This window comes from Mesoplodon densirostris, chromosome 3, assembly GCF_025265405.1.
Source record: "Mesoplodon densirostris isolate mMesDen1 chromosome 3, mMesDen1 primary haplotype, whole genome shotgun sequence".
NCBI classification, from domain to species: domain Eukaryota; kingdom Metazoa; phylum Chordata; class Mammalia; order Artiodactyla; family Ziphiidae; genus Mesoplodon; species Mesoplodon densirostris.
Genome location: NC_082663.1, coordinates 88,425,225 through 88,497,313, shown reverse-complemented (window position 1 = coordinate 88,497,313; position 72,089 = coordinate 88,425,225).

The window sequence follows — 72,089 nt, the reverse complement described above, 5'->3', positions numbered from 1 at the left end:
ATTTCAATAAATGCTTTGTAGAACCAAGGATTTTTAGGGCATGGCTATGTTAAATACAGGGCAACTTTACAATTGATCCTTACTCTTGTAAAGCTTAGAAATTGTTAAGAATGCCTTGAATCTAGGCAACCCATAATTTAAAAAATGCTATTCCTAATGAAAATAACTGTTCCTGAGTCTAAAAAAAACCTTAATTGAATATTCATTCTGTCATTATGACAGTATAGGTGCTAGTCATATAAAACAGGGAAATCATATATAATTATATTTAATTTTAGCAACATTATTATTCTTTCCTGGACTTGCTATATGTAATCAAATAAGACAAAAGTGTGGGAATTTGGAGAATCTGAAAAATCATGTTGACTTAGGAGCACTTGGCTATCTATGTCTAACTCTGAGATTCCTTCTGTTATCCTTAGCTAAGAAAGAAACTGAGTATTATGTGTGGATTATTGAAAAAATTATGATTAATGTATCCTTTAAAGTTAATTATTATTAATAATAATAGAGTTCTAAGTTGCACATGAACACTTGTGAACAGTATTTCACATCCATCATTTGATTTCATCTTTATGTATTAATACTGATAATGACAACAGCTATCATTGTCCAAGTATTTACTAGTTTCCAGACAATTTGTAGAGGGAACTTTATAGTTTCAGAAAAAAAGCCATTAAAAACCCGAGACACAAATACTGTATTCTATATTGTTACTGCACTTTTAGAAAGCAATGAGCCGAGATTCTATCTCACATTTAACTGACTCTACCCAATATGCTATATTTCCTCCCAATGTTTCTTAGACAAAGGCAAGGTAATTATCATTAACCATTCAATAAATGAGGCTTCATGGTGAGGAAGATCTCACAGGCTTTGGATAATCTAAATCAGATCTTGCTGCACCCACATATTACCCTTCTTGAATTATGCAGATGCTGAGTGTGAGGTTAGGTACAATGCACAATGAAAACTCAAAATCCTTTATGGCACTAAGAAAGGTATATAAAAAATATCAGAAGACAAATATATCTACTTGCAAAAGTGCAGAATTTGAAAGGAAAGGAAAGTCAAATGAGAAAGGTTTTGTTCATCAACCTCACAATTTGTTAAAAGAGAAAGTTAGTAAACAGTGACACCTTGATTTATTTCACTTTTCATTTTTTTCTAATTCATTTTTCTTTTCTCACATTTTTAAGAGATGGTAAATTAAAACCAGAAAACTTGTTTCTTTAACTTAAAAAAAATTCTTTGCACTATAAACATCAACTACTTAAGAAGTTACTTTGAAAGAACTTTGAACAAGTAAACAAAACCCACTTACTTCCTACTTGCTCTTAAGGCTTATAGTATAATTATGTCGTGTCCATTTTCTATCTTTTCCACTTATTATACAATGACACAATTGTTTTCACACAATAAGAAATATAATACTGTACTCTGCTTTTTTTCCCTCTAGAAGCTAGTAGAATATAAATGTTATCATCTCACAATGAAAATAATTGTTTTAAGAAAAAAAATCTTTTACATCTTCTGTGACAATAATGATTTTAAACAATCATTAAACAGAATTTTTTCTTTTACTTTGGGTTCTTGTCAGAAGGAATAAAGACACAGTCCTTAGCACATTTTAGAATGTATTCTAACACTCTGCTTTTAAAAAGGTGTATCTTGCTTTCCCAACAGACCTCTTGTATTCTCCAATAAGAAGATATAGTGAATTGCATTCAGCCTGTTGTCAAGAGCTTGAAACCAGTAGGTCAGAGGTATGAAGTCTGTTAATATGTAAAACATGTAATCTCAATAATGTTTTTTACTTAGAAAACCTTCTTGCACGGATTTTCCCATACCTTTTCTCAAGCTCATTGAGGTTCACCAGGGCAGTGCAAAATAGAAAGAGTAACAGGCCAAGAGCTTGGGTCAAGTTCAGGCTTCACCATTACATTAATTCAAAACATTTAAGGGGAATAATTGTGCATAGACCTTGTTTTATTCCCATTTCCTCATGTAGAACTTGGCATGGAATAAGAAATAAATAAATATTTGTTGAATGAATAAACACATGAGCTCAAACAAGTTGTTAATGTTCTCTGAGTCACAGATTCCTCAGTTGAAAAATGGAAATAATAATACCTGAACTGTGATGACAATAAGAAACTATAGGTGTGTTTGGTTTGTATGTATATGTACATAAAAATGTTCTGAAGTTTGTGGAAGCTATACAGTACATGGACATGTAAAGAATTATTATGATTTTTGTTAATACTAGAATCCTTTGAAGACACTAAGTGAGGAAAATGAGCACTTTATGATACTCACCTACTATGATAAACAAAAAGCTTGTAAATCCAAAGTGAGGTTTATAAATACAAAAAGTGAGAATACTACTATGTTTCTAGCTTGTGATAAATCTTCCTGACCTAAATACTAGACATCTGTTCCCTGAGAGGCAAGTTGAATACCATTTAATGCTGTCAATAGGATATTCAAGAAGAAAAAGTGTTTTTTTCTTGAATATCAAACAGAGATGTTTGATAAAACATAAAAACATGTCAAACAGAGATGTTCCTCTCACACACTGCACTGTTATTAAATACTGATGTCAATCAGAAATTCATTAAAGAAAGTAGTGAGTTTAACATTTGCATTATTCTTAAATCTTAGAACACTCACTGTGATTGGTAGAGGCATGTCAAAGATGAGTCAGTAGGAGCAGTCCATCTGTAGTGCAGGCAATTCATGAGGTGCACAGTCTGTAGAGAATTTAAAAACAATAATAAAACTTGACTAAGGTTGGTCTGCTTTTTATTAACACCATGCTTCAAGTCAGTGATAAAAATTTCCTTTCAGAAAAAAATCTGTTGTTCTAAACAATTGCTATGGTTACTACTGAGTTTTAATAATATATATGTAAGTTTCAGATTAGCACGTTTTTATTACTTATCCTTTGGTAAACATTGTATTCTACATGGAATTTAATTTAACTCTCAGTTATGCAGCTGGACTTGATACATGCACTTGTTTCAGCAATGAATTTATAAAGGTATGGAATCATTTAAGCTCTCTTCAAGCCCAGTCCCTGCTCCATTTAAACAGCAGAACAGAAACGAACAATGATAGTCTAGTGACTGTAAATGAAGGAACAAAACTTGATCACTTATACTTTTATATGTGTGTAAATGTACTGGAAGCTGTTAGAATTAATCCTAAAGAAAATAACATGTAGAGCAATATGGCAATTTCTGGAATTTACTACAAAATGGGATTTTTATCACTCTATGACAAACTTTTCATTATATTTTAGAATTTTTAAAACTGTATGGATCAGTTGTATCATGTGAAATATATTTTTTTGAAATTAAAATTAATGAAAAGTGTTTCTCAATCAGCTACAACCAGAGATAGAGTTACTAATCCAGTTACATTGTCTATTGACCATAAATATTTTAAGAAGATTCATTTTGATAAGGTCATTGACAAATTCACAGATAAATAATTGCAAAAAGAAAATGTAAAGTTATTATAACTCTTTACAGCCATAGAGAAATGTATGTGTAAGGTATTTTCCTAATCTATAAAAGACACAGTAATAAACTAAAAAAATACTAATCCACTACATTATTACTTTCTGTACCATACAATAATTCCAAATTTGTACTCTTTCATTTGTTTTACTGACATGATTATATATACATGAAGTTCAGTAAATAAAACCTTTACTGTCTGTGTTCTTTCTGGACATTAGTATTATATCTTTCATTTCATGATTATTACTTGGTAATGATCTACTCAGGGTGTCACTTATGCTAGGTATGTTGCTGATGATGATTCCTGACACACAAATTATCATATGAAGAAAAGACTGTTGAAGCTGGGTATGTCTATTTTCAAACCATATGGAAGGAATGGGTTATTTTTTTTTTTTTTTTTTTTTTTTTTTTTTTTTTGCGGTATGCGGGCCTCTCACTGCTGTGGCCTCTCCCGTTGCGGAGCATAGGCTCCGGATGCGCAGGCCCAGCGGCCATAGCTCACGGGCCCAGCTGCTCCGCGGCATATGGGATCCTCCCAGACCGGGGCACGAACCCGTATCCCCTGCATCGGCAGGCGGACTCTCAACCACTGCGCCACCAGGGAGGCCCATGGAATGGGTTATTTTTAATAGCAGAGAGATTCAGTTGTCAATTGAATGGTACAAAGGGGGGAAAAATTAAGGTTCTCGTCTCTGTTTTTACATGTAAGTGTGTAAATAAGGTATGACACTGAGGCAATTAGAAAGGGAAATGCCCCCCTGATCCTTAAATGAAATTTCTGTTCATTTTAAGATACTATTAAGAGCATGAAAAAAGTAAGCCATAGAGTGGAGGAAGATACTTGTGATACCCGTAGATAATAAAGGATTCATATTCAGAATGTATGATGTATCCTTATAATTCAGTAGGAAAGAAGCTAGAGAATACAAATGAGAAAAAAAAAAAAAAACTTGAACAGGACATCCAAATGGCTAACATACACATAAACAGTGTTCAATGTTACTGTTGACAGTGACAGTGAAACTGTTTAATATGAATTAAAACCACAATGTGATATCATTATAAACTCACTAGAATAGCTTAAAGTAAAAGAAAATAAAAGAGATTAACAATACCTATCATTGGCAAAAATGCAGAATAGCTAGAATTCTCACATATGTTGGTAGTAGGAGTGTAAATTGGTACAATATTTTGGAAAATAGTTTGGTATTATCTACTGAAGTTAGTCATGTGTATTCCCTGTGACTCAGCAATTCATTTTAAGAGTGACCTAACCGCTTCATTTATGATGGCCAAAAATTCTAAGCTACCCAGTTTCTTACCAACATTAGGCTAAGGAATTACCTGTGGTATATTAATAGAATTGAATGTCATAGAGCAATGAAAATGAATAAACTACTGCTACATGCAACAAGATTCATTCTCACAAACATCACTTATATACTATATATAAAGCATATATAAAAAAGAATTCCTACAACATTTATATTAAGTTCAAAACTGGACGAAACTAATATGAAATCAGGATAGTAACTAATTTGGGGAGAAGTACTGGTAACTGGGAGATATTTCAAGGAGGAATTTTGGTGTGCTGGTAATATTCAATTTGTTAAAGTTTTCTATATGCATGTTCTACTTCAATAAAAAGAATTTAATTAATATAAATTATAACACATTGCACTTACTGTAATTTCAATAACATAGCAAATCTAAAGAAGAACTTCACTTGCATAGCAGCGACACACAGATGATATCTCTAACCTATAATCACAGTAAACATAAGTTGACCTTATAGCAACCTTTGTTATAAGGCACTGGTATAGACTTTTATATTTCATCAAAAATGTTTTGGATATAAAGGTCATTAATAAGCAATTTAGATAAAATTGGATTTTGAGATTGAGAGAAAAAATCTATTACTTTTTTTTCTTATATGGCGATTTAATATCTCATTCACAACTTAATCATTATCTCACACAGAATTACTAGATTGCCTAGTGGAATTACCAGTTAAAGAGATATAAAGAATATGTGTGTTATATTATTCTTAGCATTTCCTCTATGAGTTTTCACAGATGTCTTGAAATGTACATTAGGGACAATTGCTTTGCCAGACACATAATTAATGCTTTTAAATCAAGAACCTATTGAAGGTTATATCATACCTGCACTATTTTGAGTTTTTCTAATTAGATATATGCTATTACTTGTTGTAACCAGTTTTATTTTTTTCTAAGAATACATGAATAAATAGGCAAATTCTCTGGATAAAAACCCTTGAATCTTCTCCAAGGGCAGAGGATAAGGGAATGGTAGTAATGTAGTATGATGGCAAGAAGTGTGCCTTTATAAATGTGTGCCTTTCTTTTTGATTTCCTGGGATTTTGCAGTGATTAATACTTGTAATACTAATTAATACTCATTAGTACTCATAGAAGTCAATTTTATCACTATTACAAATCATATGTGAAATTTCATCATATATGTAAGTATTGTAAATTACTGGTCATTTAAGAGTAAAAGCCCCCATAACAATGTGTTTGAAAAAATTTATCTAAATTTTGTCAAAATTTGAAACAGGGAAAAAAGTAAACCAAAAGAATGAAATTCTGAAAGCCCTGACAGACAACTTAATCAAGATTAATAAACGGTGTCCTTTTATCAAACAAGAGATGTTTTAAGACAATGTCTACATCATACTATTAGTTCTTAAATCATTAGAAAAGTAATTCTATATGCAAATAAACTCAGTTATTTTTTATAATGTCAGATAATTATCATAAGTTATGCACATGGAAATTATGTCGTTTTTAGTGTACTGACATCTCTTAAAATCTGAAAAAATATATATGACTTAAAAAATAAATATTGAAAAACAGGAGTCAAAGTTACAGTCTACAGTTTGTTTTTAAAAATTTGTGGGCATTAACTGTGTGTGTTCTCTAGCATGAAATTAATGTCATTTGTCTATTGGTTAATTGATAAAATATATAGAAGAAATCACAGATGGTTTGTTATCCAGGTGAGAGGCTATTGCCTAAATAGCCTTTGGGCTGAATGGATGCCTGGAACCCAGGTTACTTGATATTTGGAACCAAGCTCTTAACTACCTCAGGTTTCCTCCCTTGTTCCCTTAGACTCCATTTCAACTTGCTAGCATCACATTATGGCTCCACCGAAGACCTATCCTGTTCAACTATAAAGCTGATTTATACACAAATTTCCTGATTCTTTAACCTCTAGAAAATAATCCTAATAGTTTGTGCTCAGCATCCATTGATTCCTGCAGAAATGTCCTGTGAGAGAATTGTTAAATCTTTAACATCATGTTCCTTAGGAACATGTACTCTATTTAAAAAGTTGGTATATTTGTAACTAGTTATTAGGCTCTTCCCTTTAGAAAGAGCCAACCAGAGCAATACTTTTCTCAATACTCAATTTTGACTTCTAATATCTCTTTCAATTCTAATATTCAGGTATATTTTTGTTCCTTATGTTCTTTACGTGATGACTTTTTTTCCTTAAATGTAGCTAAGCTATTTTTTTTGTTGTTACTTGGCAGATGAGGATTAAATTGTATTATCAACTCCAGAAAGAATTTATAAAGTTGAAAATTCATAGAACTCAAACTTTCATTTCTTGCTCTACTATTATCTATGTGGTGTTCAGCTGCATCATTTGTGAATTGATAGGGTTTGAGGGACTCTGTTATGTCCAAAGTTGCTTCTGATGCAAGCTGTATGTATCTCGGGTCATAAGATTCAGAAGACCCCTTTATTCAACAGCTCCACAATTCTGTTGTTAGCTGGTATAGCCACTTTTCATTGAACACTGGTTAACGAAGAAGCCATCAATCTGGGTTTCTGACTTAATGGACATGTAAGTCATTTAGTCTGATGAAGCATATGTCCTTTTTTACTTAACCTTCCATTATGTTTTTTACTTTGTAACAAAATGCTCTGTAGTACTTTAATTATTGTTATTTCTTCTTGGAACTGAAGAAACATCACATAAAAGTCATCAACTAATCTTCAGAACACACTTCAAAACACCACTCCAATCATTGTGGTTGCTGTTATAAATGTAATAAGAAAGGCTTTGAAAGTGAGTTTATTTGGAAGTTATATTTTTGTCAGCACTTTTAATACCAGTATGTAAAAGCCAAGTAAAATTCTTCTTGATTTTAGAAAAAGATGAACATTCATGGAAAAAAATTTTGTCAAAGAAAAGAGAAAAAAAGACAATAGTTTAAAATATTTGCTTTGATACCAAGTTACAGTATCACACCTTGGGTCATGGAAAGACACTTAAACAATATATTGTCCAGGTACTACATAGCAAAAGTGTGATTGGGTAAAAAGTTCATCTTCTTCCATATTATGTAACTTATTATTAAGGATAATTTACTTTCATTTCCATCAATCATGCCCTCAGAAAGAAACATTTACATATACCACTGGTCCATCTGTGGGTTTCTATCAAGAAAGAATATCCTACAATACAAAAAGTAGTTAAAAAAATCTTGGGTCTGCTATAGTTTTCAATATTGTTATCTCCATGAATTAGATTTCCATCTCTCAAAAAGGTATAATATATATCAATCTATCAATTATATGTCCTGATGAAATATTATATTTGTAATTGTTATTTTTATAGATCATTTTTGTTAATACTAGTATAAAAAGGTTAATATATTTGATTAATGTATTTAAAAACTTGTTTTTAAAAACAAATTTCAAGTTAAAAACATTTTAGAATCTAATCAAGTATTTTCATAAAATTCTAAATTTCAAAATATGCTTGGGACACAAAAAAACTGACATTAACTGGATTACCCACATTAACCATAATTTACTTACTATTCCTGGTGAAAACTGGTGCATCATTCACAAACAATTCCCATTAGAAGCTTAGTGAATACTTTTTTTCTGTTGGTTTTTGATTTTTTTTTTTCTATTCTAAATACAAACACAATCAGTTGCCTCTTGCCGGCAATTGTTTACTATTGGGAAATGAAGGTGTTTATTTTTTTTCTTTTCTTTTTTGCTGTACGCGGGCCTCTCACTGTTGTGGCTTCTCCCGTTGTGGAGCACAGGTTCTGGACGTGCAGGCTCAGCGGCCATGGCTCACGGGCCTAGCCGCTCCACAGCATGTGGGATCTTCCCGGACCGGGCACGAACCTGCGTCCCCTTAATCGGCAGGCGGACTCTTAACCACTGCGCCACCAGGGAAGCCCTAACTGTTCATTTTAAATAATTAATATTTAATTAATTATATACTTCCATAATACCTCTTTTTCTCCCCTTGCAATTTATTTATTGAAAAAAAAAATGAGTTGTTTGGTAGAGTTTCCCAAAGTCTGGATTTTTCTGATTGCAGTGTCATTTATTGAAAATGTTTCTTCATAGTTTATACTTTCTGAAAACTGACAGTTAAATCTTACTTCATGTGAGAGACTGCATATACGGTAAGGTGTAATTTTTTTCATACAACATAAGCTAGAGTTTGGGAAATGTATCGTCGGCAATTATGGTTACATTGCCCTTATTCCTGAGTGTTGATTTTTACTTTGAGTGATGAGGAGGTTTCTTCTTGATGATGATCAATGGAAAATATCCTGTGGCAGAAAATTTGGGGAAGATGCAAATCATCCTCTCCCTGGGACTCATGTTTGGATTAGGTTTATAAGGTGATGAGATACCTCCACATTTCACTAGAGACACTTGATCAGAGTCTTATTGACTCTAAAGAGACCTATTGAGGAGTGCAGTGCTAAGATACTTTTTATGTTTTCTTCTATCTTTATTTCTGGAGAAAAGTTTGTTTTATCCTATCCTGTAATAAGCTTTTGGGAATTAAGGAGAAACTTTCGTCAACTCAGTACAAAGTAGTACTGAGCACTTGTCCTTTAATTCCTCAAATATTAGATGATCACCTATGAGCCAGGCACTGTGTTAAGAACTGAGGGTATAGATATTAGTGAAAACAGACATGGTTTCTCTTTTCACAGCACTATGGTCATATGAGGAATACAGATAATAATCAAATAAATCTCCTAGTTAGTATATAATTACTAATTGAGAGTGCTCTGAAGGGAAAGAACATTATTTAAACATCATTATAAAACAAAGGAACCAAATCTCAAGATGTAGCAAGAAATAAGACAGTCGAGAACGAGGCACATTTGGGAGGTGATAAGTATCCACCAGGATATGTTTGTGGAACATAAAATATTTCTCAGTTTCAATCTCAGATATTCACTGAGGAAGGAAACCTTATTCCTGAAAAAGTTTCTGAAAGTCTTTGAGATACAGTCCTCACACTTGTTAAAAGTAGACACTGAATAAAAGGATTATCCATGAAATGAAGAGAGGTATGAGCTACTTGGTTTCTATGACAAAACTGCTTGTAAAACATAGGCCTTCTTATTTCTCTTATTTGCCCATATGGTCCACATGGAAAATATTGGCTAAGCAGAGAACTATATCTAGTCACAAAAAGTTTCAACTTCTGGATAGGTCCAAACATAATTTTAACTGCTGTTTGCAATACAAACTAAATGGTTTAGTGATTATATTAACTACATCGGTATTAGGCTAATTAAGTTGCTTTGTCTAGAAATATGGAGAAATTTCTCATAGGCCTGTGTAAAGCAACCATAAATAACCATGTGCAAAAATATGAACACAATCTTAAAAGATTTAGAAATACAATATTCCCTACATCATGAAGTATTTTTCTACTTCAGCAGTTGTTTATGTGAGAGAGTCACCAAAGACACTTTAATATAAAGAAACCACAACATTTTTTTGTAATAAATGGGGAACAGAAGAAATAGGAAGACAGAATATAGGAAATAATTTATGAAGAAAAAGATAGAAAACAAAAGAACAATTTTATACTCTAAAATTTTGCAGTCTGATACCTGCCCTGCTCACATGAACCATTATTCAGAGAAGATAAGTGGTGACAGATGTGGCTTCGTTATGGAAAGAACTTAATGTCAAGCAGCTGAGCAACCAAACTTCTTAAAGAAATTAATCCTGAGCCCTCCTAATTGGGCTCTTCCTCTCCTGTTTCCTCCTTAAATTTCTAACTGGAGTTTTCAGTAAACGATAGCAATCTTGATGGCCTCTAATGGTCTAAATAATATTACATTCCCAAGTCTTCCTGCTGGTAGTATTCATAAACACCTTTTGAAAGTACCAGTGTCCGGGGTAGAGTAATTCATGTGAAATATGGCCATTTACTTATGATTTGTTATCATTTACATATATATTCTCCTTTCTATTACCTATTTTTTCTTTCCTGTCATACTTTTCTTAAGGAGTAATGGGTTAGACAATGATATTAGTAGGCCTAATTTATGAGATTAAAAAAGACCATTTTTTATGTGTTATATACTTAACCATGACATTTGAGATTCCTATAGCATGACGGCACCATTTTTGAGGGGGGGAGGGGCAGTTTTGCATTTCTGCTGGTTAGAACCCTTATACAAAAACCTTTTTTAAAAATCCATAATAAAAAATTAAACAGTGACAGGATATGAAGTTAAAAGCCCTCTGGAGAAGGTATATATTATAGAAGGGGAACTCATATATATAAATATATATATAAGTAATACATTGCCTGTTGCCATATGTATGTGGTATTTAATCTCACTACACCATGAGTATTCTCCGAGTGACACTGGAGCACTGAGGATACCACTGGGTGATGATGGTGATGAAGTGGAGGAGGAAGGTGGTGATTTTTATTCTGGGGGCCTCTCCAGCCTAGTGAGCTGCTCCAGGAAAGATTATGATTCCAGTGATACTTCCTTGCTCTGGAATGACCCATCCTCCACATTCCAGTGAAATGGCTCCTCATCCCTGTGTGGTGTCATCTGGCCCTGCATGTGTAGTCTTTCACTTGTGTGGCTTTCTATTTTCCTATCCATCTTCTCATATAATGGTTAAAACTCCTCATGGCATTCTAGATCAGTGTTGTCCAAGAGGAATATTATTCATGCCACATTAGTAATTTAAAATTTTCTAGTAAACACATTAACAAAAATAAAAACAATTAAATTAACTTTAATAATGTATTTGATTTAACCTAAGGTATTAAATATTATTTTAACACACATCAATGTAAAAATCATTAATGAGTATCTTATGTTCTTTTGTTTTTTTATACTAAAGGTCCAAAATCTGGTGTGCATTTTACACTTACAGCACATCTCAGTTTGAACTAGACATATTTCAGGTGTGCAATAACCACATGTCCCTAATGGCTACCATATTGGAGAGCACAGCTCTGATTATTCCTCTCCTTCATGTAGCCACAGGCCTAGATCAAGCTATTATGTACTTTATCAAGGATGCCCCTCCATTTTCACAGAGAAACCTAGAAATGAGATGACAAAGTCTCTCCCTTAGAAAGTAAAATATCAACCTTTCTTTTTTTTTTCTTCAGTACGCGGGTCTCTCACTGCTGTGGCCTCTCCCATTGTGGAGCACAGGCTCCGGACGCGCAGGCTCAGCGGCCATGGCTCACGGACCCAGCCGCTCCATGGCATGTGGGATCTTCCCAGACCGGGGCACGAACCCGTGTCCCCTGCATCGGCAGGCGGACTCTCAACCACTGCGCCACCAGGGAAGCCCCACCCTTTCTTTTAAAGTTCATCTTATTTGGACAAAATTTACATGACTCTCTATAACTCAGTTCATAAACAGAACATATAAAACTTCATTCTCAGTCTCCCTTCATCCCACATCAAGCTTGTGCATTCCTTCTTCTTTGAACTCTTAGATATCTATTTGTTGACCAAGCCCTTAATATGCTCTTATTATAAATTAGGCAGAAATAGGAAACAAAAGAGAATTCCAAATTCAAGAGAGGTTGGGAATCATAATCCATGTACCACATCCATAGGAAAATAGTATGTTCATAATAAAAGCCAAAAGCATGATTATTTTTACTCAGATGGAGCCAGATTTTAATCCTGCCTCTATCATCTGTTTATGTACCTAACATTTTCACTATAGGAACCACTTTTACTCTAATATAGGAACAATAATATTAATAGTCCCTAATATTAAGAATTACAAAGGCAACCATACCTTGAATACTTGCATTGGATCAGATTCTTTCCTAAGGATTTCACATTCATTAATTATTTATTAAATAAAGGAAATAAATCTCACCAAATGAGATAATGCATGTAATATTTCTATCTTATATTAGCTTATCAATATAGTCACTATAATAAAGCAGTAATATTTATGATGGTAATCACTGCTTTCCTTATTATCTTCTAGCCTATCTTCAATTTTCTTAATAGATGATAGCATCTCAATTTTCATCATAGACAGAAATCCTGCAATGACAAAACTATGTGTATTTATTATATGAATCCCCAGGGTACAGTTTGTTTATTTCTTGTAAACTTTTGGTGCTCAGGTGCTCAATAGACAGTGAATAAATTAATGAATTAATTAATGAGCCAAAAAAGGAGGCACTTCTGAATTCAACAGCCGTGGTATAGCAAAGCAAGACTATATCAATTACGTTTACTATTTCATTTAGAGAGCTGTATTTACTACACTACAGCCTCCAAAATTTGTCAAAGCAAACCAAAGGAGATGCATGTTGTATAGTCTTTGACAATGGGACCAATTTAATTCCTCATATTCCTCTTCTCCTGTCCCTTCCCACTAATGACTAGGTCATGGTGTGCCACCTGATCTGTTAATGGCTGGAACAGCCTTACATACACAGTGGTGAATCCTGTGGATGCAGAACAGATTCATATAAAAGTGGCTCTGCTCTTTCCTAGCTTTCAGATTTGGGAATTCATTGAATCTGCTTCCTTTTTTTTTTTTTTTAAATCTTACAAAATACTAAAGTTTTGCTTGTGCCATAGACATGTAAGTTAAAAACAAACCATACCAATCCATTTCTGAGCAAATGTTGAGTTAATGCTCTTTTGTGTACAAACTTCTAATTTAAAAGTGCTCGTTTTGTAAGAGCCAACAAAGTTAATTGACAATAACATCAGCATTTCTGAGAAAATTAGATATTCACCTATAAAAGAATGAAACTACACCCCTATTTTACACTACTCACACGAATTAAATCAAAATAGATTAAAGGGTTAAATGTAAGACCAGAAATGATAAAACTCCTAGAAGAAAATAGGAAAAAAGCTCCTTGATATGGCTCTTGGCTATGATGTTTTGGATGTGACACCTAAAGCACAAGCAACAAGAGCAAAAACAAACATGTGGGACTATAGCTAAAGAGTTTCTATACAGCAAAAGAAACAATTAACAAAATGAAAACACAACCTATGGAATGGGAAAAAGCATTTGCAAACCATACATCTGATAAGGGGTTAATATCCAAAATATATAAAGAACTCATATATAACTCAATAGCAAAAAACCCCAAATAATCCAATTAAAAATGGGCAGAGGATCTGAATAGATATTTTTCCAAAGAAGATATATGAATGGCCATAGGTACATGAAAAGATGCTAAATATCACTAATCATCATAGAAATGGAATGAAAAGCTCAATGAGATATTATCTCACACCTACTAGAATGGCAATCATCAAAAAGGCAAGGGATAATAAATGCTAGAGAGGATGTGAAGAAAAGGGAATTCTTGTGCACTATTGGTGGGACTGTAAACTGGTACAGCCACTATGGAAAACAGTATGGAGGTTCCTCAAAAAATTAAAAATAGGACTACCATACGATTCAGCAATTCCAATCCTGGGGATATATCCAAAGAAAACAAAAATGCTATGTTGAGATATCTGCACCCTATGTTCATTGCAGCATTATTTACAATAGCCAGACATGGAAACAATATGTGTCCATCCACAGATATATGGATAAAGAAGTGATATATATACAACAATGGAATATTTTTTAGCCATGAAAAAGAAGGAAATCTGCCATTTGTGACAACATGGATGGAACTTGAGGGCATTATGCTAAGCAAAATAAGTTAGACAAAGATATACAAATTCTGAATGATCTCAATTATATGTGTAATCTAAAAACAAAACAAAACACCAAACTCCAAATAAAAGGAGATTTGTGGTTATCAGAGGTGGTAGGTGGGGGAGGAGGGAATGGTTGAAGGTGGTCAAAAAGTATGAACTTTCAGTTATAACATAGATAAGTACTAGGGATGTAACATACATATACAGTTAATACTGCTGTATGATATATTTGAAAGTTATGAGAGTAAGTACTAAGAGTTCTCATCACAGGAAAAGAAACATTTTCTTTTTTCTTTTTGTATCTATATAAGATGATGGATGTTAACTAAGCACTTGTGGTAATCATTTTACAATATACTTAAGTCAAATCATTATGCTGTATACCCTAAACTTATACAGTGCTATATGTCAATTTTATCTCAATAAAACTGGGAAAAAATATGATAAAGAGAAAAAAGTAATCAGCATTTTGTATGAAATGCTATTTGGAATGATGATCACCTTTAACTTTTCCTGCCCTTTTAAACTTTACTTAAATGAAAATATTTTTTTATGTAGCTACATTTCCTATTTACATGAACAGCAAATAACTGCTACCTTATATGTGATTTTATATTAGAGTTACATACCATTATTTTACATCTAGGCTGTTTAAAGAACTTCTACTTTAAAAGAACAAAAACTACTAAAGGGTGAAATTTTTATTGTAATGCCTCAGGAATTCCTCATCTAAAAATTTTCAGGATATTTCCAATACCAGTAATAGAACTTCTGATGACAGGCTTATGGCAAATAAAAGTGATTATAATTCTTTACACCTGATCATCTGGGAGAGATTTTAGATGAAGTTTTTACTTAAAGAAATGAGCTTCAAAGTTTTTCCTCAAAGGAAAATGGATATGAGTGTACCTCCTCTCTTCTTCTCCCCCCTCCCTCCCTCCCTCTTTTCCTTCCTTCCTTCCTTGCTCTCTCCTCCCTTTTTCTTTCCTTTCTTTCTTAGCAGAGGAATAAAGCTTCAAAGATTGATGTCATGTGAGTACAAGAAATGAGATCTGTACTTTGGAGCCCTAAAGGATTAATGATTATTGCCTGAGGGGACAATGAGCTTGTCTCAGAAGGCTCTATAACTACTTCATTAGAATAAAAGGTATGCATAGCCCTGCTATTGAGCTTCCTAAGAAGTCCATCCTCTCTTTGATCACCACATTGTTGACAAGGTATCTCACATATGGAAACAACAGCACATGATCCACAGACGCACTGCTCTGCCCTCCCATGCATGAGGATTCAGCAGACATGATTTGGATTATGCACAATACTTAAAGGAAATAGCCAAAAGAGACATGGCCTTGCAGGAAACTGATAGGAAACTTAGCTTGAACATGCTTGAAAGACAAAGAGACTATTAAAAAATGAAGGACATCATCAAACTCATGAGCTTTATCAAGCCATCCTAGTTTCAGGACCTATACAGTTCAAAGTTGAGTTACAGGACTCCAAGCCAGGAAGGTTTACAGATTTCTAATTCTGTCTTCAACTATTTGCTAAATGACAGGGAATTAAAAAACAAATCCAAACAAAAAAGATAAAAGCAAAATCTCTGCTTTATTAAGCTTCTTGCATTCTCAACAAATTACCATTGAAGTAGAAAAATCTGGCTGAATAAATGAAGGTTAAATCATCAACAGCAAGATCATTATTTTCTCATTCAAAAGATCTATAAAAGGATGTAGTGCTGCACTTGCTGTATTAATTTGCAAGCATAAATACTTGAAGTAAAAGCTTGAGATGTGCATCTGGTCCAAAGTTAACAATAGTAAATGAATGCTAACTTCTCTTTCTTTGAGTCTATTTTTTTCTTAGATTATAAGACAGATCAAATTATGATAAGTACATAAAGGAATTTTTACTATTATATTATGTATATTATATTTAATTTAAATATTAAATCATATTTAACATTTGTGATACCTAGCCTATTCATCTAAATAAATAAGGGTCATGTTACTAGTATTTCCTCTCATTGGTTTTACTCCATATTTATCATGAACCAAGTTTGGCATATGTATATATTAAGTGAGAGCCCTTACATATTTAGTACAACAAATATACAACAAAGTACCTAGAAGTAAGAGATTTGTGTCTAACTTTTGATTAGAAATTTTAACTTTCTGGGCTTTAATGTCTTTATTTGTAAAATGGTTTATTTGAAAAAAAATAGATTAGACCTAGATGCTTAAGGTGTTATAATTTTTTCTGGACGGGGCACAGAGATAAATGCTCAAGAATGTATCTATATTATTCTACTCTTTCCAAGATAAAAAAGCTGATTAATGATTTGCTTATTTTCCTGATACTTAAAGAGTGATATTATTAAGCAAAATAAAGTGATTATTATTATTTTTTTCTCCAGCTTTTGCTTTGAAGAGCTAGTTTGTTTTATAAGAAGGTATGAGGTATTTCTGTGAAGCTGTATTAAGAATAAATCAAAACTATAAAACAGTTTTATACCAAGCTTCAACAATAAATACATTCCTTTGGCTCTTTAACTTTTGGACTATACACAATATTATAATTGACTGATCTAGTTACCTTGAATTCCGGTTTGTCCCTTTGATTCTAAGCAATTATCTGTTTAGATGAAGTAAAGAAATAAATCATCTCCATTTTATATGAGGTGTTGACATTTATTGATTTAATGTTCTCTTAAAATCTTTTGGGGAAATGGTTTTTAAATTACAATAATAAGTGGGCAGAAATTAATGGACTTACCCAAACTAGAGCAACATGTTGGCATGTAATTCATTGTCAAAATTTTGTGAGTGAATTTTATTTCCACTCCTTCTTTTAGTAAAGAAAATTATGGCTAAGGGGCTATATGTTGCTATCCTTTTGTAACTTGCATTGCTTCTTCTCTGTGAGCTAGTGTTTGAGGATACTGCACTACTGAGAAACATAATTATTTCCTTTTAGACACTGACATGTACTATGTTTTCTGTCTTCACTAGACTAAAAGTCCTTCAAAACAAAATCTTTGAAAAAAGACTTTACCCTAATTTAGGAATAAGAAATAGATAAACTATTATGAACATAATAAATGATTAACATTCAGACACTTCTATATTAATATTTAATAAGAAAATGTGTTGTAATGTAACAGGCAGTATAAACTTTACTAAATATATAAAAATATGAGGCATAAATCATTCAGATTACCTTTCTTATCAGTCTCCAAGATAGCTGTGAGCACACATAAATTGTGCCTCTCCACAAATACATAATCAGCCCTTTTTCTTTTATCTCATAATTCCTTTCATGTTGTTTACCTTGCTTCTCTATCAGTTTTACCCAATCCTTTATCTATTATCTATCCTCTTCTTTTGTTTTTATCTTTAAAACAACAGTAGTGTGGTCTCTTTTTCAATATGCAAGTAAATTATATTTCAAAATTGTTACAATTTGGGCTTCCCTGGTGGCGCAGTGGTTGAGAGTCCGCCTGCCTATGCAGGGGATGCGGGTTCATGCCCCGGTCCGGGAGGATCCCGCATGCCGCTGGGCCCGTGAGCCATGGCCGCTGGGCCTGCGCGTCCGGAGCCTGTGCTCCGCAACGGGAGAGGCCACAGCAGTGAGAGGGCCCACGTACCGCAAAAAAAAAAGAAAAAATTGTTACAATTTATTAGGTTTATTACATAGGTACATGAAAATTAAATATAAAATTAGAAAATACCACTTTTCCCATATCAGTTTCATATTTAAGCATCTTTAAGTAAATCAGGATTTTTCTAAAATCAGTAACAATACAAATTTTGTGCTCAACAAAGATTAGGTTAAAGGGGCAATTGATAGATCATAACAAGTTCACGCAAAAAAAGTAAAGTGAGCTGATTTTGCCTTAATAGGAGATACAGAAATGGTGGAAAGGGTTCAAAATACCTTCAGCTGAATTCTTGCCTTATTCGAAATCATAGTGAAGGATTGTCTCCTTTCAGGAGCCTGTGTCCAACTATATTGTTTTCTGATATAAAACTACTTTTCTTCTGTTACAAGTGTCTACACTACATTGTTAAATCTGAAGTCTGAGGTCAAAGAATACAGTACCACTTCATGTTTTAGATACACCACAAAAGGCATTCTCCCATACTTCTCTCCCTAAGATGCTTGAAGTGCTCTTGTGAGTTTCCATAGCTTAGCTCTCCAAAAAACTAAGATACGGAAGGCTGAAGGGAATCTAAGACATGGGTTAAAACAACTTTTAGGTTCTCACTATTGTGGAAAATACACCTTCGGCTTGAAATTTTATTTCAGATTGATTAGGCAAATGATGCTTGAAAAAGCTGTTCCACTTCAAAATCATTGGCTTTTGTACACTGTTCTCAGTTTGACTTTTGAAAAAACCTCTCTTCCCTGCCAATTGTGCTACCCCCATGGTCTTTTGGCATTATTTATCTGTTGGGTTATTGTATTTTATTGTACAATCTTATTGTACAGTATACTCGAAATGCAAGCAGCTGAAAAAACTTACTTTATATTAAAGGCATACACTAGGTTTTACATGGGGAAGTAAATTTCCACACTTTTAATGCAAGTGTGGAAATCGTTCCAAAGGAAGTACAAACCTCACTTAATTTGGCAGGTTTAGACTAACTGAGCTAAACAGACTATTCAGCTGGATAGTGAAATTCAGGAAATACAATCACTGTTGGAATTATATTGGTGGGACCTGGCCTTTAAACTTGTTTCAGTACAAACCTTCTACAAAACATCTATGTAAAAATCTTTCCTTCCCCTTCTGCTGTGTAGGTCATGATACGTAGTCATTTCCTTCTGAATGTCCATCAAATATTATTTTGCTAATTTTAAGAATTTAAAGTCTCATATATCCAATGGCACACTCATTCAAAACCCCAACAGCTCTCATCAGGATTGTTCACATTCCTGATTAATCCCTGGAGCATACAGGATAACTCACTTAACTAGCTGTGTGGGGAAATGGAAAATCTATGGTAAAACAGAAGCCTAATGATTACTCTGAGAAAAGCACTCACTCCTTCAGTCTCATTTTTTTTCTAGTATGTATACTACTAGTCACTAAAAACCAAGTGATATTTTTCCATTATTTGATTTGTTAGAAAGGCTTTACTGCCTTCAGTTTATAAGACCCTAAGTTATTAAGCTAACATGTTTCATAAATCACCAGACAGTAACAACGCTAGTGGCTCTATACGAGATATATTTGGGACAGTCTTTTTTAAATATTCAAATAAAATTAGCATCTGAAATTTTACCTTATTATTTAATTTATAATTTGTACTTATAGGCCATACAATTTTAACATTATAGTTAGCATATGTAGTAAGATAAGTTTGATACTCTCTAACAGAAAATTTGTGGTGACTGAGGGTTTTCTGTACAGTGATAGGCAGTGCTAGAGAAGCAACTGTTTGATGCTGAAGGCAAACATACAACCTCATGATTATACCCACATCAATTCCTTTAGAGTCCGTTCAGATGAGTACACAACAAGATGACAAAGAATCATTCAATCATTGGAGACATACTCCACACTTCTGAGATAGGTACTGTGGGTGATACAAAGCTGAAAGAGACCTACGATATAGAACTTCAAAGTCCTAAGATATAGAACTTCAGTGCTGCACTAGATTTTTCATGTCATTTCAAGGGGTTCACAGAGTACCTGTAGTTCAGATTAAACATCACTAACTTATATGAAGACTGTTAAGAAAAATCTTGAGTTACCATGAAAAATTTTAGCAAGGCCAGAAGCATTATGAGGACAGATATGTTAAAAAGAGAAAGAAAGAGTTGTTCTTGTTGAAAGTCTCTTCAAAAACCCCAGGTCTGGGCTGCTTTACCATTCTGAATCATCCTATAAATCTGATTATTTTAAAATGGTGATCCAGTGAAAAAAAATTACAGAAAATTCAAGTTCAGGGTTTGAATAAGTACAATTTAGATAAATGCTGAGCCACCATGAGAAATGAGAATCTTGTAGACTCAGAGTGGCAAGTAATTGATACAGAGCCATGATTATTCAGTAGAGGCTTGACATAAATGAGGATTTTTTTATCATATCAAGTGGGGGGGGGGGCAAATAACAAAAAGAAGAAAAAATGCAAAAATCAAAAATATGGCTTTGGTGGATTTCATCAAAGATATCATCCTTTGCTGAGTAGCTTTGTTGAAATTTTATTAATCAGAATATTACCTGTTCTATGTCTATAAGGACCTGTGACCTACAGGACTTGTTTCCCTTTCCCATCCAGGGTCCCAGCTGGATTCTTGGAACACAGTGGATACTCTAATAATGGATTAATCAATTAATAAATCAAAACATACCATATATCATTCAGTTAGTGGCTGTTTTTTTCTTTTTTCCATAAAGGGGAATATTTTGAGTTTCTCAGCTTTTGTTCTACCACTCCTTTCATATCCAATTCAAGACATATTTAACTAGCTAAATAACTTCCATCAGCCTGTAATGAAATAAAAGATATCTCTCCCTCAATTGCTTTTTCAAGGACCCATTTGTATTTCTCTTCAAATTTCTTCCCAGAAAATATTTAATAAGTACTTATTAATTATATCTGTGTTCAAAGATGGGATATATCATTTATAAGAAAGATCAAGTTTTTGCCTTTCATGGAACTTCTATTTTAGTGAAAGAAAAAGATATGAAACACAAAATTACATAATATAATATCAGATAAATAAAACAGAAAGTGAGAATAGAGAATAACAGAGATGATTTTAGACAGAGTTAAGGAAGGCCTCTGTGCAGAATCAGCATTTAGGATAAACTATTTCAGGAAAATAAAAGGCAAATACAATGATCTAATGTAAGGAAGAGTTTTGTGAAGTGGAGGATTAGAAAGAAGTCCAGTGAGGGTGGGAGTGGGGGTTATGAGTAAACAGGAGATTGATAAGAAATGGAATTGGAAAGGTAGGAAGAACCAGATGTTGTATGGTCATGAAGAAGTTTGGATTTTATTCTGATTGTGATAAAAGCCACTGAAAGTTTTGAACAGGAAGTGATCTGATCTAATTTAGGTACTAAAATGATCATACTGACTGCTCATTTTGGTTTATATTGTATTTTAAATTCTAAACTGTTCATTTTTTTCTTTTTTATATTTTATTCCTTTGCTGAGAATATCAGCTAAAATCAATGTCTTTGTATAGACTAGTATAGAGAGGTGTTATTGTTATTGAGTTTTCCAACTGCTTAATCTTAAGAGCTATTATTTTGGTCTTTAATTTTTCTTTTTCTGAGCAAAAGTTTGTACAAAGTGTTCAGCAAGGACTTGTAATTCTGAGAGGGTGCTGTTTGCTTTCTAATCTTTGATTTTCTAGCTATATCTATGACCTTGGGTTTAAGTTCTTCAACAAAAAAGTGCATAGGACAGTTAGGACTGTTGAAATGTCTTCTCCCTGATAGAGGGAAGAATTTTCTCTAAAGGTGCTAGTGATGTGGTCTAGAAAGTCTACAATGATTTTTTTTCTATTTATAGGACTGCAACTTTTAAAAATATGCTTTATATTTTAGAACAGTTTAATATTTACAGAAAAAATGAGAATATAGTATAGAAAGTTCCCATATACTTTGCACCCAGTTTCCCTATTAGTAACATAGACATTAATATGGTTTAATATTAACAATAAATGAAACATTATTGATACACTGTTATTAGCTAAAGTTTATACTTTTTTCAGATTTTCTTAATATTATTTAATGTATTTTCCTGTTCTAGAATCACATCCAGGGTCACCAAGTCTTTTTAGCTTCCCCTCTGTTGTAACAAGTTTTTGGACTTGTTTTTGATGAGTTCGGCAGTTTTGAGGTTTATTGGTCAGTTATTTTTTAGAATGCCTCTCTATTGGAATTTTCCCGATTTTTTTCCTCACAATCAGACTGGAGTTATGGGTTTTGGTCTTGGAGGGGAGGAACACCACAGGAAAAGTGCATTTTTCACTACATCTTATTGAGAAAACATACTATCAATATGGTTTACCACTGTTGAACTTGACCTTAATCATCTGGCTGAGGTCATGTTTGTCGTGTTTCTCCACTATAAAGTTATTCTTTCCCCCTTTCCATATTACAATGTTTGAAAGTAAGTCACTGGGTGTAGCCCATATTTAAGGAATGTGGAGTTATATTGCCCCTCCTGAATGCCAAGGATTACATGAACTATTTTGAAGCCTTCTGTGCAGGAGATTTTTCTCTCCTCCCAAATTTATTTAATTATTCAATCATTTACTTATAAAAGTATAGACCAATGCATACTGATTTTATACTTTGGGTTATAATGCAATATCACTTTAGTTCCTTGCTCAAATTATTCCAGTTTTGGCCTCTGGGGACTCTTTTAGTTTCCCCAACATCATTATCACTTATTAATTGGAAGATGTGTGTGTGTTTAGTCACCTTCTTATTCTCTGGCAATATAAGAATGTTTCAGGCTCATCTTGCATATTTTCTGCCCCAGTCCTAAAATAAGCCATTTCTCCAGGGAGCTTTGGTGCTTTCATTTTGAGAATGGTATAGATACCACAATCTGAGAGCTAGGACTGGAGTTTTGACTAATCACTTTTGACAGAAAAGTCCTTTGGGAAAGCTCTAAGCTGAATTGTGTTAGTCTTTTCAAAGTTCTGCAGAATAACCACTGAAGTCATTAACTGTCCTTGGTAAAATTCTACCAGATTTCAAATATTTAGTTATATTTACATCATAAAATTTGTACATGTAAGAAGTTGGACATAAAATCAGATTTTCATTGAATTGCTGAGAAAATCATACATAAATGATAGGAAATAATAGAGAATTAATAGATAAGAGTCTTGGTATTTTTTAATGCCCTAGGTAAACAAACATAGTCCAATCAAGAGGCTACACCAAAGTCAAAAAAGAGTAAAAGCTTAGGCAGCACTTGAAGCAAAGAGTAGGTACGCTCATCATAAATAGGAATTACTCAACCGTGCAGGCCCTGGGATTTTGAGGATGCAGACTTTAAGAGGTGTTGTTGTGCTCTATCCAGGAAGTGACCTGGGCTAAGTGTGATATAAGTGGCAGCACCAAAAATGGTGGAAGAAAACTAACCTGATCACCATTAAGGATAGCCTTTATTGAAAAATGCTACAATAGGTTCAGCTTTGAAAGAGTGTTTTATCATATGGAATAAGGATAGTTTTTGTAGAGTTTTTGCAGAAGGAATAAGAAGTTAAGTAAGTTTTGGGAAGTGTTATAAACATTTCTTGGAAGACAGGGAGATTATTATTGTGCTTTAGCAGCTGATGGCTAAGCAATTTTAATTTGACAAAAGTGGTAGAAGAAAGAGGGCTTAATATCACATGAGGACTACCATAAGGGGTGTGAAGACAGTCTGGGGGAATGAGAACATAAGAGGGTCACAATGAAAAATTTTCAACCATTTAGTTTCTTATGCTTGATTATATTAAGCATCAGTGCTCTTCAGCTTAGAGTAAATACTTGTACCCTCCCACACATTACATTTATTAATTTTAATGTTTTAAGTAAATTAAAAATAGTAAGAACACTGTATCAGAGGATTAAGTACTTCTGTACTGTACAATTTTCAGAATGCCTTCTTATCCATATAATGTCCTAAATAAATATTTTGTGAAAAACTAAGCATTTAAAGTAGAAATATTTATGATTTATAATTAAAGAGCCATATGCTTACTATTAAAAACTCACAGAATACAGAACTAGGCAAAATTAATATCCACTATCCTTTCTCTCTCTCTGTCCCTATTCCCATGTTCACATATTTTCCAGGGGTGGTGATTATTAGTATATTTTGCATATATAAAACATATATTTATGTGATAGTAATACTACTAGCTAACATTTATTGAGTCGACCCAGGCAATGGTGTAAGTATTTTCCATATTTATTCACCCTTATTTTTTACAAAACCCTTTAAGGTAGTATTATTACTATTTCCATGATAACATAAATGGAAATAATATAAGTAACAAAAAGAAAAAATATGGTACTTACACTGGCAGGAGCTATTTATGTGATCTCAGGTTACCTTGCTAATATGCGCACTGGTGAGTGCCATTTTGGAATTCTCCATCTAACCTGCTAGCACCAGTAGGCATGCCCTGATGAGAAGTGAGCCCACCCACTTCTGTGTCTCTGCTGGGGCCTCACAGCCAGCCAATCAACGGCAGCCACCCTTGCCAGAACCAATGACAGCTGCCACCCAGCCCTGCAGATGGTCCAGGAGCCAGTCTGCTCACCATTACTCCACAGCTGTCACTGCCCCACCAAAACAGAAGGCAACCCACAGAAGGGACACCACTTGAGTGTCTGGTTCTGTGTCCAGGCAGCACTGTGCTTCTGAGTCACACAGGGTATCTTCTAAATAAAGTCACTTCTTCAAGACTGGGAGAGCTAGTTGATATGCCTAATGTGTAGAAACAAACACAGAAAATTTGGCAAGATAAAGACAAAGAGGAATATGTTCCAACTGAAAGAATAAAACAAAACTACAGAAAAATGACCAAGTAGAATGGAGATAAGTAATCTATCTGTTAAAGATGTCAAAGTAATTGTCAAACATGGTCAGCAAACTCGAGAGAAGTATGAATGAACACAGTGAGAACTTCAACAGAGATAGAAAAATGTAAGAATGTTTCAAACAATTGAACTGAAAAGTAAACTGGACAGACTGAACAGCAAACTGGATGAAATAGAAGAACAAATCAGTGAGCTGGAAGACAAAGCAATGGGACTCATCCTGACAGAGCAGCAAAATGAAAAAATAATTAAAGAAATGAAGATACCTTAAGGCAACCTTGGTACAACATAAGGAGAATAACATTTGCATTTTAGGCACCCCAGAAGAAGAAGAAAGATAGAAAGTGCCAGAAAAAATATTTGAAGAAATAGTAGCTGAAAACTTCCCTAATCTGGGGAAGGAACAGACATCTAGGTCCATGAGGCAGAGAGTGCCAAATAAGATAAATCCAAAGAAACACACAACAAGGCACATTATAATAAAAATGGCAAAAGTTAAGGATAAAGAGAAAATCCTAAAAGCAGCAAGAGCAAAACAACTTGTTATGTACAAAAGAAAACCCATAAGGCTATTAGCAGATTTTTCAGCAGAAACTTTGTAGGCCAGAAGAAAGTGGCATGACATATTCAAAGTGTTGAAAGGAAAAAACTGCCAACCAAGAATCCTCTACACAGGAAGGTTGTCATTCAGAATTGAAGGAGATATCAAGAGTTTTACAAGTAAGAGAAGCTAAAAGATTTCATCACCACTAAACTAGCCCTATAAGACATATTAAAGAGACTTCTTTAAGGTTAAAATAAATAGCATTAATTAATAATAGGAGAACTTACAAAAGTAAAACTCTCACTGAAAAAGGTGAGTATACAACAAAGGTAGTGGGTCAGTCACTTATAAAGCAAGCATAAAGGCTAAAAGACAAAAGTAGAAAAAGTAACTACAATTATAATATTGGGTGGGCCAAAAAGTTCGTTTTCTGTAACATCTTACAGAAAAAGCTGAACAAACTTTTTGGCCAACCCAAGGAATGCATAAAATTAAAAAATGTAAAATGTGTCATCAAACTATAAAATATGGGATATGGGGGAGTGGAGTAATGTGTTTATATCTAAATTGCTGTGAACATAAAATAGACCTAGTACTTATTGGATGTCGTATGTAATCCTCATGTTAATCATAAGGAATTAACTTACAGTAAATACACAAAATAAATGAGAAAGGAATCTAAATGTAACACTAAAGAAAACCAGCAAAACACAAGAGAGAAATAAGAGAAGAAAGGTACAGAGAGAAACTACAAAAACATCCAGAAAACAACTAAAAAAATGGGAATAAATACATACCTATCAATAATCACTTTAAATGGAAATGGAATAAATGCTTCAATTGAAAGACTCAGAGTGACTGAATGGATTCAAAAAACAAAAAAACAGGACCCGTCTATATGCTGCCTACAAGAGATTCAGATCTAAAGATACAGGTGGACTGAAAGTGAGAAGATGGAAAAAGGTATTCCATACAAATGAAAACAAAAAGAAAGCTGGGGCAATATTTATATCAGACAAAATAGACTTTAAAACAAAGACTATAAAAGAGACAAAGAAAGGCGTTACATAATGATAAAGGGGTCAGTCTACCAAGAGGATATAACATTTGTAAATGCATATGCACCCAAGGAAGGAACATCGAGATATGTAAAGCAACTATTAAGAGATTAAAGGGAGAAAGTGAAAGAAATGCAATAATAGTACGAGTCTGTAACACCTCAATTACACCAACAAATAGATCATCCAGACAGAAGACGCTAAACACTCCACCAAAAAACTATTAGATCTAATGAATGAATTCAGTAAAGTCACATGACACAAAATAAACATACAGAAATCTCTGGCATTTTTACACACTAATAAAAAATTATCAGAAAGGGAAATAAATAATCCCATTTACAGTTGCATCAAAAACAATAAAATACCTAGGAATAAATTTAACCAAGGAGGTGAAAAATCTGTACACTGAAACCTATAAAATGTTCATGAAAGACACTGAATAAGACACAAACAAATGGAAATATATTGCAGGCTCATGGACTGAAATAATTAATTAATATTGTTAAAATGTCCCTACTACCCAAAGCAATCTACAGGTTCAATGTAAACTCTAGCAAAATTCCAATGTCATATTTCACAGAAATAAAAGAAACAGTTCTAAAATTTGTACAGAACCATAAAGGATCCCATATAGCCAAAACAATCTTGAGAAAGAACAACAAAGCTGGAGGTATTAGGTGCTCTCATTTCAAGCTATACTACAAATCTACAGTAATCAAAATGATATGGTCCTGGCACAAAAACAGATACACAGACCAATGGGACAGAATTGAGAGCTCAGAATAAACATATACGTGGACAATTAATTTATGACAAAGGAGCAAAGAACATATAATGGAGAAATATTAGTTTCTTCAATAAATGGTGTTGGGAAAACTCGACAGCCATATAGAAAAGAAAGAAACTAGTTCACTATCTTGCACCATACATAGAAATTAACTCACAGTGTTTAAAAGATTTGAATGTAAGACCTAAAAGCATAAAATTTTTAGAAGAAAACTTAAGCACTACCTTCACTGATGGTGGTATGAGCAGTATTTTTGTGTATCTGACTCCAAAGTGAAGGGAAACAAAATCAAAAATAACCAAAGAGGACTCCATCAAACAAAAAGCTTCTGCACAGCAAAGGAGAACATCATCAAAATAAAAAGACAACTTGCTGAATGGGAGAAGATATTTGCAAACCACATATCTGATAGGAGGTTAACATCTAAAATATATAAAAAACTCATACAAGTCAACAACAAAAAAACAAACAGCCCAATTAAAAAAAATGAGCAGAGGATATGAATAAACATTTTTGCAAAGAAGACATAAAGACAGCCAAAGGCACATGAATAGATGTTCAACATCACTAATTATTAGGAAAATGCAAATCAAAATCACAACGAAGTATCACCTCTCACCCGTTACAATGGCCCTTTTTGAAAAGACAAGCAAAGACAAATGTTGGATATATTTATCACATCTTCTTTATGCATTCATCTATCATTGGCCATTTAGGTTGTTTCCATGTCCTGGCTATTGTAAATAGTCCTGCAATGAACAACTGGGGTACATGTGTCCTTTTGAATTATGTTTTTCTCAGGGTATGTGCCCAGTAGTGGGATTGCTGGGTCATATACAATGGAATATTACTCAGTGAAAAGGAATGAAATTGGGTCATTTGTAGAGACGTGGATGGACCTAGAGTCTGTCATACAGAGTGAAGCAAGCCAGAAAGAAAAACACAAATATCATATGTTAACGTGTATATGTGGAATCTAGAAAAATGGTACAGATGAACCTATTTGTAGGACAGGAATAGAGATGTAGACATAGAGAATGGACATGTGGACATGGGGTTGGGGGAAGGGGAGGGTGGGATGAATTGGGAGATTATGTTTGACATAAATACACTACCATGGGTAATACAGATAGCTAGTGGGAACCTGCTGTATAGCACAGGGAGCTCAGCTCGGTGTCTGTGATGACCTAGATGGGGGGATGAAGGGCGGAGGGAGGTCCAAGAGGAAGGGATATAGGTATACATATAGCAGATTCACTTCATTGTACAGCAGAAAATAACACAACAGTGTAAAAGCAATTTTACTCCAATAAAAAAATTATAACAAAAAAGAAATGTTGGAGATGATGTAAAGAAAAAAGAACCCTCAAACACTGCTCGGTGGGTCTGTAAATTGGTGTGATGGATGGCAATGAAACCTGTGGTATGGATGGCAATGAGACTTGTGGTGGTGATCACTTTGTAGTACATACAGATGTCGAATTATAATGCTATACACTGACACATATAATAATAATTGTAATAAAGAATATGACACTTGCTCAATATACCACATCAAACTAGGACTTCAGCACCCATGTTCTTAACAAAATGCTAATATCCATTCCAAGTTTTAAACTTTTCCACAACTTGTTTTCATTGCTAAGTAATAAATTTTATATCTCTTTCCATACTGGAATACATAAATCATCCTGATACTTTTCAACAGTTGCACAAAACTATTTTATGAAGGTAGTGTGATTTGTTAAACCACAATTTTATTGGTACATATAAATGTTAATTTTTCAGTGAAAATCTTTGTAAGTATATTCCTATACTTTTTGCTGCAATAACTTTAGGATAAATTTATAGAATTACAATACTTAGTCAAAAGAGTTTCAGCATTTATAAGATTATATCAATTTATACATACAGTTGTTCTGGAAGCGTAATGGGTTCCCTTGCAAATAGCTGACAACACGAGTAATTATCAAATTTTGATCAATAGCAATCTGATAACTGAATAATCTTGTTATTTCATTATAAGTGATTTTGATTGTACTTTCATTTGTTAATTGACCATTCACTTTCTTTATTAACTGCTTCTTTATGCTCATTGCCCATCTTTGTATTAGATCTTATTCTTTTTCTTTTTGTTGTTAAAATTTCTTAGTGTATTAAGGGCATTAGCATTTATCTGTCAGAGGTGTAAGTTTATTGTTGTCAATTATATTTTTACTTTCTCTGGGTGTTTACTTATTTCCATAGAATTGTCGACTTTTCATAGTCAAATTTGTCAAACTTTTTCATTTTTTCTTTACTTTTCTATATGCTTAGACCTTACCCAGTCTATGAGTATAGACAATATCCACACATTTTATCTAATTGTTATTCCATTAAAAAATTCCTTTTAAACTCTTTTATTCATTTGTAATTTATTCTGTTTCAATCTTTTTTAGCCATTTGCCCCCAACAATTTGAGGGGTAGTCTCTCCTTTCTTCACTGATTTTAATTACTTCTACATAATATATTAAATGTTCATGATGAAAAGCTAAAAGTTAAAAATAGAAACAAATATGTTTATAGTGTTTATAGAGTTGCATTCATCTACATTTTTGAAATCCAAGGAATATTTTACTTTCAGAAAAGTGAAGCTACACATGAAACTTTTGCCAGAGAACCAAGAATTTAAAAGAATTTAAAATTTTGTAAATAGTGACAACCAAGCCATTGTTAAAAAGATTAGAAACACATGAGGAAAGAACATATGCATAATTCTTAATTTTAAAATTTAAAAGTTGCAAGTTCTACGCTCTTCCATGTATACAGAGAAATATCCTTTTCCTTTCCTATAACCTTTTGGACCTCTGGATATAAAACAAGCTTGGGGAGTTTCTTGGTGTATTGCAGTCTTAACAGTGCTCATTCTTTCATATTGAACAAGCAAAGCTACTTAGAAGTATAGTAGATCTATGGCCCATGTTGCTATTAGACACAGCAAAATTGAAATATCAAATCCCTGCTACAAAACACTGAAGCTGAGCACAACTAAATATTACTGGATACTAACAATTTTAGACGTAATAGCTAATTGCCTACCCAGTTGTTAATTATTTGTGATTTTCTGATTCACTTTTTATAGTCTACCAAGAGTCTTTCTCTCAGAGCTTAGAAAAGTTATACAATACACTCTTTATTTAAATGTAATATGGAAGAAAAAACTGAGAGGAAAGTTTGTCAGCATCTCTTGACTTTCCACAGAGAAATTTGGAGCATGAGGCATAAAAGTATGTCTCATTCAGGTTGCGTGACGCTTATCTCAATGAGCTGTACACTAGACATGGAATTGTTGCTTTTCTAAATGGATGATGAACTCCAGCCCCCAAAGTTTATACGATTTTCTTATGCCTCTGCAGGAGCTAAGCCATAATTCCTGAATTCATATCATGCATACAACCATCAGTCTCTCTGCTTACAGGCATACATGCCAGGCTTATTTGTTTCTTTTTAGATGTAGTGCCCCTTAGAGTATGAATGTGTATATACACAAATCAGAAAAAAAGAGTATGACAGAATTCTAGAGGGCAGTATTTAATTTTGCTTTAAAAATGAGTTCTCACCTATTTCTTATGTGCTGGAAATGACGCTTGTAATTTCCCAAAGGTGTGCAGTGGGAAATAGATAATATTAGGAAATTCATCAGTGGGCTCTTCTCCTGAAATGAAAAATATGAACCTGAAAAGAAATATTGTTTCTGCTAGTCATGGCAGCATTTAGGAAAGTATGGAAAGAGGTCTTAATAGTAATCTGAACATAAACAAACACCATTAAAAATTAAATAAATTCATTTCTCTCTCGGGTTCCAGTGTGATAGAAAGATGGAAACGCATAGATAATAAGTGAATCAAAGGGAGAGTGGTTGTGTTCTAGCCCTCACCTCTCAGCATTGTGAACTCACTTTCGTTCCTTAAGTAAAGGAAAGGGCGTCAAAAGTCAAGAATAAAAAAATAAAAGCAAACCACAGTGACTTTAGAAAGAACTCTGATCAGACACGTTCTCCTCTGTGAATGTCTTTATTTATTTAGTGGGAGACTTCTGTCTAGATACGAGGACATTTATTATTTACCATTATTTTCCACTATACCTTATAACCAGTAGTGAGTAGCATCCAACAAATAAGAAAATAAATTAGACGTGGTTAAAACTAGCAAGCAAGTATAGATGATTTCACTTAAACAAAACTTAACTAAAAGGTCAACATCTGTGTTAATTTGGCTACCTTGCAGCCTCTTGCCAATATTTTTTTTCTTTGTTCTTAACTTCTTTATCAAGAGTAATTTACCTCATTTCTGTGTCTTTTTAATATTCCTTTTTGTAGGGAATCTGGAATCCTATCTTTAAAAATTTGAAATTTCTCTCAAATGACAATATATAATAATTAAGCATGTATAAAATACAGAATCTGTATCTTTAAATGCCATTGCATATACATTCCATTTTACTGCTCTTGCAGTGAATTATGTGTTGCTACTTAAAAGTAATGAAAGTTACGTGGCAACATCAAAAGTAGAAGAAACTCCTTAAGACATTCTATCATCTAATTCATTCTTCTTTTCCTCCTGCAAATAAATCTGTCAAATGGCTAAACTGCAGCTCAAATATTAGATGAGTCATTCCACATACTAAGATTAGACAGATTCACTCAACTGGGAATTCAGAGCAGGAAGAGGCAAAGCACAGACTAGAAGTTTGGTGAACCAGACCACAGTAGGTAAAGACACGGTGAAAGATGATTCAGATAAACACCTGCTCTGCAGATGACTGGGACTCCAGAGTTACAGTAAATTCAGATCAAACACACTGTAAAGTTATAGGCTGCTATTTTTAAATAACTCTTGGAAGACTAGAACATAGCTAAGGGTCAGAAAGAAAACTCTAGGCTTAGTTGACCAGTCTGGGTATTTGGAAGGAAAACATCATTGGATGATTTTACAAATTCTCTTAAGAGTAAAGGGGTCTGATAACTACCATAACTTCATGAGGCATAGCACCTATTTTTTACCACTTTCATTCAGTGTAGGGAAATTTCCTAAAATCAAAAATAAAGCTAGACGTTCACCTTGATCTCAGTATATTTTTGGATTCTCCCCTTTATGGCATAATAAATTTAAAATACATAGAATAGACCACACAACTGTCCAGGACGCGTACAGTAGCTTGATAATAATGTAGGAATTGCAATGTTAGAGAATTAACTATTTTCTTCCTGGAATTAAAAAAATGCTCTAATCTAACATATTGGCTCTGAATCTTGGATAGTCAGTTAGACATGGGAATGGTATTTAATTAAAAGTGAGTTTCTAAAAGGAATGTAAATTCTGCTTATGTTGTATCCACATCTTTTTGACTGATTCTGTAATTGGCTTAAATTTGGGAAGAGAATCTGTCTTGAACTCTCACAGCTGCTGCTGTTGATCTTGCTGCCTGTGCTGTTACACATTGCAGCTCATCAGGCAAAGGCCACTCATCAGAGGCTATTTCATCCAGCACTCAGCAACTTGGGCAGGACATATGCATGGCCCAGTGAGAGACTACCATGGTCTATTCTCCTCACTAATTGTCCACACTGGAATCCTTGATTCATCCAAATGTTAGTATACATTTGTTCACACAATTACTGACTCTAGTTTCCTCAGTCAGCAGTGTTTTATAAAAAAATTGAAGATGTCTGATGTATTCAGTGGTTGAACCATCAAAAACACAAAAAAATCTATCAAAGTTCAACCTGATGTAACTCAACACATCCACAGAAGGAAAAGTGATGGATATGAGATAAATTTCTGCATTTGTTAGGAAATTTATAATTTAGATAAAATATTGCATAAATTTTGGTAACTGTAAAAAAATAAATAGCTGATTTTGAAAATAAAGTCTTTTCTGTTGCAACTGAAGAGAGAAGACATATGCCATAGTCGAAAGATTTTTTTTCCCAAAGCTATTTTTTTCCACAGGAAATTTTAATATAGCAAAAGAATATCTGGATCCCATCAATGATAGTAATTTTATGAAAGGTGATCTCAGTGAATAACGAGCCTCTACCTAAATCTGAAATGGAGTTTAAGACAATTCAACTTGAACTTTTCTGATGTGCTCAGTTTCATTTCCATTCCTGGCAAAAATGGGTCTGGGGCTCATTTTGCCATTTTTGACAGCATACTTTTGTGTGATAACATTTCAAGTCACTTGGGTATAACACAAAGCCAGAAATCACTTAATTGTGAGTGAAGACATATTTGCTGCTATTTTATAAAATATGTCTTATCTCCCTACAACTAGAACAAGATTACTACAGTGACAACACAGTTTTTAATGTAATTTGGATATTTTTAAAGATTCAAAATAAAACATACTCATTTTAAAAATTAAGAGTACAAAAGGAGAGGGGGGAGGGGAAATATAGAAGTGAGGGAGTGGGAGGTACAAACTATTGGGTAAGATAGGATCAAGGATATATTGTACAACACAGGGAATATAATCAATATTTTGTAATAACTAAATGGAAAGTAGCCTTTAAAAATTGCATAAAAAATTTAAAAGAGTATAAAATTAAATACAGTAAAATATGAACCTCATGGGAGTTCCACTTCCCACAGATACACACACTCTCTCTATGTACGTGTGTGTGTATCTTTTCACATAATTATATGAAGAGAATTAACTAATGGAAAAGCACAAACAGTATACATGAAAACATACCTCTTTCACAGTCAATCAAATATAAGAAATAGATAACATTTTTACCTATCAAATTAGAGAATAAATATTAAATTTGATAAGAGTAGGATTTAGTTAATAATTTGGAACTAACAATATTTTAAATACATGCAATTCGACCAGTTTATTTTTCTTCTTACTGACTTGCAAGTGACCATTATCTAAAATAAATGAATCATATTACTCTAGGTTTCTGGGTGTCAGTTTTTACCAATTTATAATTTGTCTTTTGACTGTGCCTTCAATATTGACTTTGTAGGTAAATTTCAATTTTTATCACTTTAGGCCATCGTATTAATTAGTTCTCCTTTAAGTCTTAGTTTTTGCCTTGCTTTAAACAGGTTTCTCTATCATAAAAAAGAAAGGCTTACTCTTGCTTTCTTTTTGTTGTTTTATGTGCATTTTTGTGTACTGGTTTGTTTCATTTTTTTATTATCAAATATTAATCATAAACTAAAGTAGAAAGACTTGCATAACAGTCCTACATATGATTTTACAAATATTAATATTTTGCTGTATTAGCTTTATGTCTTTTTTTCTTTGATTAACTTGGGTTGGCCAAAAAGTTCGTTCAGGTTTTCCCAAACATTGTACAGGAAAACCCGAATGAACTTTTTGGCCAATTATTTTAAGAAAGTTAAAAATATCATGATATTTTACTTATTTTATGTAAATAAAATAGTATTTATGTAAATACTCCAGTATGCATACCTTGAAAACATAAGCACAGTTATTACTTTATAAGAATTTCAAACTATCAGGTACAGATTATTTTTTTTCTTTCTTCTTTATTTTTATACAATATTTAAAGGTTTCCGTTTACAGTTATTACAAAATACTTGCTACATTCCTCGTGTTGTACAATACATCCTTAAGCCTATCTTGCACCCAATAGTTACTACTTCCCATCCCCCCACCCCTATTGCCCCTCCTCCCCTCCCACTGGTAACCTCTAGTTTGTTCTCTATTGTGAGTCTGCTTTTTTGTTATATTCACTAGATTGTTGTATATAAGCAATAACATACAGTATTTATCTTTCTCTGACTATCTCTAGCATAATGCCCTCCAAGTCCATCCATGTTGCTGCAAATGGCAAAATTTCATTCATTTTTATGGCTTAGTAGTATTCCATGGTATGTGTGTGTGTACATATATGTATACCACAGCTTCTTTATCCATTCATCTGTCGACAAGCACTTAGGTTGTTTCCATGTATTAGCAATTGTAAATAATGCTGCTATGAACACTGGGGTGCATGTATCTTTTAAATTAGCGTTTTTGGTTTTTTCGGATATATACCCAGGAGTGGGTCCTGGGTATTTTGGGTCAAATGGTAGTTCTACTTTTTTGCTGAGTCACATGGTAGTTCTACTTTTAGTTTTCTGAGGAACCTCCATAATGTTTTCCACAGTGGCTGCACCAATTTACATCCCCACCAACAGTTGTACAAGGGCTCCCTTTTTTCCACACCCTCTCCAGCATTTGTTATTCATAAAAGAGTATTTCTTAAGTAAAATATCAAAACTGGTTATGGAAAGATTTCTATAAGAAAAAATTGAGACAAAAAAACAAAAAACAAAAAAAACCCCATAACTTTTAACAGACTCTCTTAAAGATGAGGTCTTTGAAATCCAAAGTAATTGGTCCACCACATACTTTTATTTTCTGACCTAGTTTAACAGTGAAGGTTGTACTATGCATTTTGAGAGATAAATACTTTTGAGATATTAACCATTTTGCTATATTCAGATTCAACCTGGTTAATCAATGTTTTTGTATGATAAAAGAAAAACTTCTGCAGACCTCTTGGCTACACATCTCTTTTCCATGAAGTATATATTAATGGCAGAGACTTTGAAGAGTTTTTGACATATATCATCAGATGGATTATCATAAGCAACCAAATTCATAATAATCAATGAAAGTAATTTATAGAGACTTCTAAATTATTGCATTCAGCACAGTATTATTCACGTACGAAATTAAAAGAAAAAGTGTTTCCAAGTCACAATGCAGTATTGCTAAATAATTTTTTTTAGATTTATGAAAAAATCTATTACACGCTGCTAATGATTTTAACATGGTCTTAAAAGAGATAAAATACAATTCAGATACATCAACTTTTAAAGTACTGACAGATTCCCTTTTCCTTTTTCCTCCTGACTTCAAATTCATATATACTTCAGATTCATATTTTTCAGAACTCATTTAGGGCACAATGTCCATCTATTTTAACCCCAAAATGGTAGCCTAATGTACACTGAAAAATATAGCAAATTGGACTCATTGTTTTCACTCAAATGCTTTTTCTTCTCTTTTTTCTTTATGTCAATAATTTTTCAATCAACATTTAGTCAGAATTCAGAGCTCTGGGGGGTGGGAGGTGGGGGTGGTTTCTATTTTAAAATTGTTTTGCCATAGAACTTCTAAGGTCATCATTTCTTGATTATAAAAACACAATCTTCAATGGATAACTATCTTTTAATCTTTGATCACTTTCATTATATCTACTCTTTTGTATTCACAAATGTATTTTAACCAAAGAAAGAGGTGAAAAAATAAAATTATAAAGTGGAGCAAAAATATACACAAAACAAACAATAAATTCTTCACATATCACAGCTTAAAAAAGAGATAAATCATTTTAGGCCTAAAGCTAATGGTGATGTCTCTTCATGACAAGGCTTTTATATCTAATTCAAAAGAAATGGGAGAAAAGTCCACTGACTAATAACAGTAAACATCATAAAAAGAGACATTTTAACATCACTTTACCCTTCATTCATTGATTAGGATAGATAACAGTTTGTGATCAGAGAAAGAAGATAGAAAAAAGAAAAGTATAATAACTGAAAAATATCTTCCTCTTAAAGAATGCCAGTTATTCCACTTATATGCAACCTAAATATTTTGGTTTGGGTTTTTTAAATTTCAAACTCTATTTAAATTGTGTTTATTTCAAACACAAAAGTATTAAGATAATATTAAAATATTATTTTAATATTAAAATACTAGGAAGATTGCTTAGCATCCAGTGAGTACTCAAAGGAGGCAGATTTCTTTTTTTAAATTTTCATTTTATTATTATTATGTGTGTAGGTTTTCAGTGAATAAGTTTAAACCATTCTTAAAATCCTAACACGCGGGCTTCCCTGGTGGCTCAGTGGTTGGGAGTCTGCCTGCCGATGCAGGGGACGCGGGTTCGTGTCCCGGTCTGGGAGGATCCCACATGCCGTGGAGCGGCTGGGCCCGTGAGCCATGGCTGCTGAGCCTGCGCGTCCGGAGCCTGTGCTCCGCGACGGGAGAGGCCACAGCAGCGAGAGGACTGCGTACCGGGGGGAAAAAAAAAAAAATCCTAACACGCTGTGAAAATAAATGGTATAACTTAAATGACATATGAGAATCTCAGATAAATACTGCCTCATTCAAGTGTTATCAGAGCTCTTTCTCAGGAAGCAGAAGTGAACTTCTTCATAGTCACTGATTTTCTAGTGTCAGTATATGTTGAAATTATCATACTGACCCATTGCAAGAAATCATGTATTTCATTTTTTTGATGCAGGTACTTGGTAGTGATTTCTAATTGTTTCTACTCAATAACACATTTGCAAAATAATTAGCTGGTAATAAATACACCATTCAGGAAGATGAGTGAGAGATGGGACTGAAAAATCAAACCCATTACTCTGGTTTAATGCCCATCTGGCACATCAGTGCTTCTCAAATTCGAATGCACGTAATGATCCTCTGGGGTCTTTTTAAAATCACTTCCTGGGCCTCACCTTCCCCAGAAAATCTAATTCAGTAAGTCTGAGACTGGTCCATGAAACTGATTTTTTTCCAAATGCCCCAGATCATTTTAAAACTTTTGATCCATGACCATACCTTGCCAAATATTATGTTAGGTGGATCGCACAGATTTGCCTGATCACTTCCTTCTTTCACTGAGATGGCTACATTCTCTCAGTTGACCTGTTTTTTAGTGCTATTGGTATCATTACTTTGTCTCAAGGCAGATTCATCAGAGAATAAAGAATAGCACTCATACTTTTTCTAGAAATAGAAAACAGCTTAATTTTATTTAAATAATATTAGAGGTTAAAAATAAATAAAATGTATCATAAATGTGCCATATTATTTACTAATAACCAACATACTGAGGCATTAAGGCAAAAGAAATGGATATTAATTTTCCTCCTCAACTATGCTTCTCAAGAAAATAAAACTTCAAGCTGTATTCTCAAAAACTCAAATTACAGTCTATTTTCATATTTAGTTACACACATTCATTCAACAGCTATTAGGTATTAGGTACTATGATTCATGCCAGGTACAAAGATTTAGATAAAACATATCTACCTTCAAGTTACTTCAGTTAATTGACTCAAGATTCCAGGTCTGCCCTAGTATTCAGGTACTGTGAGATCTGGTAAGCTAAGTGGATGGTGACTAATGACATTTTTATAGAACTAATATACATTTAATAAATGAATCTATATTTGCCTATATATTTTTGATTTTTCAGCTTTAATAAGCTATTTTTAGGTTTTTATTCTCAGAGAAATACTAATGTTTTAGGATTGTTCTTTTCTTTACAGTTCTTCCACATTATTGACCATTTTAGTTTTTGTCAGCTGTGTTCAGGGAAACTGCCTTAAAGGCACTAAAGTGCCCTTTTCTCCAACTAAGCAATAAAGGCAGATCTTGGTTTCACCAGGCAATTATGTTAGGTTACTTGCCTTTCACTAAGGCAGTGTGGGCCTGATCCTTGTGTTTTGAATTAGAAATCAGTATTTAAAGAAGAGCTATTAACTTCCAAGGAATAGGAAATTCCATGGATAATAGACTGCTGCAACCATTATAATCTCACATTTGTCCACAATTAAATTCATATTATCTTGACATTTTATATATTCACTGTTATTTATAGGTAGACAGATACAAAGGGACAGAATGACACAGTATAATAGAAGCTATTTTAATATTGCCAGCATACATTTTTCACAGTGGTTCAATAATGAGCTTGAGTTATTTGTGGAGATTTTTTCTCACCTTCATAGGTGTACTTTGTAGCAAATTTTCATGAAATTATTAATTACAGCTTTGAATTATAATTAATCAAAACTTTAAAAAACATATATATGTATATGCTTAAACACATACAAACGTATTATATATACTCATACATATGTATATGTGTGTATGTGTGTGTATTTGTAAACTCTTATAATTTATCCATATAAGATTGTTTTCTTCATTCATTAACCACTCATCACAGTCTCCTTATTTACTCTGGGTAAGGAAATGTACAAGAAAAATGATGGCAATAAGAAATATCACTTACTTGATTAGAGTCATTCAATTCTTTTTCAGGAATGCATTTCAAATACCTAAACCAAACAACATTTCTAATCTGTGTGTTTCAAAAAGGCTTTATGAGTTTTCTAATTTACTATCCATTAACAGAGTTTCTATAGCAACTGTGTAAGAACATAGCACTTGTGTTACAGCACTTGAAACAAGAGAAATGCTCCATAGGCAAATACATTTTAAAAAATAGATAATAACCTGTCTTTCAGTGAGTAGCATACCATATTATACACACAAACAGAACTTCATACTGTCTTTCCTGGAGAATGAATATATGTACATTTCTATCTATACCTATATCTATATACAAATCCATTTTCAAAGAAGTTAGCTAAAGAATTTGTACCTTATGGCAAATTGTATATATTACTAAATAAGTGACTGCTGTTCTTCATCACAAGTATCCCCACTGCTATTTATTTTTATTTAGAAGGCAAGATTATATTATTCATTTGTTTGTTTGTTTTCTTATTGGAGTATAATTGCTTTACAATGTTGTATTAGTTTCTGCTGTACAGTGAAATCATTTTGCTTTTCTAAGACAATATATTTAAAGACATTTTAGATTTACAAAAAAATTCAGGGGAAGATACAGAGAATTTCCATATATCCCTTGACCTGATACATGAACAGCTTTCCCCATTACTAACATCACTCACAAGAATGGCACTTTTTTTTTAAACCAAGGATGAACCTACACTGACATACCATAATCAACCAAAGTGCATAATTTACATTACAATTCACTCTTGCTGCTGTACAGTCTATGGGGTTGGACAAATGTATAATGACATATATCCATCATTATAATATCAAATAGAGTATTTTCATTGCTCTAAAAATCCTCTGTGTTCTATTTATTCATCCCCCTGCCCACTACCACCAAGTCCTGGCAACCAGATTTTTTTACTGTCTCTAAGGTTTTGCCTTTTCCAGAATGTCATACAGTTGGAATCATGCAATACGTAGCCTTTTCACATTGGCTTCTTTCACTTAGTAACATGCATTTAGGTTTCCTTCATGTTTTTTCATGGCTTGATAGCTCATTTTTTTATGCTGAATAATATTCCATTTCCTGGATATACCAAAGTTTATTTATCCATTTACCTAGTGAGGGACATGATGGTTGCTTCCAAGCTTTGGAGATTATGAATAAAGCTGTTATGAACACCTATGTTCAGGTTTTTGCGTGAACATGTTTTCAACTCCTTTGGGTAAATACCAAGGAGTGTGATTATTGGATCCTATGGTAAAATTATGTTTAGTTTTATAAGAAACTGCCAAACCATCTTCCAGAACATCTATATCATTTTACATTCCCATTAGTAATAAGACAATTCCTGTTGCTTCAAATTCTTACCAGCATTTTGTGTTGTCAGTGTTCTGGATTTTGGCCTTTCTAATTAGCGGTATTTCATTGTTGTTTTAATTTGCATTTTCCTAGTAACATATGACATGGAAGATTTTTTCGTATGTTTATTTGCCATTTGTATATTTTCTTTAGTGAGGTGTATATTAAAGTCTTTTCTTACTGTTCAGTTTTACGATTTCTTTGTACATTGTAGATAGCAGTCTTTTATCAGATATCTTTTGGAAATATTTTCTCCCAGTCTATGGCTTGTCTTCTCATTGTCTTGAAAACACTGTCTTTTGCATTAAAAAGTTTTTAATTTTAATACAGTCCAGCTTATCAATTATTTCTTTTATGGATTGTGCCTTTGGTGTTGTATCTAAAAAGTCATCGCCATACCCAAGGTCATCTAGGTTTTCTCCTATGTTATCTTCTAGGTATTTTATAGTTTGGATTTTTAAGTTTGGTCCATGAAACATTTTCAGTTAATTTTTGGTGCAATTCCTTTTTACTGTACTTTACAAAAGTATTGGTCTGCAACACATTGAAAATGTATAAAAACAACAATAAAAAATTCTTTCTTTCACACTAGATAGTTTGGAAACACTGCTATAGGCCACCACTTGGCATTAATACTATTTTCCCCCCTCTTTCTATTCAAGGCCCTTTTATTTCAGTAATATAGGAGATTTCATAAATTTACCTATTTATTGTAATCACTGTCAGTGTTGCCTCCTTGCCTGTTTTGTGTCTTTTGATGCCTTTACTTGATCAGTTTCATCACGCCATCACCACACATGCTTATAACCCCTAGTAGAAGAATGAAGATCTGTTTGTTTTGATGACCTAAATAAATAAAGTTGTATTATGCCCAAATATCTCTCACAGATATTTAGTCTGTCAGCCATTCTTACAATTCCTTCTGTGGCCTCCTTTTCCAGGACTCAGACTGGTATGCATGAAGGCAGATGAGCTATTTACTCAAGTGTTTTCCTCATGTTGCACATGGAGTTTTGGCTTCCAAACTCCTTTCTCTTTCCTAGTTTTTCTTCACTGTCTTCCACTCTCCCTGATCAACTCAGTGATCATAAATACATTAGTGAATATCTTTGTAAAAACTAAATTTCATCTATTTTAAGTATTTTATGTCTAGTTGGAGTTTAATGTCATTGTGTATTGAATGCTAGCTTTGAAAATTGAAAGATGTATTTCTCAGAAATCTATGCCTATTGAAAAATATATGAGGCATCTCAAAGCTTCAACTTATACTAAAATTAAATATAAAAGTGTAAGGGCAACTTAATTAAAACTTTCATCTTATTTTAAATATTTGACATCGTTATAAACCAAAACAAAGACATCAACTATGATTGTGTCCTGAAGATCTCACACATCTACTGACTTTTCCAAGTTTTATAGGTTAGACTCAAAACTGTAAGGAACTAGATAATTCTAAACACTCACTAATGAGGTAAAGGGGAAAAGAAGTCTACCAGTTTGCCAGCATTTCAAGATTGTGAAACACAGAGAGCCATATGACTATGTACTATGTCAGATTTTAATTACAAAATACCCCTTCAATATTTTAATTTGCATTTTGCAGTAACTATTTCATAGAATGTTAAAACTTGGGAGTAAAATATAGAAAATATTGTCAAAGTATACCTAAGACAATAGATTAACTTTTTAAGCAAAGGCGTGGGCTATCCAGGACTCTAGGATAAAGAATTAGAAACCATCAAACTGCTAGAATCGTTAGCACTGCCAGCTATCATTTCAATATATACAATGTCTTAATAACTACCTGTACTATTGAACCTCTCAGCCACATTCATACAGAGAGATCAAGTATTTTTCCATGGTACCTTAAAAATAAACAATGTATATAACTGATAGTATTATTAGGAGTTGCTTTGTGAGCCAATAAAAACTATTATTCTGAATTTCAATGAATTTTCCTGAGGAGTATTTAAGCAGTATCTATTTTGGAAGTAGTTTCTCTTCCTTTACTGAAGTGTTGCTATCTAAGTCTTGATGAGTAGTACTATTAGATTTCTGCACGTGGACATCTTCTCTCTTTTCAATCGAACTACTTATCTTTAGGGTCATGGAAATGTTCCACGTGCCAACAGCAAATGCCAATTCTAAAAATTTGATCCTGTGTTACTCTGAGAAAAATTTTTGCTTTCTGATTGAGTCACATAAAACATTTTCGTTCTTTTTACAGACTAATAAAATGAACTAAATTGAGCCACCTAAATCAACTTTGCAGTAACACAAACTATCAATTTTTGATCATATGTAACTCATAGTGGGAGGAAGGTCAAATCTCTTGTTAGGCAATAGTATTGAATCTCAGTAAGCACCTCATAAATTCTCATCCAGCACTGTTTGGATTGTACTCAGAATATTGAAAATATTTACACCTAGGCTGGTAAATTTCCTCTTATGTTATTTTACTCCATTGGTAATTTTAAATTATTTTTCAAACTTTGAGAAACATTTGTTTTTTCTGAATAGTCAAAAGTATTTTCCTTGGGTATATATTTTTCCTATTCTTTCTTGCATGGCTTCAACATTTTAAAGTAACTGAGCTGTTAAAATGATGGGGCTTTTCACAAAATACACCTAATGTGAAGACCATCCTATATAAAAATCAAGTTCTATCTCCACTCCTGATCTTTGATTTTTTCCATTGAGATTTCTTTGTTGCAATTCACCTCTGAAATAACATATCTATATATCTATGTAGTTTTTGGTGAATTTCACATTTTAGTTATGGAAGTTTTCACAAAGAAGTATCAACACATTTAATCATGAGAATTGTGTGACACTACAGTCATGTCAGTCTTCACTCCTTTGTGCATTTCTCTCACATCTCTCATTTAATTTTTTTCTCCCTAAGAACTTTTCAATAATCTTCTCACCACTTAATTATAAATCTTTGCTTCTCAATTTATGAATCAAATTCAGATGACTCTATAACCTTAACTGCAACATTAGATAGTAAGTTTTATATAGTAGATTAACAGGTAAATTCTTTATCTGAATATGACAGGACTGAAATTCAGGACAGAGATATGGCAAATCTCTGACACATAAAAATCTCCAGTTAAAAGAAATAAAGTTAAACTTTTAATCACTTTCATAAAGGTGAAGACATTTTGATCAGAAGGATTTTTAAAGGCTCAAATCTGACCTAACTTGCCCTTATATTGAGCCACATTTGTATAAACATTTTAGGGTAACAAATGCAATGAGTAACACATACTAAACAAATGGAAACACAAATTAACGAATACCTTTATTCTAAATAACTATTTTTTGGTTATACTTGTGGTTGTAAGCACATTTTTTATTATTTTTTTCAGCCAGATGTCTACTGACTACAACTATAAAACTCTATAATTTAAAAAATATTTCTCTAGTTAGAGTTTGTAGTTTTGAAAAACAACAAAGTAAGTTTGTCTGCAAAAATAAACTTGCAGGCCAAAGAGAGCTTTGTTAAAAAAGTGATGATGATACAAGTAGTTGGATGGATAACCTCATTCATCACCATGACACATGGGTAAGATCAGAGGTCGTGTAATCCTTCTGAAAGGTTTTAACCCTTTATCAACCAATGGGTTTCAAGTAGAATAAACAGAAAAACATGTTTTGGGTTTTTTTAAACTAAATTTTCTTTATGCATAGTGGAACACAGATACCCGTTTTAGGATTCTGTTGGCAGTCCCATATTTATTTCTAAATTAAATTATTTAAAAAATATTTTCTTTTGAAAAAATAGCTTATAAATTTCAATCTTGAAACTAAAAAACTTTTTAGATGTTTTATATATAACTTATTTTCCTTTATAATAATATTCTCTAATTGTGTCTTATTGTTTCATGAGATTGATATTTTCTTGTCCGTTGATTATTTCAGCCCTTAGCCACTCCCACCTTTATCAGTTGTTTGACCTGGAAATCAATAAAAAAATTAGTATTACAACACTCATTCTAGCAGTTAAACTTAAAATAGTTTTTATTCTCATCACAGCAGCTATCTAGCCAAACTGGTATTTTTTTCTCCAAATATTCAATATGCTCTCCACCTAAGCTTATAATACTTCTACTGACTGAAGCACGGTATTTGAAATAGTAATTTCCTCTCTGCTCTAAATAGCTATATATTTAAATCACATGTTTCACACTAGTAGCAATGGTAGATTTAAAACTGTAGAATGCTACTTTTTTTCTGTCCTACCCAGTTTTAAAGATATAATTTGCTTTTAGTATTTTAAAATCTGAATATTTAATATAGAATTGAGATTTTCTGATTCTCGTAAAAATCAGGATATATGCTATCTCTAGGTCAACTGTCATGCAGAATCCTCTCAAACTGAGTGGCTATTTCCCTGTTAGGACATATGCATGTACTTCACCTACTCAAGGATGCTGCTTCCACTTGAGTTGTGGATTGACTCCCATGGGCATTTGAGTTTATAATCTTTAATCTGAAAACTATCTCTAATCTCCCGTTGTTCTTTGACAACTTCCTGACAATGTCTTGAGCCTGGCAATCATTTCTGTTCCTGTCCTCCTAGCTCTATTATTACTTAAAAGGCTAACTTGAAATTTAGCATAAACATGATATAATTTAGCTAGATCACCAAACTCCCAAGTGGATTATAAATCCATTAAGCAGATGGACCATATTTTGTATCAATCTATATGCCTTGCTTTTTAGTATAATATTGTAATCACATAATGATTTTTTAAGAGAGTATTCTATTCCACTATGGCTTGGTATCTAAGGAAGTGCTTCTATTTTTCCAAGTAGAAATTCATTTAAAATGAATTTGTATTACACAGGTCTGGGCACTTCAGGTTTATGTCTTTCTCCCCAACATGTAATGACACTGTCTCAGAAAGGTCATTAGAAAATACTTGGTTTAATTTAGGCAATCTTGTTCAAATCATAGTTTTGGTTCCAATCAACTGGGTTAAATGTTTGCAAATAATTTGTAGGATGGGGATCCAGGGGAGAAAACATAGAAAATTGCCACAGGTATCATTTTTCATAACAAGAATTTTCCTCTGCCTCAATCATGATTCATATGTACTATGGAAGTACAACTAAAAATTCAAAGGGTACATAATACTCCATGAAAATTGTAGTTTCATTATGTAGTAAATTGAATATGCAAGAGATATAATATCAGGAATTAAAAATTAAACCATGAAGATTGTAGAAGTCAAAGGCCTTAGAGTTTAAATTGTGACTTCATATTCTTCAAATGTAGTTTAGGTACTTTCTAAACCATAAAGAATAGATTACATGTAGGCAAATTAGTTTATTTGATTGACAGAATAAAACAAACTTTAGGATATTTTAGTTACCCCAAAACTACTTCTTCAGAATAGCTTAATTAACAATTCTTAGTTAACAATTTGGCTTTTACACCCTCACACTAATGTGTAGCTTTATATCTGTCTACCATCCTTTCCATTATATACATAGGAGTTAAAAAATCCTCATGGAATCAACAGAAATAATTTTGAAGGTTCTACCATATTAGGGCAACAGAGATGAATTTATTAGGCTGTTTATGTCCAATCAGTCCTGCCAGTATAACATTTCAACTCCAATTTGTGTTGTGTTGTCATGACACTAATTTAGTTTTGGAAATAAAGTAGAGCTTTAATAGATATTTCTTTAATTAAACAGTAATCATATTGTTCATTAAGTATGCAAACTATTGGTAAATATTTGATTGGTAACATCAAAAACTTTTTCAAAACATTTTCTCTCTATCATTCCTCTGGCAATATATTTCAAGTTATTTTAACTTTTTGTGTATTTTGCTGAAGTGGATTGTCTCTATAGTATCTTAGAAATATTGAACTTCAAAATAAAATACAATAAATTTTCAAACACATAGCATACAATTTACATATTAAAAAAAAACACACATACACACCATGAACCAGAAAATAAGAGAGAAATCCAAGTGAGAGAACACATCTGTGTTAGCTCTGTAGCGACTCACTGGGGATAACTCTCCCAAAACTTGATCCAGCAGGTAAGTGCTTCCTCTTTGGGTAAGAGGAACATAGCCTTTACTGTGGAAAGCAGAATTGCTGAAACTCCAAGTGATGGATGACAAAGACTCTTCTTGACCAAACTCTAGTCAGGCTCCTCTCAGCCCTCTACTTGACTAGGACTCAAACTTTACTTTCTAAAAACTATTGCAGGAAATCAGCACAAAGGACTTTATCCATACCATCACCAACCCCTTCACACACACACACACACACACACACACTCTTGAAAAACACTAGAATAGTTGCATACTTTCTAATAGCTTAAGATCGCATTCCTAAGATGATCCCAGTGCTCTTTAAAATGCCTGCCTGAGAAAGCTTAAGGCTGCCAAAAGAATTTACTGTTTGCTTCAGCCAACACCTGAACACAGGGCCTCTGTCTCCTAGTCTCTGTGAGAAGGTAGGAGCCTAAGCTCCAGAAGCACCAGTTAGCAAACCCAGATGTCCTAGTCCTGCTTTTTGTAAATTTCTACTTCCCAGACTCTGCTCAAGTCCCTACAGTTCTCCCTCCTTTCTTCCTCATCCTTCCCTTAAAATGCTGTCATCTCTGCAAAAATGGAATTTTATGGGGGATGCTCTTACCAATTGCAATAATTTCTCACTGAATAAAAATTGTCCTTGCCGCTTTAACTAGTGTCCAGCTTTGTTTGTCTTTGACATGGTCCATGTAAGAAAGGAAGATTAAAGGTGCAGTGTTTACCACTCAGAAAAAGCTGAGGAGTTGCCTACCTTGACTGAGTGCTTGAACAGAAAAAAAAAAAATATATATATATATATATATATAAAAGAAATTAGTAACCCAAGCCTACAACCTGAATTCACTGTAAGAAAATAGTACCCCAAAGTTCATAAATCATGTTATATCTTTTTTATAACTTAGAATTTATTAATCAAGAGGGAAATTAACTCTGCATGAGATGAGTACAAAATTTAAAACTTCAAAAAACAGGGAAAAAACATGAATAAGAATGAAAATAAGGACCCAATGAATGAAAAATATTAAAACAATTTGAAAGAAGCTATGAGTACCTTTGAAAATTAAAGAGAAAATGTTAAAATGGAAACTAAAGAAATATAGGACTATATGTAAAACAAGAGATAATTGGGAAAAGAGTCAAGCAACGTTCCTAAAACTGAAAATAGAGTGACCATATCATGATGATATTGTCTTGTATTATTTCCCCATTTTTCTTTAAATAGAAATCCTATTTTATTTTTTCAAATATTCACTATCCTTTTACATAGTTAAATGCCTCAGAGGATGCTTATTTAAGCCCAACTTCCAAGGATAGGTCTGACTGGGTACAAGAAAAATCCCACAACAAAGCTAATGACTTAGTTCTGTAATGGGAATGTACCACAATTTGGCTCAATGAGATATTATTTTGTTTTAAATTTCATGCCCCTAATAAGAAAAAAATATTTATCTTCTTCAACTGGTTATGTTGTATGTGGATATTCTATCTATAACATATTATATTTATATAATAATACAATGTAAATATATATTATGCATTAGTATACATTATGTATAATTATATATGCGATATCAGTAGAATTATAAAGATGCATAGGAAATGGCAAAACAAAGAAATGAAAAGGAATTTGATATTGAAAACATGAACTGAACTGCATAATAAACCTATCCTGGAGGCTATACCACTTCTATACTTTTTATTATGCAAGGTATTTTATTCTGGTTTTCTGTTATCCACAAGCTACATCATCTTAATTGATACACACTGAAATATAAAACTACCTAACACCATACACAAAAATAAACTCAAAATGGATTAAAGACCTAAATGTAAGACCAGACACTATAAAACTCTTAGAGGAAAACATAGGAAAAACACTGTTTGACATAAATCACAGCAAGAGCTTTTATGACCCACCTCCTAGAGGAATGAAAATAAAAACAAAAATAAGCAAATGGGACCTAATTAAACTTAAAAGGTTTTGCACAGCAAAGGAAAACATAAATAAGACAAAAAGACAACCCACAGAATGGGAGAAAATATTTGCAAACAAAGCAACAGACAAAGGATTGATCTCCAAAATATACTAATGCAGCTCATGCAGCTCAATATAAAAAAAACAAACAACTCAATCAAAAAATGCGCAGAAGACCTAAATAGACATTTCAGGAAAGAAGACATACAGATGACCAAGAGGCACATGAAAAGATGCTCAACAGCACTAATTATTAGAGAAATGCAAATCGAAACTACAATGAGGTATCACCTCACACCAGTCAGAGTGGCCATCATCAGAAAATCTACAAACAATAAACGATGGAGAGGGTATGGAGAAAAGGGCAACCTCTTACACTGTTGGTAGGAATGTAAACTGATACTGCCATTGTGGAGAACAGTATGGAGGTTCCTTAAAAAACTAAAAATAGAACTACCATATAAGCCAGCAATCCCACTACTGGGCATATACCCCGAGAAAACCATAATTCAAAAAGACACAATGTTCATTGCAGCACTATTTACAATAGCCAGGACATTGAAACAACATAAATGTCCATTGACAGATGAATGGATAAAGTAGATGTGGTACATATATATAATGGAATATTACTCAGCCATGAAAAGAAATGAAATTGGGTCATATGTAGAGACCTGGATGGACCTAGAGTCTGTCATACAGAGTGAAGTTAAGTCAGAAAGAGAAAAACAAATATATTAATGCATATATGTGGAATCTAGAAAAATGGTACAGATGAACCTATTTGCAGGGCAGGAATAGAAAGGCAGACATAAAGAACAGACGTGTGAACATGGCGGGGAAGGGGAGGGTGGGATGAACTGGGAGATTAGGTTTGATGTAAATACACTACCATGTGTAAAATAGCTAGTGGGAACCTGCTGTATAGCACAGGGAGCTCAGCTTGGTGCTCTGTGATGACCTAGATTGGCGGGGGAGGGAGGTCCAAGAGAGAGGGGATATATATATATATACATATAGCTGATTCACTTCAGTGTACAGCAGAAACTAACACAACATTGTAAAGCAATTATACTCCAGTAAAAAAAAAAAAACATAAAACTCAGTGGATAGGTGAATAAAAGTAAGTTATACAAACCTAGAGAGAGCATAAAGATGATGAGAAAACTATATAAAGGGATTTTCATCACAAGTTAAAATACAGGCACTGGGGATTTAAAAATTTTTAAGTTTTTAACAGGAGACAAAACAGTGAGATATATAATATGTATACTATGTAAAAATATTTTACTATATACATATTATCATTATGTACTATCCCCTTCCTATATTTATACTTATATAATCTCTTTCATATATAATGTTCATGAATATATACATATACATGAATATATACATGTAGGTATACACACATGTACATACACGTACACACAACTTATGCCACATATTATAAACACCAAACACATTCACAATAAAAATAAGAAAAAAATTGAGAAAGACACAAAATGAGGTTGCAAATTTTCACTGGTAAGTATGCCATCAATGTTTCTCCTTTGCAAAATGTTCTCAAAATCAAAGCAAGAATTATACTTTGCTCTCCTTAATTAATTTATGCTTCTCTAATCAATGCACCATAACACCACAATAGTACGTCACTTATTTTATCATTTAAAATAAAACAAATTTTGTTTGAGAATGGAATATATTCCAACTGACTAGAAATCTATTTCATTTATCTAAACTGCTATATATTATTCCATTATATTAATTTGTACATACCCATTATTGGTGAATTAAATCTGTATTTTCTAACATAGATAGATATGGAAATACTTAATGTTAATTGAGGAAAGTTGCATAGGTTCAGTATAAAATAGTTTATACAAAATAAATATATTTTTATATAATGTTTTTAGCTATATGTATGCATCTGATATTAACACATTGGTGCTGATATTACATATTACATTAATAAATATGACCATGTTAAGGGATAATGAAAAGAATGGAACTCAGAAGGAAAGCACAGGTATTTGTAAGGTATTTGTAATTCATATTTTATGTATGAATATATGCATAAAACAAAAAATGAAAATATTAACATTTAAATACTCTGGGTGGTGGAAATGTGTATTCACATCATTTTCTGTTCTTTTCTTCATCATATACATTGTCAAAACAAAAATAAATAAACAAAAGTTACATTTCTGTTATACTGCAAAAGTAAATTCTGAGGCCTCTATTGGCACCACTGTGTACTAGATAGCAAGGCTGCATGGTCCATAGTATACAGATAACTAGCTGTGGAGAGAAGTTAGGTAGATGACCTCAAATAAGTAATCCAACATTTTCAATCTCTGACTCCTTATTAATAAAAGCAAGACAATAGCAGTGCTTGCCTTGAACAGTTATTTTGAAATTTAAATGAGACAATATATGTATAATACTTTATATACTATATATATATATATATATATATATATATATATATATATATATATATATAAAGTTCCTGAAGTATAGAAGGGAATATACAAATGTTAGTTCCTCTCCCATCAATAAATATCCAGTTTCTTTTATAACTCATTCCAGAAAATAGGAACAGTTTCAGTTTTTCATCCTTAATAATCTACTTAATCATCATTCTAAAGATATTCTAGTATATCCTGATATTCTGGGGAAGCGCTATAACACTTCAGAATTTTCAAAAATCCAGATTAATCAGGATTCAACAGTAATAATATTTAAAATATTGTTTTATTTTATATGACTAGCTAGCATGTTTTAGGTGTACTAATTTTTTTCATTTTGTTGATGTTTGAATACCACAACTCTTGATCTGCACATATTCATTCTGGAGATTTTACCTTTATTTAAATTATATTTAAATTGTTCATATTTCTGTTTGTACTGGAAGTTGCACACCTCCTCTTAAAACTAAAAATTTTTAAAAATAAACAAGGTTTTAAAAAATGGGTAGGTGTGTTATGGCAACACGTTTTCTCTGTGAAATGCTGGAGTTAGGGCATTACTGAATGCCAATAGTATGTAATAAGGTAAACTGGCTTTGAAAATACCTTTACCTTTGAGAATTTGTTCTTTTTCAGTCTGGGTCCTTTGACTGATATTTAATAATATGTTGTCATGGTGGGAGATAAGAGGTAGAATGTATGTAAGATGTGGGAATCAATATTCCATATTATAGTACTTTCATTCTTATAGATCAATTTTTATTTATGGTTTAATATATAACTGTCACATCATATATCTTTCAAAAGAGGTAATATTTTGACAAGGCAGGAAACTGCACACCAAAACATATCTTACCTACATAAACACTTAAATACACACACTTACTCTCTCTCTTCTGAATTTGAAATTGATCACTTAGAGGATACATAATTTCAAATATCTCTATTAGATGCCATCTAATAAATAGAAACTTAAATATTGAATATACCTTGTATATGTGAAATTATGGATTGTAAATCCACTTCCTAACGTAAAACTCACAGTAGCCTGTATCCCATGGCTTTCTAATAATTGTAATCTGCTTTACCCCCTGAGTTACCGATATAATTATGTTAACAGCTTTCCTACAAGGGCACCATACTTCGCTATTATGAAGCTAACTTCATTTAATTAGCATCATGTAGTAAATTAGCAGTATAAGGACTGCTGGGTACAAGGGGATCTCCATTTTCTCACCATTTACTTAATCCTCAATCAATGTTACGATTACTTCTCATTGAATTTCCATAGCAAAATCACCATCACCCTCCTCAGATGTTGTGATTCAGCATTTGTAGGGATTTGGAACAAACAGTTTTTTCCGGATGCCCAGAAGTTAGGATTATTGAAACCCTGTCCTGCTCCTTGTTGGAAAGACACAGGAATTCAAAGAGACAATGCCCATGTGAATGCATTCTTTTTCTTTTAAAACAACTTTTTTTTTTAATGACTTGATAAAAAGAGTAGTATTAGCTACAGAATAAATGGAAAGGCAAAATGATTCCTTTAAAAGGAAGTTCCCAGATTTTATTAGCATTTTAGTGAGAAGACTTTTTTATGCCTAGTGGTTGGTGGAAACATAAAATTAAACTACATTATTATTTATCCCATTATTGGGCTTATAGTGTGCTGTGAAGCTGACTAACAACTTTTGTGTTGGTGTGTGAGTATATGCTTGGTAATTCATTGTGTTTCAACCTCATTAAGAATTATTTTCAGAGCAGCAAAAACTACTAGTTTTAAGCAGAAATTACCAAAATCATAGAGCATCAGAAATAAATTTATTTTATTTATTTGCCTAATATAGAAGAGATATTATACATATTTAAAATGTCATCTCACCTTGGCACTTCAGCATAAGATATTCAATAGCTGTATAAGAAAAACTCTGTAAATAACTTCCAATTTGTGGTTCTATGATCAGAGTCTGTAACTAATAATTCATAACCTGACATAACCATTGAAGAAAATCTCCACAAAACATCATAAAAAGTAATCTAAAAAACTTCTGTTGTCTACTTTCCTTTTGGTTCCACATGTGACCTACCAAATAAGCATAAACACTAAATATTACACAAATATAGAAAACAATTCATATATGTTGAAAGTAAAAACTAAAATCAAAATTTTTACTGGTCATCAGACAAATGAGAAAGATGGGGATGTACTTTAGATTACTTGTTTGATGTTCCCTCACCCAATGAGAACACAAAATACTTTTGGATCTAGATTATGTGAGGAGTGGATCTCTTAGTTATGAACTTCTACTGGGTGCCATACTGATCCTTGAGAAAGATTATCTAGCACCAGAAGCATTTCTGAAGGCCCCAAGGGGGTTTCTGTCATAATTAGAAGCAGGCTCCTATAATGCAGTATCTGTCTCTCAGAGAGGTGGGGTTTTTGTGACCCTCAGCCTACTTGGCTGGCTTGGCTCTTTACCTTAGTTGCTCTCAGACCTTCATATCTCACAGAGATACAACCCAACAGTAACCTGCCTTATGCCTGTTTAAGGCCCTCTGGCCTCATTCCCTGGAGAGTCTCTGTACCCAGGGGTCCCAGAGAAGACAAGAGGCCTGCTAGAATTCATGCAAGTGCAGTGGCTTACCAGGCTGAGAAGGGAAGACTGCCAGTTCACACCCACTTGATGGCTTGCTCCGCACCCTGTGGATTATACTAAGGTCTGTCACTGCTGTCTTGAAACCTGGTGTCTCTGGTAATTGCTCTGAGAGAACAAACAGCAGAACTGACATGTGTACGGGAATTGATTGCTGTGAGGCAAATGTTGATCAATGAAGTATGGAAGACATAGAGTAAATTCTTCTCCCATCATTTCCCTATACAGATTCTTTTGAGACATATTTGTCCACAGGGTCTCTATGAAGATACACCTTCCTAGCTTCACTTTCCCTTTCCTCTCAATTTTGCTTTCTTTGTAATTTATACCCCATAATGCATGTAAGGCATTAGGCTCAATTTTCCAGGCAAATAAATCAGTTATTTTACCCATTTGAAGAGAATGTGTAGGTCTCTGGCCAGCTAGTTAAAAATCAGAATCAACACATTAAGCTCGTGTGCCCTTTACTCAATGGGAAACTCCAAATCCCTTTAGTCAGATCCTAGCTACTCTTATATTACATACATCTTAGATATGCTACATTATTTTGTTTTAAAGCACATTATATTGGGAAGCAGCAAACTTGAAAAGATGATGAGCAATTCCTACATTGTTGCCTTTATGAGAGGAAGGTGACAGTGAGATAGCAAGAATAAGAACTAATAAAAAAGAATAAACATGACTAACATCATGCCAACAGTCCTAAACACTTTAATAAGTCTTGGAGCTGTTACTGCTATGAAACACAATACAAAAACTGATTCTGTAATAATGGCCTGGATGCTAAAACAAAACTGAAATTATGTTTACTATATTCTACATAAAGAGGGAAGGCAAGTTCCTTGGAGAATTCTCAGCTAAACAATTAAAATTAAAACATCTTGATGCTTACATTGGAGCCAGGCATTCTGACAAATACGGCCATATAGAACGATTTATTCTCTAAGGTTCTAGATCATACTTAATTTTGTCTTTTTCAAGCAGCTAAACATTTCCATGGCAATCTGAAAATATGTAGATGCATAATCATAGTAGCTATGAAAGATCACATAGTGACAATCCACAACTGTTTTTTTCAGCTCTGGCTGTTTGAATCCGATTAATATCCTAAACACAAACCACAAAAAGAGAAAATCTGAATAGACCATAACTAAGAAGAATAAATCAGTAAAAAAAAAATCTGACAAAGAAAACCCCTGGACCTATTGGCTTCACTGGTGAATTCTACCAAGCATTTACAGAAGAATTAACACCAATCATTCTCAAACTTTTCCTCAAAATTGAAGAGGAGGGAATATTCTCTGAATCATTCCATGAGATCAGCATTACTCTGAAACCAAACCCAGACAAATTAAAACTACAGACCAATATCTTTCATAAACATTAATGCAAAAATCCTCAACAAAATACTAGCAAACTGAATTCAACAGCATATTAAAAGAATCATATACCACAATCAAGTGGGATTATTCTCCTGGAATGCAAATATCCTTCAACACATGAAAATCAATCAATGTAATACACCATATTAACAGAATGAAGGATTAAAAACCACATGATTATTTCAATTGATGCAGAAAAAGCATTTGACAAAGTTCAGCACCCTTTCATGATAAAAACACTCAACAAACTAGAAATAGAAGAAATCGACTTTAACGTAATAAATGACATATATGAAAAACCCACAGCAAAAATCATACTCAATTGTGAAAGACTGAAAGCTTTTCCACTAAGATCAGAAACAAGGCAAGGGTACCCATTTTTACCATTTCTATTCAACATGGAACTGGAAGTCCAAGCCAGAGGCATGTGAATCAGAAAGGAAGTAAAGTTTATCTCTGTTCATTGGTAACATGATCTAGACAACTCTACATGTATGTAGAAAACTCTAAAAGTTCTACCAAAAAACTGTTAAAACTAATAAACAAATTCAGAAAAGTAGCAGGATATCAAGCAGGATAAAAAAATCAGTTGCATTTCTATACAAACAATGAACAATCTGAAAAGGAAATTAAGAGAACAATTCCACTTATAATAGCATCAAAAGAATAGATATTTAAGAATTAACTTATCTAAGAAGGTGAGAGATTTGTATACAATAAAAACTATAAAACATTTCTGAAAGAAATTAAAGAAGACATAAATAAAAGGAAAGATATCCTATGTTCCTGGATTGGAAGACTTAGTACAGATGGTCCCAACTCATGACGGTTTGACTTACAATTTTTCAACTTTATGATGGTGTGAAATTGATACTCATTCTGTAGAAACCTTACTTTGAATTTTGAATTTTGATATTTTCCTGGGCTAGCAATTTGCACTATGATACTCTCTCATGATGCTGGGCAGTGCCAGCAAGCTGCAGCTCCCAGTTAGCCATGTAATCATGAGGGTAAACAACTGGTACACATATAACCATTCTGTTTTTCATTATTTGGTACAGTATTAAATAAATTACATAAGATATTCAACAGTTTATTATAAAACAGGCTTTATGTTAGATGATTTTGCCCAACTGTAGGCTAATGTAATTCTTCTGAGCACAGTTAAGGTCAGCTAGGCTAAGCTATGATGTTTGGTAGGTTAGGTGTATTAAATGCATTTTCAACTCATGATATTTTCAATTTATGATGGGTTTATGGGGACATAAACACATTGTAAATCAAGGAAGATATGTATTGTTAAGATGTCAATGCTATCCAAATTGAATTAATTTAATCCCTATCAAAAACATAATGATTTTTTTACATAAATATAAAAATCCACCCTAAAATTCATAGGGACTATCAAGGGACCCCAAAAAGCCAAAACAATTCTGAAAAAGGACAAAGCTGGAGGACTCACACTTCCTGATTTCAAAGTTTATACAATGCTACAATAATCAAAACTGTGTGGTACTGGCAATAAGACAGACATATAGAGCAAAGGAATAGAATAGAGTGTCTAGAAATAAACCCTTGCCTATATGGTCAAATGATTTTCAACAGAAGTACCAGGACCATTCAATAGAGAAAAACACAGTCTTTTCAATACATGGTGCTGAAAAAACAAGATATAAACATGTAAAAGACTAAAGTTAGACCCTCACCTAATACCATAAACAAAAATTAACAATGTATCAAAGACCTAAATGTAAGACCTAAAACTACTAAACTCTTAGAAGAAAACATAGGGCAAAAGCTTTGTATTTGACAGTGATTTCTTGGATATGACACCAAAGGCACAGGCAGCAAAAGAAAATGTAGACAAACTGAACTTCAGAGAAAAATTTTTAAAGTGTGCCTCAAAATACACTATCAAAAGAGTAAAAAGGAAGCACACAGAATGGAAAAAAAATACTTGCATATCATATATCTGGTAAGAAATTAATATTTATACTATACTGAGAACTTCTAAAGCTTAACATCAAAAGGCAAACCAACCCGCTTCAAAAACGGAAAAAGGACTCAAATAGACATTTCTCCAAAGAAGATATTACAAATGGCCAGTAAGCACTTGAAAAGATGTTCAGCATCACTAATCATTAGGGAAATGCAAATTAAAACTACAGTGAAATATCACCTCACACTAATTGGGATGGTTACTATAAAAAAAAAAAACAGAAAAAAATGATGGCGAGAATATGGAGAAATTTTAACCCTTGTGCACTGTTAGTGGGAATGTAAAATGGTACAGCTGCCATGGAAAACAGTTCCTCAAAAATTTTTAAACAGAATTATCATGCAATCCAGTAATTCCACTTCTGGGTATATGCTCAAAAGAATTCAAAGCAGGGTCTCAAAGACATATTTATATGCCCATGTTCATAGCAGCATTATTCACAATAGCTAAAACATAAAAGCAACGCAAGTGTCCATCAACCCATGAATGGATAAACATAATGTGTCATATACATACAATAGAATATTATTCAGCCTAACAAAGAGAAGTTGTGATATACAGTACAACATGGATGGATCTTGAGGACATTCTGTAAAGTCAGAAAAAGACATATATGCTTTTTGTGTGTCTTTATATAATTTCACTTATACGAAGCATTTTATTCCCATAATGTTGTTTTATATTATCAAGAATATTCCAACTTCAACATTTTCTCAAAACCTTTTTTACTCTTTTATAATGCTAGGTAAAAATAAAGCATTGTCGTTTGCTTGCACTTATGTTTTCTGCTTTTATTTGGGTAAATTTAGTAAGATATTATTATCCTTGAAATTTTGTTTGATTTAACCCAATTCATTAGAAACAATACATGTTTTTAATTAGTTAATTCCCTTTATCACCATATCTTACTCTAATTTCCATCTCCCCACAGGAAATCCTATTAATGGATTTACATTATATATTTTAACTTGAACGTGTACTTAAAAATGTGCACTATTTTTTTCTGTGCGTGATTTTTTTCCTTCTGGAAACTATCTACTTTCCCCTAAGTTATGAGAAAGAGAAATATTCTCTTTACACCAGTAAGAGACTGGTCAGGGTTTATGGCAAGTTAGTTATGTCATGGTGCCCTAGACTACTATCTTCTTTTTATAGCATGTAAAGTATGCCATTTTTCCACTGATGGGCCACCTGGTACTTATTACTTTGGTTAATCCAACACGTTAGACTTAGTCAGCCATTCTTACCCAGGACATGTCAGTATATGCATAGTACTTGTGAAACTTAGTTTTCTTCTTCAAATATGAGTAGTGTGCTTAATCTAATTCAAGAAGTCAAAATAACTAAAGCAACAATTGTTGATACATTTAAATTTGAATTTTCCATGTATCTGTGTAAATGTCTGCCTCCTATTTGTCATGGTCAGTGTGCATAAAAGCTTGATGAAAAATAGTTCAATCATCACAATTAATATAATACTATTAATCCACTTTTATATTTGAGCCTATACTAAGAAAAATAATTATCTATAATATTTATGCCAGTAAAAAGAACAGCACATTACTACTGTATGCATGCTGACCTTTTACCTTAGAATAAAATAGGCTTATGATTTTTATCTATTTCAATTAGCTAGAACTTAAGAGAAACTGTTAGCCAATTTGGATAAAACAGAAAAGTGACCTTCAAAGCTATCCTTGTACTTTAGGTATAAATTCAAAATATTGTTGATAATCTATAAAACTCTGTCTTATGATGTAGATAATTTAGTGTCAAGGTGAAGTATGGAATGGAAATAACCAGCTGGACCATTCAGACATAACGCCTTGCTTAAAACTATCTTTATAAATTAACTTCTTTTCTGATTAAATAAGACTTTATAGTAAACATATTATAATTTATATTTATTAATTTTAAAGATTCAGTAATATTTCATAAGGTAAATTACTTGCAAATGACACAATTTTTGTTAAGCTGCATTGATGTTACCAATCAAGTATTGAATTTGGTCTTACATTTAAACTGTTAAGTTCAAGGAATTACACAACCTTTATATTAAATAAGTAAAAATGTCACTACAAAACTGAATAAAGAATATCTATTTCCTATTAGACATAAACTTAGAAGTAATAAAAATTATAGTAAATTTTTCTCTTGAATTGTAACTCAATCAAACAAATGTGGTTGGTAATACAGCTTATGAAATTATCTACATCAGTATGAATTTATCTAAATCACACAAATACATTATCAAAGGTAGAGTCTGCCATCCTCTAGAAAAATGATAAAAATCCCTAAAGGGCAGAAGAGTTTCAGAAACTTGACTTACATAAGAAAACTTTGATTTAGTGTTTAACACATCCTTTCTATTATATTAGTGATCAGGGGGAAAGAATTTAAAAAATTTTCCACAAGGGGACTTCCCTGGTGGTGCAGTGGTGGAGAGTCCGCCTGCCAATGCAGGGGACACGGGTTCGTGCCCCGGTCCAGGAAGATCCCACATGCCGCGGAGCAGCTAGGCCCGTGAGCCATGGCTGCTGAGCCTGCGTGTCCGGGGCCTGTGCTCTGCAATGGGAGAGGCCACAACAGTGAGAGGCCCGCGTACCACAAAAAAAAGAAAAAAAAAATTTTTTTTTGCACAAGGTATTAATCTTGGAAATAAAACTATTATATTCCTTTTCTTGTGGCTGAGAACTAGCATTTTTAAAAGAATATGTGATAACCAAAATACTGATTTGTTGATTTAGGGCTTGGTTATTTATACCAATAATCTGATGTCACTAGAATCTCATCAATATCCTGTCAGTAGCAATAGGGTGTTTAGTATCCAAGACCTAATATTTAGTCAGTTCTTATATTTCTTTTACCTTCCCTATTATCCCTTCCCCTTCCTTCCTTTCTTCCTCTCTCCTGCCCTACTCTCCACTACTTTTTTTCTCTCCCTCTCTTCAGTTGACACTCTTCACCTGCTATTTCTCTTACTTTAACCCTTGAGAGCCTAATCTCTAGTGCATGTATTGAACTTCTCATGGCTCAAATGTTAAGCTTCTCTGTAAAGCCTTAAAATGGTACAAAAACACTTTTCCCTCTCTTTCAATAGATTTTTCTAACTCTGGCATAATAAACATTGCATTTTGTTCAATTATTTAAATATGTATCTGTTCCTATCCCCTGACCAAGAGACACCCTGGAAGGCAGGTCTAATGTTCTGGTTATCACTGTATGCTTAGCTTTAGTACAATTTGTGAAACACAGAAGATTCGTGATGAGTGCTTGTTTAGTAGATGGATACTTGTATTTTTAGGCCATTTTTCCCAATGGTTCAAATAAACTAATCTTATTCTCTGTGGAAAACTTCAAGGAGAAAAAAGAGTATATAGACTAGAAAATGCATTTTCCCCTTTAGAGATGCTTAGTCCAGGTGGGAAGAAAATATAACTAGGAGATGCTTTCCAACACATAATCTTACTCCTTTGCATCAAGAACCTCAGAATTCTAATATTTGTCTTCCCAACCAGAAAATCTTGGGAATCTCTTAAGTGCCACAATTGAATTAGGGAAGTGTCCAAATTATGTTTACCTTCTCCCACATATCTTTTAACATGGGTAAAATGTTAGAACATGTAGTAATAATAATAAATATAGCTACTATGATAGCAACAAAAGCAGCTAAGCAATAAAAAAATTCACTGATGGTTTTCCATGACTATAATTGCTAGCAGACACTAGGCATTTCTTGAGATCACAATTTATTTTTCTTTGTGGACATATAAATCCCATGTTCAAGCAAAACACTTGACAGTTTTTCATGAGTACCAACCCTTACCTGGTTAATTTATAAGAAACACTACAAAGCATCTAAAAGATCTTATTTGAGAATCTTGGGCAAGAAATACATTGCTAAAATTCATATTCCAAAGGTAAATAGTTTTGACCATCATTATCAGAGAAGAATATTAGGAAGTGAAAGTAGAAGCAGAAGGAGACATATCAATAAGATTCTATTTATAAATTATTTGCCACCTGCCAGACAATGCACTCAGTTTTAAGCTTTTAAAATTTTCTCATATATGTATCACTTCATACTCAATGAAGACATACTGTTATTTTGCCCACTTTACATAAGAGGAAATAGATAAGAAAGGCTAAGTAACTTTTACATTGTGACTCAGCAAGCAAATGTCTGGAGCAGATCAAACTAAGTTCCGTCTGCCTGACTTAAAAGGCCATTCTATTAATTATTACCTCCTTCACTTTCACAGTAAGATGCCTTCTTCACTACTACGCCAGAAGTATTTGCTCACTGGGAATTTGGCTGTTCTTCTACATTTATTAGTTAGTTGCTTAAAAAGGAAGGTAGGGAAAGGATTTGAAAGGTAATTGAAATTTTGTGAAGGACAGAGAAATATCTCTGTTGGAAAGAGGATAAGAATATCTGAAGACCTCTTTTTCCTTTCTTATTTATTAAGGATAACATTCTATAACTGATGAGGAAAGAAATCTAGAAATAATAACAACTACCATATATCGATCACTGTATATCAATCATTGTGCTAAGTACTTTACATATATTATATCTAATTGTTAAAACACTGCCTCAAAGTAAATGTTAGTTACCTGTTTTACAGATGACAGAAATTGGGGCTCAGAGAGATTAAATTATCTGCTCAATGACTGCAGAGCTAGGACTTGTAGTTGTCAGGTCTTACATATAAACACCTATAAAGAATAAAATGCCCTCTAGCAAGGTAGAGGAAGAGAGACTGACAATACTGAGGGACGAAAGAATCTTGCGTAGAGATAAAAAGAGACGGCATCACTAGTATAAGACAATGCTGTAGAAATGAAGATGTTTTTTCCCTTGGATTATGAATTCAGAGTTTCTATAGATGAAGCAGTAACCCATTTTAAAGGATGATACTAATATACCGATTGATAGGTATACCTATCATTTAGTAAACATTTAGATTGTATTGTTTATGACATAATCTCCATTCTTACTAGAACCTTGTGAGATAGGTAAGGTATGCATTTCTAACTCTGGGTTATAGATGATGTAAGAGACACTTAGAAAGTTTTAAGATTTTATCAAAAGTAATGCAGTTAATAGGTGAATACAGTAAGGATTCAAAAGCATCTCTGGTTAATACCTTGCCCTATGCTCTTATCAAAGGAAAACATTCTGTTATGATACCCTATTAATAACAACCTATGAGTTGAATGTAATTTACACTTAATGCAACACGTCTCACAAAAAGAAAAAAAAAGTGGAGATTTTTGGACTAAATGAGAGTGTCTAGCCTCAGCTAACCAGACTTTATTCCTATTCACAGCTGTCATAGACACTAAAACCCTGTGACCAAGACAAAAGCCCTATCAGTTGGAAATCACTGAGTTGAGGAGGAATAGCTGAATTATCTTGTAAACGCCAAGAACACTGCTTATCCCTGCAGCACATGCATCAGAGAGATTGCTACTTCTACACCATCTTTATTTCTGAGAATGAGCCCCAGTGTGCTGTGATGTCAGATCTCATTCACTAAGTAAACTTATAAACTGAAGGCTGCTATCAGTGCAACTGGTTGTGGTTGAGATAAACAGAAACTTAACTATATATTCTGACAGGTTATTTTTATCTCAGGGGATCATAAAAATCAAAAATTCAGTATGTATTCTATAGTCTGGTAGAATTTTTTAATTAATGAGAAAATGCAGATAGAAAAATTAAGAGCAATTTATATTTTGGCATGCAAATATAACTCTAAAATGTTGATTAATGGATTAATGCCAACAAGAGGGCCATCTCTAGAGAAGAAATATAGGAATTTGCAATATTTTTCAAAAGTGACTTGGCTCATGACATAGAAGCCACCCTTTTCATATTTGTGGATGACAGATTTAGAAGGATTATCTAACAGTGGTAGAGTTCAAAAATCTTGATAGGCTTGAATGATGGACTGAAACCAATAAAGAAGAATTTGACAGAAATAAATATAAGATTCTCCATTTAGATTAAAAACAGGTTATATAAACATAGATTCAGAGAGTTCTAGCTTTAAAGCAGCTCAGTGAAAAAGACTGGATTTTTAAGTTGGTGACAGATTCAACAGCGAGACAGAAATTAAAAAAAAATAAGTTCTAGGCTGCTTCAATAGCTCTGTTAAATGTATGTAATTCCTATATGGTAATGTTTTTCAAAGTGGGAGTCAAGATCCATTATTGAGTCTTGAATTGATTAGTGGGTCCTAAAGAGCAACTTACTTTATTTTTATAACTAAAAAGAAGATAATGGGATAGAATGGGATGGATGGAATAAAATTTATAAGATTTCATTGTTTATACAAAGAATAATGAGAGAGACAGACAGAAAGACTAGATTATTAGCTCCGTGGGGCAAGAATTTTTCACTGGGGACCTGAAGCGGGAGGACCTTCAAGATGGTGGGGGAGTAAGACATGGAATTCACCTTCCTTCCCACAAATATATCAAAAATACATCTGCACGTGGAACAGCTCCTACTGAACACTGGCAGAAGACCTCATACTTCCCAAAAGGCAAGAAACTCCCCACGTACCTGGGTAGGGCAAAAGAAAAAAGAAAAAACAGACAAAAAATAGGGATGGGACCTGCTGGGAGGGAGCTGTGAAGGAGGAAAGGTTTCCACATACTAGGAAGCCCCTTCACTGGTGGAAATGGGGGGTGGCTGGGGGAGAAGCTTTGGAGCCACAGGGGAGAGTGCAGCAACAGGGATGCAGGGGGCAAAGCAGAGGTATTCCCACACAGAAGATCAGTGCCAACCAGCACAACCCGAGAGGCTTGTCTGCTCACCTGCCAGGGTGGGTGGGGGCTGGGAGCTGAGGCTTGGGCTTCTCAGGTCAGATCCCAGGGAGAGGACTGGGGTTGGCTGTGTGAACATAGCCTGAAGGAGGCTAGTGTGCCACAGCTAACTGGGAGGGAGTCCTGGAAAAAGTCTAGAACTGCCTAAGAGCCAAGAGACCATAGTTTCAGGGTGCATGAAGAGAGGAGATTCAGGAAACTGCCTAAATGAGGTTCAGAGATGGGCGTGAGCTGCAGTACCAGCGTGGACACCAGAGACAGGCATGAAATGCTAAGGCTGCTGCTGTAGCCACCAAGAAGCCTGTGTGCAAGCACAGGTCACTATCCACACCTCCCCTCCCTGGGGCCTGTGCACCCTGCCATTGCAAGGATCCCGTGATCCAGGGACAACTTCCCTGGGAGAACAAACAGCACGGCTCAGGCTGCAGCAATATCATGTTGGCCTCTTCTCCCGCAGGCTCACCCTGCATTCAATACCCCTCACTCCCCCTGGCCTGAGTGAGCCAATGCCCCCCTAATCAGTGGGGCAGTGGTTAAGAATCAGCAGGCCAACCCCACTCCTTTAACCCCCTCCTGTCTGGGTGAAGAAAAGACGCCGGAGGGCGACCTACACAGAGGCAGGGCCAAATCCAAAGATGAACCCCAGGAGCTGTGCAAACAAAGAAAAGAAAGGGAAATTTCGCCAAGCAGCCTCAGGAGCAGCAGATTAAATCTCCACAATCAACTCGATGTACGCTGCATCTGTGGAATACCTGAATAGACAATGCATCATCCCAAAATTGAGGCAGAGGTCTTTGGGAGCAACTGTAGACTTGGGGTTTGCTATATTCGACTGACTAGTTTCTGATTTTTATGTTTATCTTAGTATAGTTTTTAGCAATTGTTATCATTGGTAGAGTTGTTTATTGGTTTGGTTGCTCTCCTCTTTTATTTCATTCCATTTTTTATTTTTTATTTTAATAATTTTTTATTTTAATAACTTTATTTTCCTTTCTTTCTTTTATTTCTCCCTTTTCTTCTGATCCATGTGGCTAACAGGGTCTTGGTGCTACAGCTGGAGACTCTGAGGTGGGAAAGCCAAGTTAAGGACACTGGACCACCAGAGATCTCCTGGCCCCACATAATGTCAATCGGCTAGAGCTCTCCTAGAGATCTCCATCTGAACACTAAGACCCAGCTCCACTCAACGACCAACAAGCTCCAGTGCTGGACACCCCATGCCAAACAACTAGCAAAACAGGAACACAACCCCACCCATTAGCAGACAGGCTGCCTAAAATCATACCAAGCTCACAGACACCCCAAAACACACTATCGGACGTGATCCTGCCCACCAGAAAGACAAAATCCAGCCTTAATCACCAAACCAAAGGCACCAGTCCCCTCCACCAGGAAGCCTACACAACGCACTGAACCAACCGTAGCCATTGGGGGCAGACACCAAAAACAATAGGAACTACGAACCTGCAGCCCATGAAAAGGAGACCCCAAACACAGTAAGTTAACCAAAATGGGAAGACAGAGAAACACATAGCAGATGAAGGAGGAAAGAAAACCCACCAGACCAAAAAAATGAAGAGGAAATAGGCAGTCTACTTGAAAAAGAATTCAGAGTAATGATAGTAAAGATGATCCAAAGTCTGGAAGTAGAATGGAGAAAATACAAGAAACATTTAACAAGGAACTATAAGAACTAAAGAGCAAACAAACAATGATGAACAGCACAATAAATGAAATTAAAAATTCTCTAAACAGAATCAATAGCAGAATAACTGAGGCAGAAGAACGGATAGTGACCTGGAAGATAAAATAGTGGATATAACTACCACAGACCAGAATAAAGAAAAAAGAATGAAAAGAATTGAGAACAGCCTCAGAGAGCTCTGGGACATTAAACACACCAACTTTTGAATTATAGGGGTCCCAGAAGAAAAAAAGAAAAAGAAAGGGACTGAGAAAATATTTGAAGACATTATAGTTGAAAAATTTCCTAATATGGGAAAGTAAATAGTCCATCAAGTCCAGGAAGTACAGAGAGTCCCATACAGGATAAATCCAAGGAGAAACACACCAAGACACATTAATTAAACTATCAAAAGTTAAATTCAAAGAAAAAATATTAAAAGCAGCAAGGGAAAAGCAACAAATAACATACAAGGGAATCCCCATAAGGTTAACAGCTGATTTTTCAGCAGAAACTCTGCAAGCCAGAAGGGAGTGGCAGGACATATTTAGAGCGATGAAAGGGAAAAACCTACAGCCAAGATTATTCTAAGCAACAAGGATCTCATTCAGATTTGACAGAGAAATTAAAACCTTTACAGACAAGCAAAAGCTATGAGAATTCAGCAGCACCAAACCAGCTTTACAACAAATGCTAAAGGAACTTCTCTAGGCAGGAATCACAAGACAAAAAGAAGACCCACAAAAACAAATCCAAAACAGTTAAGAAAATGGTAATAGAAACATACATTTCAATAATTACCTTAAATGTAAATGGATTAAATGCTCCAACCAAAAGACAAAGACTGGCTGAATGGATACAAAAACAAGACCCATATATATGCTGTCTACAAGAGACCAACTTCAGACCTAGGGACACATACAGACTGAAAGTGAGAGGATGGAAAAAGATATACCATGCAAATGGAAATCAAAAGAAAGCTGGAGTACCAATCCTCAAATCAGACAAAACAGACTTTAAAATAGACTATTACAAGAGGCAAAGAAGGTCACTACATAATGATCAAGGGATCAAACCAAGAAGAAGATATAACAATTGTAAATATTAATGCACCCAACATAGGAGCACCTCAATACATAAGGCAAATGCTAACAGCCATAAAAGGGGAAATCAACAGGAACACAGTAATTGTAGGTGACTTTAACACACTCCTTTCACCAATGGACAGATCATCCAAAATGAAAATAAATAAGGAAACATAAGCTTTAAATGACACATTAGACAAGATGGACTTAACTGATATTTATAAGACATTCCATTCAAAAACAACAGAATACACTTTCTTCTCAAGTGCTCATGGAACATTCTCCAGGATAGATCATATCTTGGGTCACAAATCAAGCCTTGGTAAATTTACAGAAATTGAAATCATATCAAGTATCTTTTCTTACCACAGTGCTATGAGACTAGGTATCAATTACAGGAAAAAATCTATAAAAAAACACAGACACATGAAGGCTAAACAATACGCTACTAAATAACCAAGAGAGCACTGAAGAAATCAAAGTGGAAATCAAAAAATACCTAGAAACAAATGACAATGAAAACACAATGACCCAAAACCTATGGGATGCAGCAAAAGCAGTTTTAAGAGGGAAGTTTATAGCAATAAAATCCTACCTCAAGAAACAAGAAACACCTCAAATAAACAACCTAACATTACACCTACAGCAATTAGAGAAAGAAGAACAGAAAAAATCCCCAAAGTTAGCAGAAGGAAAGAAATCATAAAGATCAGATCAGAAATAAATGAAAAAGAAATGAAGGAAATGATACAAAAGATCAATAAAACTAAAAGCTGGTTCTTTGAGAAGATAAACAAAATTGACAAACCATTAGCCAGACTAATCAAAAAAAAGAAAGAAGTCTCAAACCAACGGAATTAGAAATGAACTAGGAGAAGTAACAACTAACACTGCAGAAATGCAAAGGATCAGGGTGGGAGGGAGACACAAAAGGGAGGGGATATGGGAACATATGTATATGTATAACTGATTAAATTTGTAAAATAAAACTAAAAAAAAATCTAAAAAAAAAAAAAAAAGAAATGCAAAGGATCATGAGAGATTACCAGAAGCAACTATATGCCAATAACATGGACAACCTGGAAGAAATGGACAAACTGTTAGAAAAGCACAACCTTCCCAGACTGAAGCAGGAAGAAATAGAAAATATAAACAGACCAATCACAAGCACTGAAATTAAAACTGTGATTTAAAATATCTAACAAACAAAACCCCAGGACCACATGGCTTCATAGGTTAATTCTATCAAACATTTAGACAACAGCTAACACCTATCCTTCTCAAACTCTTCCAAAATATAGCAGAGGGAGGAACACTCCCAAACTCATTCTAGGAGGCCACCATCACCCTGATACCAAAACCAGACAAAGATGTCACACAAAAAAACTACAGGCCAATATCTCTGATGAACATAAATGCAAAAATCCTCATTAAAATATTAGCAAACAGAATCCAACAGCACATTACAAGGATCATACCCCATGATCAAGTAGGGTTTATCACAGGAATGCAAGGATTCTTCAATATATGCAAATCAATCAATGTAATACACCATATTAACAAGTTGAAAGGTATAAACCATATGATCATCTCAGTAGATGCAGAAAAAGCTTTCAACAAAATTCAACACCCATTTATTATAAAAACCCTCCTGAAAGTAGGCATAGAGGGAACTTACCTCAACATAATAAAGGCAATATATGACAAACTCAGAGCCAACGTCATTCTCAATGGTGAAAAATTGAAACCATTTCCACTAAGATCAGGAAAAAGACATGGTTGCCCATTGTCACCACTATTATTCAACATAATTTTGGAAGTTTTAGCCACAGCAATCAGAGAAGAAAAAGAAATAAAGGGAATCCAAATCAGAAAAGAAGAAGTAAAACTGTCACTGTTTGCAGATGACATGATACTATACATAGAGAATCCTAAAGGTGCTACCAGAAAACTACTAGAGCTAATTAATGAATTTGGTAAAGTAGCAGGATACAAAATTAATGCACAGAAATCGCTTGCATTCCTATACACTAATGATGAAAAATCTGAAAGAGAAATTAAGGAAACACTCCCATTTACCACTGCAACAAAAAGAATAAAATACCTAGGACTAAACCCACCTAAGGAGACAAAAGACCTGTATGCAGAAAATTATAAGACATTGATGAAAGAAATTAAAGATGAGACAAATAGATGGAGAGATATACCATGTTCTTGGATTGGAAGAATCAATATTGTGAAAATGACTCTACTACCCAAAGCAATCTACAGATTCAGTGCAATTCCTATCAAACTACCAATGACAGTTTTCACAAAACTGGAACAAAAAGTTTCACAATTTGTATGGAAACACAAAAGACCACGAGTAGCCAAAGCAATCTTGAGAAAGAAAAACGGAGCTGGAGGAATCAGGCTCCCTGTCTTCACACTATAGTACAAAGATACAGACATCAAAATAGTATGGTACTGGCACAAAAACAGAAATATAGATCAATGGAACTGCATAGAAAGCTCAAAGATAAACCCACACACATATGGTCACCTTATCTTTGATAAAGGATGCAAAAATATACAATGGAGAAAAGCCAGCCTCTTCAATAAGTGGTGCTGGGAAACCTGGATAGCTACATGTAAAAGAAGGAAATTAGAACAGTCCGTAACACCATACACAAAAATAAAATTAAATTGGATTAAAGACCTAAAAATAAGGCCAGACACTAGAAGACTCCTTGAGGAAAACATAGGCATAACACTCTATGGCATAAATCACAGCAAGATCCTTTTTGACTCACCTCCTAGAGAAATGGAAATAAAAACAGAAATAAACAAATGGGACCTAATGAAACTTAAAGGCTTTTGCACAACAAAGGAAAACATAAGCAAGACGAAAAGACAAACCTCAGAATGGGAGAAAATATTTGCAAACTAAGCAAATGACAAAGGATTAGTCTCCAAAATGTACAAGCAGCTCATGCAGCTCAATATCAAAAAAACAACCCAATCCAAACATGGGAAGAAGACCTAAATAGACATTTCTCCAAAGAAGATATACAGATTGCCAACAAACACATGAAAAATGCTCAACATCATTAATTATCAGAGAAATGCTAATCAAAACCACAGTGAGGTATCACCTCACACCAGTCTGAATGGCCATCATCAAAAAATCTGCAAACAATAAATGCTAGTGAGGGTGTGCAGAAAAGAGAACCCTCTTGCACTGTTCGTGGGAATGTAAACTGATACAGCCACTATGGAGAACAGTATGGAGGTTCCTTAAAAAACTAAAAATGGAACTACCATACGACCCAGCAATCACACTACTGGGCATATACCCTGAGAAAACCAGAATTCAGAAAGAGTCATGTACCACAATGTTCATTGCAGGTCTATTTACAATAGCCAGGACATGGAAGCAACCGAAGTGTCCATCGACAGTTAAATGGATAAAGAAGATGTGGCACATATATACAATGGAATATTACTTAGCCATAAAAAGAAACAAAATTGAGTTTTTTGTAGTGAGGTGGATGGACCTAGAGTCTGTCATACAGAGTGAAGTCAGAAAGAGATAAACAAATACTGCATGCTAACATATATATGTGGAATCAAAAAAAAATTGGTTCTGAAGAACTTAGGGGCAGGACAGGAATAAAGACACAGACATAGAAAATGGACTTGAGGACATGGGGAGGGGGAAGGGTATGTTGGGACGAAGTGAGAGAGTGGCACTGACATATATACTCTACCAAATGTAAAATAGATAGTAGTGTGAAGCAACCACATAGTACAGGGAGATCATCTCGGTGACCACCTGGGGGGGGATAGGTAGGCTGAGAGGGAGATGCAAGAGGGAGGGGCTATGGGGATGTATGTATACGTATAGCTGATTCACTTTGTTCACTTTGTTATACAGCAGAAAGTAACAACATTACAAAGCAATTAAACAATAAAGAGTTTTTTAAAAAAAGAAAAAAAAAATTTACTTTTCCAATTATTTTTGAATCCCCAGTACCTAGACAAGGAAGAGTGAATAGCACATGAATGCCATGCACCTAATTATGATGAAAATATATATTTTACTATGGGTCGTATTGAAAATGTTTAAGAGACAAGCTTTCTGTCACTGTGCACGATGAAAACACTAGGGCACTGGGGCACCTGAAAGCTTTGTAAGTTATATTAATACACTATGGAGGCTCCAGATGAAGTTTACCAGGATGGAGCTGTCTGGTTTTAAAACCATACCATCTTATATACTATGGAAGTAGTGATGTTTAACCCCCAAATATTCTGGGACAATGAGAGATATCTTTACAAAAATGAAGAGCTTTCAAGTGAGAGAACAAATATTTCAACAGTACTTGTACTAGGAGGCAAACTTTAAAGAATGTATATGTATTCTTCATATGAAAATACCAAAAATAGGAATGTTTACAAAAAATATTTCCAGTAGGGAAACTGCATTCAGCACTTTCATTAGTGGACGGTGTCTTGATACCGACATTTTTAAAGCAGATAAATTCCTTCATTTTCAAGGAAAGGACTCTTAAAGTTCTTTCCTGAGTCTCCTTAATCTTTAGTTCAACTTTACTTTGTATAAAGATTATTTCCACATTAAAAAATAACTAAACAATTAGTAGGTTAGTGGCTTGGTTGTGCTAGGAATTGTGTAGCTGGTACAGCAAGGGAATCCAGAAAACAACTGCATTAAGGTATACCATATTAATGACATTAACCACTTTTGTTGTTTCTGAGAGATATGAAAATGGTCCAAATATCTCTTGTAAAGACCATCTTTATAATGGAATATTACCTATTTTCTTTTAGAAAGAATCAATTATTCTTCATGTGATAGCTTAAATTGAATTAGGTGTTGTTTTTAAATCCAATGCAAATTCTAACTGTATGGTCAGTGAAATAGCTTAGCTGATGGTGAAATATTTTACAACTAAATATAAAGAAGTTTTTT